The sequence below is a fragment of the Nelumbo lutea genome, chromosome 3 (genome assembly GCF_056320005.1).
Source record: "Nelumbo lutea isolate HS-2025 chromosome 3, American lotus-T2T, whole genome shotgun sequence".
NCBI classification, from domain to species: Eukaryota; Viridiplantae; Streptophyta; class Magnoliopsida; order Proteales; family Nelumbonaceae; genus Nelumbo; species Nelumbo lutea.
Window position 1 is genome coordinate 116,846,135 of NC_142686.1, and position 72,089 is coordinate 116,918,223.

The 72,089-nt window shown below is 39.1% G+C and overlaps 4 protein-coding genes across 5 annotated transcripts in view; 1 reads left to right on the top strand and 3 right to left on the bottom strand.

The window, feature by feature from the left end:
• Positions 1-8,738: 8,738 nt before the first annotated feature.
• LOC148867930 (uncharacterized) lies at positions 8,739-27,884 on the top strand (the record flags this gene model as incomplete). Its single annotated transcript, XM_088976520.1, has 5 exons — positions 8,739-9,406; positions 10,818-10,844; positions 11,326-11,337; positions 26,528-26,646; positions 27,526-27,884. Coding segments are annotated over 5 exons (942 nt in total), but the record flags the coding sequence as incomplete, so codon positions are not given.
• Positions 27,885-37,722: 9,838 nt separating this feature from the next.
• Positions 37,723-38,778, bottom strand: LOC148867931 (agamous-like MADS-box protein AGL80). The gene is made up of 2 exons (XM_088979398.1): positions 38,293-38,778; positions 37,723-38,166 (listed from the first exon to the last, which is right to left on the bottom strand). Exons 1-2 carry the CDS (start codon positions 38,657-38,659, stop codon positions 37,937-37,939), a joined length of 597 nt encoding a protein of 198 aa, XP_088835524.1. The 5' UTR covers positions 38,660-38,778; the 3' UTR covers positions 37,723-37,936.
• Positions 38,779-58,097: 19,319 nt separating this feature from the next.
• LOC148867932 (hydrophobic protein RCI2B) lies at positions 58,098-59,073 on the bottom strand. The gene is made up of 3 exons (XM_088979448.1): positions 58,717-59,073; positions 58,503-58,619; positions 58,098-58,411 (listed from the first exon to the last, which is right to left on the bottom strand). Exons 1-2 carry the CDS (start codon positions 58,804-58,806, stop codon positions 58,536-58,538), a joined length of 174 nt encoding a protein of 57 aa, XP_088835574.1. The 5' UTR covers positions 58,807-59,073; the 3' UTR covers positions 58,098-58,411; positions 58,503-58,535.
• Positions 59,074-71,077: 12,004 nt separating this feature from the next.
• Positions 71,078-72,089, bottom strand: part of LOC148867933 (auxin-responsive protein IAA4-like) — a 1,739-nt gene continuing 727 nt past the window's right edge. Inside the window, exons 2-4 of one of the 2 annotated variants that reach the window (XM_088979646.1) lie at positions 71,947-72,089; positions 71,583-71,679; positions 71,078-71,468 (exon numbers count right to left, since the gene is read on the bottom strand). The exon at positions 71,947-72,089 is cut by the window's right edge and continues 63 nt beyond it. In XM_088979646.1, coding sequence (XP_088835772.1) covers positions 71,414-71,468; positions 71,583-71,679; positions 71,947-72,089 — 295 coding nt within the window. In that variant the 3' untranslated portion in view covers positions 71,078-71,413. The remainder of the gene's footprint in view (positions 71,469-71,582; positions 71,680-71,946) is intronic. The other variant, XM_088979647.1, reaches the window with a different exon arrangement.

Sequence of the window (72,089 nt, forward strand, 5' to 3'; positions counted from 1 at the left end):
TTCTTTTCTTAATTTTGCTCTTGCAAATCTTTTACTTTGATGGGTTTGACCTGTTTGGTTTTATTTCTCTACCAATTTATATATGTTCATCATTCTTTCGTTCTTGCGTGATTTGGGTCTTCATTTCAAGTTCCAAGCATATGGGATCTCTTTATCTTCAGTGGTTGCATTGCAAGTCTGACTTTGCTGATTAATGGGATTTTTCTGATATAATAACATTCATTTGGTTGGGAGAAAGATCCTGATGCCTGGTTCTCCTAAAACGTCATTAAGTGACGATCTGAACGCATTGTGTCTAAAAAGGGACCTGGATATGGGAAGAAAAATGCATGTTGCAAATATCCATTTGATTGGGTATCATGTTCTGCAGTGTTATTCATTCTCTCTCTCTCTCTCTCTCTCTCTCTCTCTCTCTCTCTCTCTCTCTCCCTCCCAGGTAGTTCAATGATTCAAAGAACTGGTTTTGAGATTTTTTTTTCGTTTTTCTTGCTAGGCTCTTGTCTGTCAGACAAGTACTCTGGGAGGATACAGGAGAAATACATTTGTATTATTTGCAAGAGCATGATCATTACTAGATTCTAATGTAGGTCTAAATTCTTGTATTTTAGATCTAAATGTCGTTGGGAAGGAGATAACAGAAGATGGGAACTAATAATGGGTCCTTCAAGGATTTAAGGCTTCGCATCACCTTAATAGTTGCCTCAACTATGCTAGTTTTGTCATGAAATAGAACAGGAGAATGTTCTCTCGTGTTTGGAAGTCTATAACAAATTGTTTACTGTGTCCTGAATCTGATTCCCACGATCTATATCTTGAATTACTGGAAGAAGATACGAATGTAACAAAGTATTCGGTTAACGGATAAGTTAAAGACTCTTTTAAATTTTAATTAACATATAAAAAAACAATTACCGGTTACTTAAACAAACCCGGTAACTGCTGTATACATGGCAGCAGTACAGGTTTTAGATATGATATGGTTTTCCATATCATAGTCGGACCCATGAAACCGGCTTTTTAAGCCATTTTTTATATATCTCCACTTTGTGTCTCTCATCGTATTAGAGCGTTGAACCGGCCAGCATCTTTATTTCACTGATCCTGAACTTTGTTCTCTCCTTATCATATCCACTATCTTGAACAACGAGAACTCCAATGGAGTGTAGTCTCTTCGTCATCACTCGGTGCCTTGCTTTCTGGAACTGATTTTGGTTAAAGTAGTAGATGGCACCAATCATATGGCATTTTTAGGTTGAAAACGCTCTAGTCGATCGGCCATGTTGAACCTTTTGGACATGTAGATGGATCAACTCCTTGTCCATTCACCTCAACTAGTTAGACTCCTTTTGCACAAGATGTTGTAGCTACCGCCTCATGGAAGAAGCAAGATTGCTTTCTATTCAGTTGGATGTTGGCCTCGTTATCAGAAATCTCTCTCTCTCGCTCTCTCATGTTGTTGGTTGCAAAACCAGCAAGGAAGACTAAGACACTCTAGAACACTTCTATGCTCTTCGTGGAGTACTACTAGCGCTGTTCATCTGCAAAATGAGCTTGGAAACCTTAGAAAGAACAATATGTCAAATTCTTGATTATTTGTAGAAGATAAAACACTATGCTGATACAGCTTGCAGCCATTGGTGAACTCTCACCAATTTCCCAACTCATTAACCATGCAATCCATGGCCTTAGTGCTGAATATGATGCCTTGATTACGGTTGTTAGCACACGAATGATGATGATCTTTCTTATGCTACCTTACAAGGTATGTTGCTTATTTTTGAAAATTATTAGTTTATCTCAATCTCACCATTAATTCTATTCTCATAGACTGACCCCTTGCAAAGATGGCATCCAAAAATCATGACAAAAAGCTTTCAACTCGTGATATTGGCTCCACCAGCCCTTTCAAGTACAGTAAAAATCCTTGCCAAATTTGTGGAGGGAAGAAACATTTTGCTAAGTATTACCATAAGCTCCTGACATTACTCGACTCTGAAATCTTGCTAATCATCTTCACAACCTTCAGCTTATGTTGCTTCAAGTGCCACTTCTATTGATGCATTGTTTTTAGATTCTGGCACTACACGTCATTTGACATCTGTGTTAAACAAGATTCAACTTCGAAATTCCTATGATGGTACGAACAGAGTGACTATTGGCAATGGTTCAAGTTTGTCGATTATGCATTCTAGCTTTTCTATTATTCCTGGTTCTTCTAGGCCATTATATCTAAATGGTTTTCAATTAAATCTTCTCTTTGTTGCTGAATTCTCTTTTGATAACAACTGTTATATTAAGTTTCACCCATCTAAGTTCCTTGTGAAGGATCTGAGCACTAAAAAGACCCTACTACAGGGTCTGAATAAAAATGGGATGTATGAACTTCGATTTCCTTTTATCGAAGATAAAGATAGCTCTCCTATTGCTTGTGTTGGTGAGAGAGTTAGCATGGATCTCTAGCATCATCTATCGGGTCACCTGTCTCCTAAACTTACTTCTAAGGTTGCTCATGATGCTAATCTGCCTACTACAGGATGCTCGAGAAATAGTGGCAGTTTAGGAAGGGGCTAAAAGCCGAATGCCGCTAATTTTAGAAGGGTTAAAAGCCGGCAATCTAGAAAGGGGTTCTATTGCCTCCTCCTTTTTCCTTTTTCCATTATTTTACTGCCCTCTCTCTCTCTCTCTCTCTCTCTCTTAGAGCCGACCTCTGACCACCGGACGACATCCAACTACACCTGCGTCAATAGGTAATCTTGCTCTCCCTATTTTCCCTTTCTTTCTCTCTCCCTCTCTCACTTTTCTACTGTCAATGACCGGTGGAGTTTGTCTCAGCGTTCCACCGAATAGCACCAACCAGCATCAATAGGGGTTCTATTGCCTTTGACACTGTTACGAAAGCCCAATGACAATTAGGTTTCTTATTCTTCTTCGATATACACCACTTAAGGTCATTTCTAATCCATCCTTTTAATTTGTTTGGTTGATATGGACCTGCTTGCGAATGCTGGACTTACTTGCGAATGCAAAGGGTTGACTAAGTTAGAGAAACCGCAGTTCGTGGGTCTAAGGGTGTCAATGGACCGGTTTTGGATTGGGCCCTGTCCGGTCCAAAATTAATTTGGATGGATTGGACGGACCAACAGGATATATTGGATTGGACCAATCCAGTATAAAATATTTATTAGATTGGATTGGACCTGGTCCATCTGTAATAAATTTATATTGGAATGGGTTGGATTAAGCCAATATCTGATCCATTGATATAAGATAAGAATATATGTGTGAATTAACCGGGTTTGGGTTAAAACCAATCTAAATCAAAATGAATTTGAACAGATTGGACGGTCCAGACATTGAATTGGACCTCTCCAAATTAATCTAAAACATTCATTGGATTGAATTGGACCTCGTCCACATTGGACTGGATCGGATAGGACCAAATCCCGTCCAATTGACACCCGTACGTGGGTCCTCCTAAATCCCAAATTAGGAACTACACGTCTCTTTCTCTCTAGATTGTAGATATACTCCATTTAATTTTACTTTTTTGTATGATTAGATTTCCTAATATGTTCTTGTATTTTGTTTATTACATATTCTTACAGTAAAACATGTTTATTATTTTTTCCTAAATTTTTTATTCTCTTTTATGATTAAGTAGACGGTATATAGAAGAGAAAATAAAGAATATGTCTTCATTTATGCCGGAACTGGTTAATGTTCTAAGCTTATCATTCTATAATTTACTAATGAAACCTTGAAAATTCATGTCAACAAATAATCTATTATTGGATTTTCAGAAGTTTGCAATTTTTTGTGCACAATTTTTAGATTTTGTCAGTTTAGTTTGAAAAGGAACATGCTTAATTTATAAAGGCTTTTGGATATCCTAAAATGGAGATTTTCACGATCTGTTTGGGTTGATCTAACTTGATCTGCATTAGTATCAAATTGTGCTCATAGATGTTGATCTGAGAATGAATGAAGAAGCTTAACTCTTTCAACTTTTTGGGTGAAAATGGGTTAACATGTATATTGAAAGCTTCATTGTTGAAGGCATAAATCATTTTAAGTTAATGGATGCCATGCTATATGAAGCTACCCATAGTCAAACCAAATTCTCTTATGAAAAGGGAAAGGTTTTCTAATTCTGATAAAGCAGATATTTTGACTAAATAGATGTTTTTGATTTACTACAGTGGATTCCAAAATGAGAATGGTTGTTCATGGCAGCTTTCTCTTTAATGGAAGGCATTGAAACATAAACAACCTTCTTATATATTTTGATATGGTTTAAACCTTGTACTGTTCTGGAAAAAAAATGTTTTCAGAGAATGACAGTTGAAAGTAGCTTGAGAAGGTCAGTTTAGTGTATTTGAGAGAACTTATATTGTAACCGAATTGGGACTTCCATGGCATTTTCTTAATAATCTCATAAGCTTCCTCAACCCTCCCAGCCCATCCAAACAAATCCACCATACACCCATAGTTATTCACTATTGGGCTGATATTATATATTTTCAATCAATTTTTTATTAAGTCAGAAGAACATTGTTCAGGAAATGATCCTAGTCTGTAATCATGTGATATTTCATTCTGTTCTAATAAAAAATGAATATCTAGAACAATGAAGAGATGCTTTAGAATCTGGAGTTATTTTTTAAAACAGCCTCTAAAATGTTTAAATGAACTCAATTTCTTGACCACCCAATTTGTTAGGTCTTGTGCAACGCATATCAAGAGTTCCAAGTAAAGCTGAGTCAGATCCTGATCCCTATCAGTGAAGAGATGCAAAATTCTGCTGCATAATTACATTTCTTGGGCATCTTTTCCATCAGAACTGATTATTGTGGGCACTTGTAATTCATCAAAATCACTCGGTTTGTCTATGAGAAGTCTTGATAGACTTTTGCAGAATTGGTAATCATGTTCAAGTTAATAACTAAGTATACAGGTTCACAAAGTGTCAGCTTGAGCAATTCGTTTTTACCTCTTTATACATCCTTGGATATTTCTACCATAGAATAAATGGGAGTTACTTGAATGACATGATTTTCCACGACTTACACTATATTCTGGGCACCTTGATTGGTTTTATTGAATTTACTATTTCTGAAGTGAGTTTGACTTCTTAGTAGGCCATATGGTATTGACTTGGAAGAATAATCAAACTTTATCAGGTCTGGGCAGTTTCTAAGGAACTTAGGTATTTCTTATGTGGGTCTAAGAAATAATTAGTCTCCATTCTATTGTCAACAATCCAATCAGATTACTTTTCTACAACTTCTGCAAATTCTCCCTGAAAATGAAATTGCAAAAAAGTAAACCAATTGATTTCACTATAAATTTGGCCACATAGCAGATCATGTTCTAAAAGTTTCCAGTGTAGAAACTGAGAGAGAAGGGTCACCCAAAACCAGACAGTAGCTGGAAAACATTGCATTGGAGATTGTATTTTCCCTTTTTTAGAAAAAACTTTTTTAAATTCCAACATTGCATTAGAGATTCCATAGTAGCTGGAAAACAACCACCAACCCCAAAGAAACCTGTGAACGCCCTCCAAATTGTATTGGCCCACTTTGCAATGGACTAACAAGTGAATGGCAGAATCCACTGCTATCCCACACATCACACATTGGTCATTGTCAATCAAGATTTACCTTCTTGAAATGGGCACTTGGCATGCATTCCTGTGCTATCAAACAACATTCTTGTATTGTTATGAAATAGCAGAGCCTATGCATGCAACTGTGTTTGAAAGATGTTAATGTTATTGGAGGACTTTGGAAATATATTTTGAAATAGCAGAGCCCGTGCATGCTTGAAGTCAAACTGTAGGTTATGAAATAGCAGTCTCTCACTCTTCATGTAGGTTAATAAACATACCATTTTTACTATTGATAAATAAATAAATGATGAAGACAGCATAAAGATAATAAGTGTATATGAAGAACATGAAAATTTATTTTGATAGTTGAAAGGCAGAAATGATAGGGGTTGCACACAATAAATCCTAATTTCTTATGGTGATGAAAATTTCTTGGGCATTTTGACAATTTCTACCAAGTTGTAAGTGGGCCCAACATAGTAGATTGATTTGTCTATTTATAACACAGTTATGTACTAGTGCTTATAATTTCAGTCATTAATTCGTAAGTAGATTAGGAGTTATTATACTTACTTTAAATTAGGTTATCTGAACAATAAATCTGAAATTTTCTGCTGTTTTAGTTTTAGTACAAATGGCCAATCCCTACAATCTATAAACATGTCCGTAAGATAAAGAGATCAATCATTATGTTTTGAGTTAATTTTGAGGATTTCCATCAAAACGTACAGTAATATTTGGTGCCCAGATTCAGGATCTTTTCTCTTCTTTCTTTATCTCTTGCCATTTAAGCTAACTCCAACATTGATTACTAAACAATGACCAGACAAAATACCACCATTCAACATGATTAGAGCACAGATAGCTAATCCATGTATTTTCTTACATCCATTTCCAAAAACTTACCCAACATTCCCCCCCCCCCCCCCCTTATATTTAACCTCCTAACCATCCTTTGACAGGTTTGCAAAACTCCACCTAGAATTTCCTAGGTTTCTACACATAAACATCTATAGGAAATTTTAGCTTTGCTGTAGGGTTTGAGACTCATGTATACTCTATTTACAAAGATCAGAAGTTGAAGATTCAAAGATTGTTACTAACTAGATGACTGGTAAGGAGGATAATGCATGGTAGATTTGACACACCTTGTGTGATCATCCCACTAAATTAGATCAAGAGATATGGTTAATAAATTAGCAAGTGTTTGGGACACTTGTGAATAGCTATTCTAGTCTTTGTGCAACAGTAAAGATGGTTCAAGGTGATATATTTAATGGTGCTTGATTCCCTTTTGTGTATATATTTTTCATAGATGGTGCATTTGAAAGCTAATGTTTGAAATGATTAATTGATCATTCAAGCTGGTAATGGTATTTATAATGGAATATTTTTCTTTTACGGTAAATGTGCCCTTATTCCGAAGGTTTTTGATACTTAAGAGGGGCCACTTTGCGAAGAATAAAATGGTCTATACATGATGAAACAATGTTGCACAGAAGCTTTTCTTCTTCGTCTTAATCCTCCTTCCTCGTCTAGCCCCTCCTCCAAGCTTACCCTTTGCAAAACTCTATGTGCTTCTTTTTAGTTTTTGTTGTTTCGTAGTTTCCTACCTTACAACAAAGGGCGTAGTTGTTAATACCCGATTTTTGCTTGGTCTGCCACTTGAACCCATAATTTACACTGAACGCTCGATTAGACCATTCCGATCACTCCAAAAATGCCAGAAAACCCAAAGAACCCAAATTTCAACCTATGAGCCCTCAAATCCATCGTTAAATCTACTCAACACTAATCCAATGGCCCCGATCAACCCCCGTCTACACTTTGACCCTCAGACCAAACATCACCATTAGACTCAAGACATCCTAAAATACCTTACCATTAAATTTCGGTTGAAAATTCCTTCATTTAGCCTCTCATAAAAAAGATTCCATTTTGACCCCTTTTCGTTAGCCTAAAACACCTAGAACCCATATCCCATTTGATCTAACACATTTGTGCCAATCAAACCATACGATTGAGCCTTAGACAGAACAAAGTACATGTCCATAAATTTTTGACCAAAAAATCCCCTATTTACCCCTCCATTGAGTCAAGATTCCGTTATAAACCCTCTTATGAACCCAAATTCCCTCAATCTGGACACCCTCTCCAAATGCCTACCCTATCCATCGAATTTCAACCAAAATTACCTTTGTCTGCCCTTCCATCTAAAAAGATTCTATTTTACGACTCTAAATTGATTGAGTCACAAATTTATATGATCCAGGTCCAGTTAGACCAATCTGACCCCACCAATTAATCCAAAATGCATATAAACTTCACCTTGAAAAATTACAACCAAAACCACCCTCATTTACCCTTACATCTATAAAGATTCCATTTTTAAGGCTCTAGATTGACTGAATCCCAAATTTGTTTGATCTGGGTCCAATTTGGTCAATCTGACCCCATTGCTCAACCTAGAGTGCTCAAAACCCTATCCTATAAAATTTCAACTAAAAATATCTTTGTTTGCCCCTTCATCGCACCTAGAATCCATTTCAAAGGCCCAAATTGTTTAAATTGGTACCCTTCTAGATCTGCCCGATTTGGGCCTAGTTATGCCAATCTAACCTATCAATCAACCGAGAGTCCTCAAAAACCCTATCTTGTGAAATTTCAACCAAAAATACCCCTGTTTACTCATCCATATGGAAAAGTTCCGTTTTGGCCAATCTCTTTGCCCCCCACACACAAAACCCTCTTTCCGGTCAGAACCCTTTGACCCAAAAATCCCTACCATTAAACCAGAATCCCGATTTGACCCCAAAAATCTCCACTATTAAACCAAAATCCCGATTTGACCCCGTAAACCCGGTTTCACCCAAATATCTCAAAATTACCGAAATGCCAACTTCAATAAATTTACGAAAATACCCTTAATTCCCCGTATAAATTTACCTTTATCTATTGCCCTGGTTCTATTCATTGGCTTCTCCCATCGAACCCGAAAGGCCGAACGGCGAGGAGCTCTGGACACAGCGCTGGTAATCCCCGTCCACCTCCGGCCCCTCATTTTTCACTCTCTTCTTCTCTTTTCTCTCCCTTCTCTCTCTTCTTCCTCTCTCCAGTTCTCCCCTGATTTTTTTTTGTTTCTTCTCTGCCATCGCCGCTGCAACTCTTGTTAGCGGCGGTTCGGCTTTTCTCTCATTTCACACTCTCCCTCACTGATTTCTCTGTCCTCACCGCATCGCTCTCTCTTCTCTCCCCATTGAACGGAACTCGGCTTTTTGTACTGTTCATCGTCTTCTATCCGGCGAACAGAAGCTGCGTTGCCCCTTCATCTCCGGCTCCTCTCCCCTTCGTTCCTCTCTCTCTACTCCGTTTTTCTTTATTTTTTTTTTATTTTCTCCCCAATCTCTCTTTCCTCTCAATCTCACCCACCCTATTCGAGTGCTACGAGATTACCGTTACCGCTGTAACTTCCGGCGGCGGTGAACTTCTTCCTATCTCTTCTCTATCTCACATTCTCTCTCTCTCTTTTTTTTCTTTCTCTCTCCCTCTTTACCCGTTCTCCTCTCTCCCTCTCTCCATTACCCCATCCATATTGCCCAGCCGACCACCGCTTCCCTTCCCTCTCTCCATTGTTCTTCGTCGGTTGAACATTTCCAACGTCGTTCGAAGTCTGCAACTAAGCATCGTCCATTTCGTTGAGTTCCAACCGCAAGCACCAGTCGTTGTAGCAGATCGAAGGCAAGAAGCTAGACCGGAACCGTCCGAATCTACCCTGTTCATCAATCGTTCTCAGGTCTGGTAAGTTCTGTTTTCATCTCCTCTACATTTCGCTTTTTTATTTGTTTCCATTTCCTTTTATTTCTCTGTTTTGGCTCTTCTCGGGTTGGAGCTGGTAATGAGATTCCTCAGAATCATCTCCTGTGAACTCTAGACGCCAATCCGATCCCTATCGTTTATCTTGCCGCTGTGATTCACACATAGATCTCTTATTTTTAGTTTTTCCCTGTGAATGCTTTTTCTTATGCATATAACTGAGGGGCATGGTCATCGGTTAATTGGTTAATTTGATCTTTTTTTTTTTTTGTATTCTGTTTTTGGTAATTAAGCTTCTGGCGGGGATGAAAGATGGATGAAATTAGGATCAATTTCTAGTGTTTCTGCGTCTTGATTTATTGATCTGTAAATTGCCCTGCACTTTGTGAGACTGAATTGGTTTCACTGGTTTCTTCTAATCGGTTAGGTTTTTCTTTTCTTTTTTTTTCCTATGCCAAGGGTTGTCGCTTGACATTAGAATCGGATAGCTTAGCTGATTCAAGTTTTTGTAAAAAAAAAGTGTGAAGACTGCAGCTGCAGCTGAAGATAAGATTTAAATCAAAAAGAAAATGTAAGGAGGAAAAGAGGAGTTGGTGATTAGGGGAATACAGTAGGCCAGGGGATATTCGGTTTTGTTGCAAATTAGAGTGAGAAGGAATGTCTGACAAAACAATTCAAAAATAAATGAATGATTTTAATAAACAATAATTGATTCAGGCTACCTAAAGTCTAGGCTCGAGCCTAATAATATTTAAAAAATCCGAACTTTGGACCGAAAATTTAAGCCCAGTGCATATAAAATAGCGGATTGGATCGGTTCGGGATCGGGTTGGATCCGCCAAAGTTGCACCTGAACGCAGCTGAACTGTGTAGTTCGGTTGTTTCCTTCTATTCAGCCTCTCTCTCTCTCGCCACTCAATTACTTTTATTTAAAGTTTCAACTTCAAGCAAATTTACTAAGCTCTCCGCCCAAGACCAGTCTCAAATCCTAATACATAAAAAAAAGACCGTTGGATTGGATAAGCTTCAGGCTTCCCTCTCTCTCTCTTGCCACTCGATTACTTTTATTTAAAGTTTCAACTTCAAGCAAATTTACTAGGCTCTCCGCCCAAGACCAGTCTCAAACCCTAATACGTAAAAAAAAGACCGTTGGATTGGATAAGCTTCAGGCTTCCCCATCGTTGGCATCCAGATCAGAGGTACTATTTGGATAATTTTAAAGATTTTCTTCTCGATAAAAGATCATGATGGGACTTGTATCTCTGTTTTCATCTTCTTTTCTCTTTTCTTTTCCTTTTTGTTGAAAGAGTTTCCTTCTCCGTTTTATATGTGATGTATGTATTTGGTGGATAGATGGATTGTAAATGTTCTAAGACACTTATTTCTGTTTTTACAGGGGGAAGAATGAAAGTGAAGATACTCCGTATCCTTTCCAAAAATTTCTATAGTTTTCCAAAAATTGCTCAAGATGCGTTTGAAAATTCGGAATTATTTGATTTACTTAATTTGTTAACATTGGGAATTATAAATTCGTCCTTCCAACTGGATGTGTACATAGAAGTAGAAACATTTTATTTCAATATTTTGAGAAATGAAGACATTGCTGAGAAATTAACATTCATATGAATCAGCCTTATATGATGAATTTATTTTTCCGAACGCCAAGGAAATTTAAATCGAGAAGATTTCGTTCTGCACGGTTTATAAATGCCCAGTTAATGTTTTGATTAAAGCTTTGTTGCTTCAGTTTATTTAATTATTATGTTATTTCTCTTAAAAATCGAGATAATGCGATTAAATAGGAGGGATGTTGCTAAGATTGTTGGAATTCTTGTTCACTGTTTAGATGTTTTCATATGTACAACACTTAATCCTTAACCTATTCTTCTATGACATCTTGGTGGACTTTTATCAGAGTATGTATTCTCTATCTCTTAATTAACTTGCATAATACATACACACAGATTCCTCAGAATAAAGTCCAAGCTGTAATCACATCTTTCGTAGGATATAATAGGGGATGTAAACCTATCAGATTCAAATATGATATACTTGGATCCAAGTTTGATTTGTTAATGGTTAGATTTGAATAAATTCTTATCCATTTTATTCGGAGCTGACTTAGATCTGATTCGGATGTTGTTTATTGTTGATAAATTGATCTAAATATAATCAAAATATGAACAAAGGCCATTACGCAATGTTGGTTCCAGTGGTTTGGGTTATTGGGAAGGGGTAGACTGGATATAATCAAAATGAACTAGAAATGAGTTTGAGATTGTATATCATGATTCATGAGTAAAATGACTTAGAAAATTTAACTTCTGAGTCTTGAACCTATCACTCTTTAGTAAGCATGCAATGTCCAAACTTACCTTTAGATACATATTAGCTTATTTTTTTAATTGGATCAAATTGGGGTGGTCCATATTTGGTCCAATTATAGTAGATTAAATTTGGATCTCTTTAGCCCTATAGATTTAAGTTTGAATTTGGACCCGAAGAGATTATTTGCAGTCCTAGGATACACAAATTTCTTTTAGGCAAATGCTAGTATATGGAAATCACATGCTATGGGAATGAATTGTGACCATGCAACCCCCTTGTATTGGTATGCATGTTGCATGCCACCTTATGACCCTGGATCCTACTTTATGAAGTATGACCTCAGATCATAGGCTAGTATTGATGGTGCGCAATCCGGCCGGTCCTAGCTGTCAACGATTTTGCCTCTGACTGGAGCAACGAGGAGCCTGAAACTGATAAGATGAGGAAACTTCGGGGGGAACTTGGTGAGAAAACTCCGAAGCTCAAGTTAGTATTCTCTCAAAGGCAAGATAAAGACCAGATGGCGTAAAGTTCACATACCTTATTGTTGGGGGTAGGGGTCCTTTTATAACCACTTCGCGCACTCACTCCGAGGCCTTTGTCAGGTTGCTAGCTGTCAACGATTTTGCCTCTGATTGGAGCAACGGGGAGCCTGAAACTCATAAGATGAGGGAACTTCGGGGGGAACCCGGTGAGAAAACTCCGAAGCTCAAGTTAGTATTCTCTCAAAGGCAAGATAAAGACCAGATGGCGCAAAGTTCACATACCTTGTTGGGGGTAGGGGTCCTTTTATAACCACTTCGCGCACTCACTCCGAGGCCTCAGTCAGGTTGGTTTTTGATGAAGGAAGATTTGGCCCGACCTCATAGTTACACAACACGTGGCAAAGGCAACAGCTCAGCACAACAGCACGCCTAAGGCACGAGCACCAAAGGGAGGAACCAGCGGTCCGAGCTCACTACCAGCAGTCCGAACTCCCTACTAGGAGCCCAAACTCTCAACTAGGAGCCCGAACTCTCCCTTAGGCCCCAAGCCACTCAAAGGACAGTAACCCGAACTGGCCTGCCCTATGGCAGTTTGGGACACTCCAAACTGGCCTGCCTTGCGGCAGTTTGGGACACACTCTCCGAACTGACCTGCCTTTCGACAGTTTGGGACACACCTCCGAACTGGCCTGCCTTATGGCAGTTCAGGACACACCTTCGAACTCAAGACTTCACCTCGCTCACCACTCCAGCACTTCGCCTCCAGGACGCCAAAATGAACAAATCGTACCATGCCTGACACCGAGAAAGTTCGTACCACGCTTGACACCGGGTTCCCCCGGAGTTCCCTCATCTTCTCCGTTTTAGGCTCCCCGTTGCTCCCGTCAGAGGCAAGATCGTTGACAGCTAGGACCGGCCGAATTGCGCACCATCAATTGGCGCCATCTGTGGGAACGCTTCTAAAAGCCTCCCTCTAAATCTCTCTTACCTCTCTTATCTACTCTTCTTCCAAAAACTCCAATACCCATGGCTTCTTCCAACAATGCCGGACGTGGCACAGAAACGACCACCACCGGGGAGCAACTCCAAGTTCCCGTGGTGTGCATCGGGCAGTTCACCATCCAGGCGTTCAAATGGCACATGGTGGCTAGCTAGCTAGCGATTGTGGCCGATTTCCTCAAGCTCGCGGACAAATTCATGAGGACAGAGGAAGATATCAACTAAAGAACCGAAGGCGGGGTCGAGAAAAGAAAAAGGGAAGGTGAGCCCTCCAATCCAGGCGATAGAAGAAGCTAGGCCCGAGAGGCGAAGCCAAGCCAACCGTCCTGAGCTCCCTTAGCAGTTCGGACGGATTACACGCCGTTGAACACAAGGCGGACCGAGATCTTGATGACGATCAAGGACGCCCCCTACATAAAGTGGCCACCTCGCCTAAAGAGTAATCCAAACGAGAGAAATAAAAACCTATACTGTAGTTTTCATAGAGATCACGGTCATAGTACCGAACAATGTAATAATCTCCGGGACGAGATAGAGGGACTCATTCGTCGCGGATACTTAAGAAATTTTGTACAACATAATGACAATAATAATAAAGTAGGTCGGCAAGGGGAGCACGGAAAGGATGCCCCTGAGTCCAGCAACAGACCGACCGAAGTCTTGCAGCGACCTCCAGAAGAGAGGCCAGTTCGGGGAACCATCCATGTGATAGTGGGTGATTCGGTGGTAGCAGGTTGCACTTCGGCATCATCACGGATGTCAGTTCGTGAGGCAGCCCGAGAAGAGCAAAACCCTCCAAAGAGGCCGAAGACGGAAGAACCGATCTTTTTCACGGAAGACGACACACGAGGTGTCCACTATCCCCACGATGACGCGCTCGTCATAAAACTAAGGATCAACGACTTCGAAGTCCGGCGCGTACTTGTGGACTCAGGTAGTTCGGCGGATATCCTCTTCAAATCGGCGTTTGACCAGTTACAGTTGCAGAGAAGCGAGTTGAAGCCCGCAAACACTCCTCTGGTGGGGTTCAGTGGAGAGGAAGTCAGGCCCCTCGGGAAGATAACAGTACCTGTGGAAGTCGTTACATGGCCTTGCACGGTCAGACTCAACCACGATTTCCTGGTGGTTGCGACCCCCTCCCCATACAATGCCATAATAGGGCGGCCGATCACGCATATTCTACGGGCAGTGGTCTCCACCTACTATCTGGCAATGAAGTTCCCCACGGACTTCGGTGTGGGGGTAGCGTGGGGCGACTAGCTTGAGTCCCGCAAGTGTTATGTTGCCGCCCTGAAGGAAAAAACCAAGGTAGCCGACGACCTCGAACTAGAGCGGCCTACGGAGCAGGGTGAGGAATGAGCTTCGCACACAGAGGAAACGGTCGCGATCCCGACCTCGACTACAGATCCGGCTCGAACGATACAGATTGGTGCTTCTGTCAAAGAGCCTCTACGAACTGAACTGGTGAGTTTCCTACTTCAAAATTTAGATATTTTTGCATGGTCCGCGGCGGATATGCTCGGTATTGACCCTGGCCTTATAACTCACAAACTTAACACCGACTTTGTAGTCAGACCCATTAGACAGAAGAAACGCGACTTAGCCCCGGAGAGCTGGAGGGCGGTCGACGAGGAGGTCGAAAAGCTCCTCGCAGCGGACTTCATAAGGGAAGTTCATTACCCGAGCTGGGTAGCCAACCCAGTGCTGGTGAAAAAAGCAAACGGCAGGTGGCGCATGTGCGTCGACTACACCGACCTGAACCGAGCTTGCCCAAAAGACCACTTCCCTCTGCCACGAATTGACCGCCTAGTGGACGTGACCTCGGGACATGAGCTGCTAAGCTTCTTGGATGCCTACTCAGGCTACAACCAAATCAAGATGGACCAGTCCGATGAGGAAAAAACCAGCTTCATAACTGAGTTCGGCCTGTACTGTTACAAGGTCATGCCCTTCGGACTAAAGAATGCTGGGGCGACCTTCCAAAGACTTGTAAATAAGCTTTTTTGGCCCTTAATTGGCACGAAAATATAATGTTATGTAGACGACATGGTCGTCAAGACGCAGTTCTTGCAGGATTTTCTAAAAGACTTGGATTCTGTCTTCCAAATTCTGCATCAATATAGCATGAAATTGAACCCAAACAAGTGTGTCTTCGGTGTCACATCGGGTAAGTTCCTAGGGTGAATTGTCAACCGACGCGGTATTGAGGCCAACCCGGACAAGATAAAGGCCATCCTAAATATGAGACCGCCCCGAAAAGTAAAACAGGTCCAGAGGTTGAACGGCCGCATAGCCGCTCTGAGCCGCTTCATGTCCAAATCGGTAGACCGTTGTTTGCCTTTCTTTAAAGCGATCAAAGGCAAAGGGTTCGAATGGACCCGAGACTGCCAGCTCGCGTTCGACGAGCTAAAAAGCTACCTCGCCACTGTGCCAACCTTAGCCAGGCCCGAGGAGGGCGAGGTCTTAGAACTGTACCTCTCGGCGAGCGACGAGGTGGTCAATTCGGTACTAATAAAGGAAGTAGATCGGGTCCAACGGCCCGTGTATTATGTTAGTAAAATTCTACAGGGAGCAGAGACGAGATACCCGCAGATAGAAAAACTAGCGTACGCACTGGTGATTGCAGCTCGGAAACTCTGCCCATATTCCCAGGCTGACACCGTCGTCGTCTTGACTGACAAACCTCTGAGACAGGTCTTACTCAAGCCCGAGGTATCCGGTCGGCTGACGAAGTGGGCCATCGAGCTCAGCGAGTACGACCTCCAGTATAAGCCATGGACTGCCATTAAGGCCCAAGCCTTAGTAGATTTTATCGTCGAGTGCACATTTAGCCTCAAAGCCCCTGGGCCGGTTGAGCCTGAGATCCCCAGTTCGGGTGAACCCGGAGCTCCCAAGCCAATAGAGTCTGAACCCTGTGAAGTGGCAGCCAGTGTGGCATCTCTCCTGATTAGGCCGAGTGCGAACTTGGATGAGGAGCCCTGGATCCTTCACGTAGATGGCTCCTCGAACCAACAGGGTAGCGGGGCTGGAATAGTCTTATGCGGCCCGGGTGGCACAAAATTGGAATACGCACTACGCTTTGAGTTCGCAACATTCAACAACGAGACAGAGTACGAGGCACTGATAGCCGGGCTGAACCTAGCACAAAAAGTAAGAGCAAAGCACATAGTCATCTGTAGTGATTCCCAGCTCGTGGTCAACCAGGTTACGGGCGAGTACGAAGCATGCGAGCTCTCCATGATCGCATACTTGGCGAAAGTAACAGAGGCTCTGCTCAACTTCTAGTCACACTTCATCAGACAAATCCTGTGGTCAGAGAACACTGAGGCTGACGCCCTGTCCCGATTAGCCAACACGAGTCACAACACCATGAGAACCGTGTACATAGAGGACTTACCTCGGCCTAGCTTTCTCGGTGGGGCAGAGGAGGTCGCTCCCGTCCTTGAAGCAGAGCCGAGCTGGATTCACCCACTCGCGAGCTTCTTGCTAGATGGAACTCTCCCTGCGGACTGCAATGCAGCCAAGAGGGTGCAGCGCCAGGCAGCCAAATACGTCATGATAGACGAACGGTTGTACCGATGGTCCTACACGCTCCCCTACTTGCGTTGCTTGCGACCTGCTGAAGTCGAGCTAGTACTCCGCGACACTCATGAAGGTCTGTGCGGCGGACACCTGGGGGGCAGAGCTCTCGCCCAAAAGGCACTTCGACAAGGATACTACTGGCCAACGATGAAAGCAGAAGCATGCTCGTCAGAAAATGCGACAAGTGTCAGAAGCACACCAATATCCACCATCAGCCTGCTTTCGACCTCAAATACCTCACCAGCCCATGGCCCTTTGCGCAATGGGCATCGACCTCCTGGGGCCATTCCCGCCAACAACAGGTGGGAGAAAGTTCTTAGTGGTGGCAGTAGATTACTTCACAAAATGGATAGAAGCTGAACCTCTGGCAACAGTTATAGCCCGGAACATACAAAACTTCATTTGGAAGAATATAGTATGTCGCTTCGGGCTACCTCGGGTACTGATCTCCGACAACGGCAAATAGTTCGAGGATATCAAGTTCCAAGAATGGTGCCAAAATATGGGAATATTGTCAGAACTTCACATCGGTCGCACACCCGCAGGCAAACGGCCAGACATAAGTAATGAACAGGGCCATCCTCCGCGGACTGAAAGAACGACTAGACCGAGCTAAAGGTTTGTGGGCGGACGAGCTACCAAGTGTTTTATGGGCTCACCGAACTACAGAAAAAACCGCCACGGGAGAGACTCCCTTTAACCTCACCTACGGCAGTGAAGCGGTACTACCTATAGACCGCCAAGCGAAGGGGTATACGAGCTTGAAACCTTAGAAGGCAAACAAGTACCCCGAGCGTGGAACATTGTTAACTTAAGGCGATACTACCTATAGACCGCCAAGCGAAGTGGACGAAATCGCTACAAGAGCCTAAGGGCCAGGATGCCGAGCTAACGAAGGAACCTCGTCATAGGTAAGCATAGAAAAGTCAGCCAAAAGAATAAGGCAAAGCGGAGACTAAGTATTAGGCACCGAAACAGGTCGCGCGAATGCAATAACCCGGGCAAGAAACAGATTGGGCATATTATCAGTTCGGCAAAAATATCAGTTCGGGAGAGAACAACACGACCAAAAGAAAAATCCATTCCATTGCAAGATAAGGAAGAGTACATTTGAAAAAAAAAATCACAGGTTCGGAATCCGGCTCGCCATCAGCAGCATTGGCCATTTCCTGAGTTATACGCGAAGTGGATATGGCACTAATATCGAGCTCGGGGTACGTGTTCCAGATCATCCACCAGCTCAATTTGAATCCCCTTTTGTAAGAATCCACCATCAGGTCGTCAAAGCGCGGCGAGGCGATGTAGTCATCAACGACCTTCTTCTTGGCATCTTCGGTGCCTTGGCAAATGATCTGCATTTTTTCCCTTATGTTCTCCTGAAGGTATTCAACCTGATGCTGCAGGTCCAGCCTCAGGTCCGCCATATGCTTTCCAACCACCCCCATGGCCTCGGCATCCCTCTGAGACCTCGCCTGCTTGGCCATAGCAGCACGAGCAGCCTCATCAGCAGCATGAGCAGCCGCCTCAGCAGCTCGAGTAGTCGCCTCGGCAGCACGAAGGGCCTTTTCGGCAGCTCGTGCCTGCCTCGAGCTCCTCTCCACCTGGGCCGCTAAGGCGTGTATAGAAGAGTTCACCTACCAAAAGGAACAAGTGATTAAGAGCGACAACAAGAAGGATAAAAACAAAGAGGACCGACAAGAAATTTGACTCACCACCATAGCATGAGTTGCGGCACGACAGGCAATCTGGTTCAGGGGAAGATCGGTCCACGCCGCGATCTCCTCGGGGAAAGTGGCCTCCCTACTCTTTTGAAGAGCGTAGTTCGGTGACAGCACGCTTCTGAACTCCCCTTGAGCTTCCGAGCCCGAGGGCCCAGCTCTAGTATGAGCGGACCCAGAGTAAACGGGAGCACTAGAGTAGGCGGGAGCACCCGTGTGAGTTGTCTCGGCATAAGGGGCCTCTGCCGCTTCCCGCATTGAAGGAGCCACCTCGGGCTCCCTGGGCGGATCCTCTGACGTGTAGTCTGGAGCATGAGGCTCCGCATCCTAGGGTAGCTCGGCACGAGTTCGCTTGGCGACCCGCTTCCTCTTCATGCCTTGGAACAGGTGCCCACCGCGAGTCCTCTCTGAGTCCATCACACCTGCAAAAAGAGTTAGACATCAGAAAAAATGAAAGAACAAAGCGAAACAAGAAAAACCTCTTACCAAGGAACTTACCCGAACTCAGGCTGACCGCAATGAGCTTGGCCTCCGTCAGGTACCGATTGCATTTTAGCCCTAGTCGTGCCCATTGCCGGAGGCCCTTCACCGTCTCCTTATCAAGAGTGACACTAGAGTTAGGAGCGGCCATCCCCCACCCGGTCTGAAAAGGCCACCCTAGTACACTTCGCACCCCAAAGTAGTCTCGCTTCCACGCCGAGACCTTGTTGGGAAGTTCGTGCAAGAGCTTAAAACCTGGGCGAGGAGACAGGTAATACGCCCGCCTACCCCCGGGAAGAGAACTCGCTTGTTTCCTAAGCATTAAGATAGAGGAGAATACCTCCAAGTCTAAAGGAAAGCCTTGTTCGCAAAAAAGGGAGATTGTCCCCACCAAGTTACGAATTGAGTTCGAGTGAAGCTGGGCGACGGTAACGCTGAAGTGGTTTATGACCTCGACAAGAAGAGGGTGGAAAGGCAGTCGCAGCCCTGCAGCGAGCTGCTCCCGGAAAATCATGAACTCTTCAGGTCCGTGTTCCCAAGGAAAGCTACCCGAAGGAATGAAATTCACGATCTCTTATTATCTCTTTGACCATGATACCCGAAGGAATGAAATTCCCTTGAACCAGATCGCCTGTCATGCCGCAATTCATGCTATGGTGGTGAGTCAAATTTCTTGTCGGTCCTCTTTGTTTTTATCCTTCTTGCTGTCGTTCTCTTAATCACTTGTTCCTTTTGGTAGGTGAACTCTTCTATACACGCCTTAGCGGCCCAGGTGGAGAGGAGCTCGAGGCAGGCGCGAGCTGCCGAAGAGGCCTTTCGTGCTGCCGAGGCGACTACCCGAGCTGCTGAGGTGGTTGCTCGTGCTGCTGATGAGGCTACTCGTGCTGCTATGGCCAGGCAGGCGAGGTCTCAGAGGGATGCCAAGGCCATGGGGGTGGTTGTGAAGCATATGGCGGACCTGAGGTTGGATCTGCAGCATCAAGTCAAATACCTTCAGGAGGACATAAGGGAGAAAACGCAGATCATTTGCCAAGGCATCGAAGATGCCAAGAAGAAGGCCGTTGATGACTACATCGCCTCGCCGCGCTTTGACGACCGTATGGTGGATTCTTACAGAAGGGGATTCAAACTGAGCCGGTGGATGATCCGGAATACGTACCCCGAGCTCGATATCAGTGCCATATCTACTTCGCGTATAACGCAGGAGATGGCCAGCGCTGCTGATGGCGAGACAGACTCCGAGGGCGAGGTTGGACCTTCGGGTGTCGTTGAAGTGCCTTTGATGAGGAAGTAGCTTCGGGCTTGTGAATTTTTTTTTTCAAATGTACTCTTCCTTATCTTGCAATGGAATGGACTTTTCTTTTGGTTAAGTGTTGGTTGTTCTTTCTCCCGAACTGACATTTTTGCTGAACTAATAATATGCCCAATCTGTTTCTTGCCCGGGTTATTGCAATCGCACGACCTGTTTTGGTGTTTAATACTTAGTCTCCGCTTCGTCTGAGTCTTTTGGCTGACTTTTCTTTGCTTGCCTATGTCGAGGTACCTCCGTTAGCTCGACATCCTGGCCCTTGGGCTCTTGTAACGATTTCGTCCACTTCGCTTGGCGGTCTATAGGTAGTATCGCCTTAAGTTAATGATGTTCCACGCTCGGGGTACTTGTTTGCCTTCTAAGGTTTCAAGCTCGTATACCCCTTCGAGCGCTCTCTTTACTATGTAGGGCCCTTCCCAATTTGGTCTGAGTTTGCCCACACCGGGTTCGGGCACCATAATCTTACGGAGAACTAGGTCGCCGACTCGGAAGCTTCGCTTCTTTACTCTGGCGTTGTAGTATTGAGCTACTTGCTGCTGGTAGGCCGCTGTCCGGATGTGCGCGAGGTCTCTTACCTCGTCCAGTAGGTCGAGGTTGGTACGTAACTTGTCTCCGTTTGTCTGATCGTCATATGCTTGTAGTCGCAGTGTAGGTATTTCGATTTCCACTGGGATTACTGCTTCACTGCCGTAGGTGAGGTTAAAGGGGTCTCTCCCGTGACTCTTGTTGCATTTTCTGACGAGTTCGATGGCTTCTGCCTTCATCGTTGGCCAGTAGTATCCTTGTCGAAGTGCCCTTTGGGCGGGGGGTAGGGTGTCCGCCGCATAGACCTTCATGAGTGTCGTGGAATTCTAGCTCGGCTTCGGCAGGTCGCAAGCAACGCAAGTAGGGGAGTGTGTAGGACCGTCGGTACAACCGTTCGTCTATTATGACGTATTTGGTTCGCAGGGACGGTTCCATCTAGCAAGAAGCTCATGAGTGGGTCGATCCAGCTCGGCTCTGCTTCAAGGACGGGAGCGACCTCTGCCCCACCAAGAATGCTAGGCCGAGGTAAGTCCTCTATGTACACGGTTCTCATGGTGTTGTGACTTGTGCTGGCTAACCGGGACAGGGCGTTGGCCTTAGTGTTCTCTGACCTTGGGATTTTCCTGATGAAGTGTGACTGGAAGTTGAGCAGAGCTTCTTTTACTTTTGCCAAGTATGCGATCATAGAGAGCTCGTGTGCTTCGTACTCGCCTGTAACCTGGTTGACCACGAGCTGGTAATCACTGCAGATGACTATGTGCTTTGCTCTTAACTTTTGTGCAAGGTTCAGCCCGGCTATCAATGCCTCGTACTTTGCCTCGCTGTTGGATGCCGCAAACTCAAAGCGTAGTGCGTATTCCAATTTTGTGCCACCCGGGCCGCATAGGACTATTCTAGCCCCGCTGCCCTGTTGGTTCGAGGAGCCATCTACGTGAAGGATCCAGGGCTCCTTATCCCAGTTTGCGCTTGGCCTAACCAGGAGAGATGCCACACTGGCTGCTACTTCACGGGGTTCAGACTCTATTGGCTCAGGGGCTCCGGGTTCGCCCGAACTGGGATCTCGGGCTCAACCGGCTCAGGGGCTTTGAGGTAGAATGTGCACTCGGCGATAAAATCTGCTAAGGCTTGGTCCTTAATGGCAGTACGTGGCTTGTACTGGAGGTCGTACTCGCTGAGCTCGATGGCCCACTTCGTCAGCCGACCGGAAACTTCGGGCTTGAGTAAGACTTGTCTCAGAGGTTTGTTAGTCAAGACGACGACGGTGTGAGCTTGGAAGTATGGGCGGAGTATCCGAGCTACAATCACAAGTGCGTACGCTAGCTTTTCTATCTGCGGGTATCTTGTCTCTTCTCCCTACAGAATTTATCTAACATAATAGACGGGCCGTTGGACCCGATCTACTTCCTTTATTAGTACCGAACTGATTACCTCGTTTCTCGCCGAGAGGTACAGTTCTAAGACCTCGCCCTCCTCGGGCCTGGCTAAGGTTGGCACGGTGGCGAGGTAGCTCTTTAGCTCGTCGAACGCGTGTTTGCATTCTTGGGTCCATTCGAACCCTTTGCCTTTAATTGCCTTAAAGAAAGGTAGACAACGGTCTGCCGATTTGGACATGAAGCGGCTCAGAGCGACTATGCGGCCGTTTAGCCTTTGAACCTCTTTTACCTTTCGAGGTAGTCTCATATCTAGGATGGCCTTTATTTTGTCCGGGTTGGCCTCAATACCACGCCGGTTGACAATGTACCCTAGGAACTTACCCGAGGTGACACCGAAGACACATTTGTTGGGATTCAGTTTCATGCTAAATTGTCGTAGAATATGGAAGACAAAATCTAAGTTTTTTATTAATTCCTGTGAAAACTGCGTCTTGACGACCACGTCGTCTACATAACATTCTATTTTCATGCCAATTAAGGGCCGAAAAAGCTTATTTACAAGTCTTTGGAAGGTCGCCCTAGCTTTTTTTAGTCCGAAGGGCATGACCTTGTAATAGCACAGGCCGAACTCGGTTATGAAGCTGGTTTTTTCCTCATCGGACTGGTCCATCCTGATTTGGTTGTAGCTTGATTAGGCGTCCAAGAAGCTTAGCAGCTCATGTCTCGAGGTCGCGTCCACTAGGCGGTATATTCGGGGGAGGGGGAAGCTGTCTTTTGGGCAAGCTCGGTTCAGGTCGGTATAGTCGACGCACATGCGCCACTTGCCGTTTGCTTTTTTCACCAGCACTGGTTTGGCTACCCAGCTCGGGTAATGAACTTCTCTTATGAAGTCTGCTGTGAGGAGCTTTTCGACCTCCTTGTCGACTGCCCTCTAGCGCTCCGGGGCTAAGTTGCGTTTTTCTGTCTAATGGGTCTGATTACAAGGTCAGTGTTAAGTTTGTGAGTTATAAGGCCAGGGTCAATACTGGGCATATCGACCGCGGACCATGCAAAAATATCTAAATTTTGAAGTAAGAAACTCACCAGTTCAGTTCGTAGAGGCTCTTTGACGGAAGCACCGATCTGTAGCGTTCGAGCCAGATCTGTAGCCGAGGTCGGAATCGCAACCGTTTCCTCTGTGGGCGAAGCTCGTTCCTCGCTATGCTCCGTAGGTCGCTCCATTCGAGGTCGTCGGCTGCCTTGGTTTTTCCCTTCAGGGCAGCAACATAACACTTGTGGGACTCAAGCTGGTCGCCTCGCGCTACCCCCACACCGAAGCCCGTGGGGAATTTCATTGCTAGATAGTAGGTGGAGACCACTGCCCGTAGAATATGCGTGATTGGCCGCCCTATTATGGCATTGCCAGATAGTAGGTGGAGACCACTTCCACAGGTACTGTTATCTTCCCTAGGGGCTTGACTTCCTTTCTGCTGAAGCCCATTTGAGGAGTGTTTGCGGGCTTCAACTCGCTTCTCTGCAACTGTAGTTGGTCAAACGCCGACTTGAAGAGGATATTCGCCGAACTGCCTGAGTCCACAAGTACGCGCCGGACTTCGAAGTCGTTGATCCTTAGTTTTATGATGAGCGCGTCATCGTGGGGGTAGTGGACACCTCGTGCGTGGTCTTCCGTGAAAAAGATCGGTTCTTCTGACTTCGGCCTCTTTGGAGGGTTCTGTTCTTCTCGGGCTGCCTCGCGAACTGACGTCTGAGCTATTGCCGAAGTGCATCCCGCTACCACCGAACCTCCCACTATCACATGGATGGTTCCCCGAACTGGCCTCTCTTCTAGAGGCGGTCGCTGCAAGGCTTCGACCGGTCTGCTGTTGGATTCGGGGGCATCCTTTCCGTGCTCCCCTTGCCGACCTGCTTTATTATTATTGTCATTATGTTGTACAAAATTTCTCAAGTAACCGTGATGGATGAATCCCTCTATCTCGTCCCGGAGATTATTACATTGTTCGGTACTATGATCGTGATCTCTATGAAAATTACAGTATAGATTTTTATCTCTCGTTTGGATTACTCTTTAGGCGAGGTGGCCACTTTACGTAGGGGCGTCCTTGATCGTCAATACGATCTCGTTCCGCCTTGTGTTCAACGGCGTGTAATCCGTTCGAGCTGCTAAGGGAGCTCGAGACGGCTGGCTTGGCTTCGCTTCTTGGGCCTGGCTTCTTCTGTCGCCTGGGTTGGAGGGCTCACCTTCCCTTATTCTTTTCTCGACCCCGCCTTCGGTTCTTTGGTTGATTTCTTCCTCTGTTCTCATGAACTTGTCCTCGAGCTTGAGGAAATCGGCCACAATCGCTAGCTGGCTAGCCACCATGTGCCATTTGAACTCCTTGTGCGTTACCCCTCTTTTGGCCGCCGCGAGCTGTACCGCGGGGTCTAATTGCGGTATCTGCAAGCATGCTTCATTGAACCGCTTGATGTAGCTCCGGATGGATTCCCCTTCCCTTCGGACTACCCCGAAGATACTTTCCTCGGTTCTGGGGCACCGCTTGCTGGTAACGAAGTGTGCGGTGGAGATCTGCACGAACTGGGCCCAGCTTCTTTTTGACCCGAGGGCTAGGTTCCGGTACTAGATGCAGGCCACCCCCCTGAAGGTGGTGGTGAAGGCCACGCACATGCATGACTTGCTGGCCCTAGCGAGGTGCATTTGTGACTGGAAAGCGTCGATGTGGTCGTTGGGGTCAAAAGACCCATCATACTTGTCCAAAGATGGAAGCTTGAAGTCTCTGGGCATGGGGACTGTCAGGAGTTCTGATGCGAGGGGGGAAGGAACTGAGAGAATTGGGACAGTTTTTACCTCGTCCGAGCTCATCTCTTCCTTGCCTCTGAGCTCGGGTAGGACACAGGTAGCAGTTTGGCGACTTTGTCGGCCCCTTCGTTGAGCGGGCCTGGTGTTGGCGCTGCTGGCCTTCGTGTTGCCGAGCTTGATTGGTTCGGAATGTTGGTCTGCTGCTAGGGCGCTGAACCGGTTCTCTATGAGTGGGAACTCAGGCTTGGAGCGCCTAGGTGTTGACTTTGTGGGTGAGGTTCCCGACCCACTTGCGAGCTGCGAGGCGGGGGTAATTTTTCTTTGCTTTCGTCCTGGGGATGAGGCCTGACTATTAGGGGGGTTCTAGAGTTGGGAAGCTTCTCCTCGGTGAGGGCGTCCATCTTGAGGGGAGGCCTTAACCTGCTTCAGAACAGGGTGCCGAGGGGGGAAGCAGTGATTGGTTTAGGGGTAGCTGAGGGAACTGCTGATGATAATGGTGTTGGGAGAGGTGGTGTAGTACTTGGTGCTGCTGGAGTTGATGCTGTTGGAATTGTTGCATTTGGGCCTGCATTGCTCGCATGCATTGCATTAGGTCGTCCAGTGTGTTCTGGCGGGTCGCCAGTGGGACAACAGTTGGTTCAATGAAGGTTGTTTCAATAGGGAGCTGAAGATGGGTGTTCAAGGCAGGAAGGTTCAGGGGCGCCACTACTTGTGGTGCATTCAAGCTGGGGATCCCATCCACTGAAAGAGGGATGGTGAACTGCTCGATGCACACCACAGGTACCTAGAATTGCTCCTCGGTGGTGGTCGTTTCTGTGCCACGTTCGGCATTGTTGGAGGAAGTCATGGGTGCTGGAGTTTTTTGGAAGAAGAGTAGGTAAGAGAGGTAAGAGAGATTTATAGGGAGGCTTTTAGAAGCGTTCCCACAGACGGCGCCAATTGATGGTGCGCAATCCGGCCGGTCCTAGCTGTCAACGATTTTGCCTCTAACTGGAGTAACGGGGATCCTGAAACGGAGAAGATGAGGGAACTCCGGGGGGAACCCGGTGAGAAAACTCCGAAGCTCAAGTTAGTATTCTCTCAAAGGCAAGATAAAGACCATATGGTGCAAAGTTCACGTACTTTGTTGTTGGGGGTAGGGGGCCTTTTATAACCACTTCGCGCACTCACTTCGAGTAGGGAGTTCGGACTGCTGGTTGGGAGTTCGGACCGCTGGTTCCTCCCTTTGGTGCTCGTGCCTTAGGCGTGCTGTTATGCTGAGCTATTGCCTTTGCCACGTGTTGCGTAACTACGAGGTCGGGCCAAATCTTCCTTCATCAAGTATAATCCTTTCTTTTATTAAAACCTTTAAACTTCAATTGTTGATGAGTTTTCTTTTGTTTTTCTAATTTTTTAACTGATTACTTATTTAACTCCATTATTATGTTACATTCCATTATCATTATTTGCCTTCTTAATATCATAGAATGCTATAGTTATCCTTTCTTTTTTACATTTTCTATTTAAATTGCAGGTGGCATGCCATAGCATCTTGGACATGGGACGCCCAAGATGAAACATGTGGGATCTGTAGGATGGCTTTTGATGGTTGTTGTCCTGATTGTAAACTCCCAGGGGATGATTGCCCTTTAAGTAAGTTCATGTTACTGTTACCCTCACAAACTTCATTGTTTTGCCTTTGTTAGACTATTAAGCTTGAATATAATAATGTCATGCTTAATAATTTCCAATTAACTAGCAAACATTATTTGATGAATAATCTGGGTTGAAGCAATTCCCTTACTGGTGCAAATATCATAATTCCTGCATTCTAACTCCACACACTCAGATGATAGATCAAACCACATTGTGTTGTAAATTTTATACACCATTCCATCTCGTAACTTGCTCAAAATTCTTTGTCATGATATGTTGGATTTTAACATTTTAACTGCATGCGCTCTTTGTACTAGGATTTATGTTGGTTGTAAGATTTCAGGAGATAACCTTTAAGGGATGCATTGGGTTCTCAAGTGCTGTTGTAAAGGAGTTGGTTTTGCAGGTCGAAAATATAATTGATATTTCTTGTAGGTGCTAATTGGATGATTTCAGTTTGTGATGGTTATGCTGTATTTGATTCTGCTAGAGGGTTCTAATTGGTTGATCTCAGTTTATGGTGATTGCGCTATGCTGCTATTGATAAAAACATTTTTTTTACTGAAATGTTTGAGTCAGTTGTTAAAATCTTATGATTTATGATATGATTCACCATTCAATGAATTATTGATTACGATTTCAGTCATAGTTGTTAACTATTGATCCTTTTGCGCAATTTTACTCTTTCTATTTTCTTATTTATAATTTGCATCTCTTTTTTTTTTTTCTTTCTTCTTTCTTTCTCTTTTGTTTTCCTTTCTTTCATCCTTTTTTTGTTTTTTTCTTTTTTTAATGGAGCATTCACTAATTTAGACAAATGTACCATAGTGGGGTATATATAAGCCTAGTATTTGAATTAATCTTGTTCTTTTGCAGTTTGGGGTGCATGCAATCACTCGTTCCATCTCCATTGCATCTTGAAATGGGTGAACTCTCAAACTTCTCAAGCCCATTGCCCCATGTGTCGCCGGGAATGGCAATTTAAAGGATGAAAGAAATTAATTTTTTTGTACTGCACTGCTGCTTGTTTGTGTGATGTGTCAAGCATGAAGGTCTTGTGTGCTATATGGTTGTGAGATATGGATTGTTATTAAACATGTGAGTAACCAGTCACTTAAATATTTCTTGATTTTCTAGATAGTTTTGTAAGTTAATGAAAAACGAGGTTTTTTTAAGGCGTTTATTTATGTACTGTTCTTTTAGTCAATGACATTAGTCAGATCATTCTCCATTTATTTGAAGTGCCATAGTTAAGTGAAAAAGATACAATCATATATGCTACCCAGATACAACAAGGCCACACAGCTGAATATGGTATTGGATATGATGAAATTTGCCCTAAAAATTAAAGTTTTCCACATGGTATGGCACCCTTGTACAGGTATCTATGGATTCGGGTATAAATGTATCATGGACAATTTTGTGTTTTTTCTTTTTAATGAATATAATCCTGTGTATTATTATTCACTACACATTTCAGATCTACAGCGGATGAATAAATAATTATTTATATTGAAAAGGGGAGGGATTGGAGAAGATGTCAGTCATGTCACCCAAAGAATTAGTGGGAGTTAGATAGGTGAAATGGTTGGGTGCATTTGGAGTCTTATGTGATAGGGGAATACCACTTGGGCTAAAATCCAGAAAAGGAATTTGGCATTATTGGTGAATTGGCTCTGGAGATTACATGCAGAGGAAGGAAAGTTATTGGTGTAAGTGGTGGTGAGCATTTTTCGGGCTTGCAGTGAATGGATGGGTTGATGGAACTCAGGCTAGGATTACAAGAGCATCACCTTGGAAAGCCATCCAAGCTTCTGTTCCTTTGTTCTTGCCGTGGATCAGGTATCATTTACATTCTGGCAACCGAATCAAGTTTTGGGACAGACTTAGATTGGGGATTTTCCTTCGAAAGATTAGTTCCCTTATTTGCTTTCTCCAATTATGAGAATGTGCCTATTTGTTTTTTGATACTGTCAAATTCCACTAGTAGGTTTGGTTGGGATTTGGGATTTAGATGGGCTGTTGGGGACCCTGATGGGATTTTCCTGAATCCTACTAAGCCTGATAAAAGGATTTGACCCTCTTTCCCTCTTGTTCATTCTGTTGTGCTTCCTATTTTAAAGCCTTAACCCAGTTGGATGACCTCGGGGTGTTGCCATTTCCCACAGAGGAAATGTGGGGTAGGCCTATTCCACTAAGGGTTAGGAGCTTCTGTTGGGAGGTTTTTCTAAAAAGAATCAGCACATGTGATTTTCTTCAAAGAAAAAGACCTTCAATGGTGTATCCTTTGTAAGGCCAATGGTGAGAATTGCTATCACTTACTAATTACTTGTACTTTTGTGAAAGATATTTGGGAATGGTTTGACTCTTTGTTTGGGTGTAGATGGGTTCTTCCACCAAATGTGCAAAGCTTGTTTTCCAATACCTTTTTCTGCTAGCCTAGGAAGGGCTGTCGTTGTTTGGACAATGTGGGAGGAAAGGAATTCATGGATTTTTCCAGCAAAGGACTGAAGCAAAGAAACTATCTTGGAGGTGATTTTCTCTAGAGTGGTGCATTGCCTGAAAACTTCGGAAACATTTAAGGACTTTTCAATGGTTGATATGCTAAGAAGTTGGACGGCATTGCTTCTTCAGCCCCGATCAAGGAATCCTCAGTCCTATCCTGGTGTCCTTCCCTTAATGGTTTTCTCAAGTTAAACTTCGATGGAAACAGTGCTGGAAATCCAGAACCTTGGGGCGGCATTGGGGGAGTGATAAGGGATGAAAAAGGGAACATAATTGCCTTATTTTCAGCCCTATTGGAGTTGGTGACTCCCTTAGGGTTGAGATACTTGCAGTTTTGGAAGGAGTTAAAACTTCAAAGAGCTAAGGAGCTGAGCATTAATAAACTGATAATAGAAGGGAACTCTAAACTGGTGGTGGGCTGGCTGAACGAGAAGCAGGATGGTCTTTGGGCTTACAACAATGAAAAGAAAAAATTCAAGTGGTTGACTCAGGGCATGGAACTTGAAGTGGCATGGGTTAAAAGATCTGCCAAATTCTTGGGAGTGAGAGAATTTTACCTCTTCTTTGTGTCATCATATTTTCTCTACCATTACAGGTCACACAAATTGGATTTTTGATCCAGAAATTGTGTTTCTTGATTATGTTCTCAGTCACAAAGGGTGTTATGTCTTGACAAGGCTTCTAGCTGTATCTTTGTTTTGATGCATGTAGTGTTCAATGAATCTCATTGTTTTGCCTAGGCTGAATCACCTCGTCATCTACTTGTTCTCTATCTCCAATTGTTGGTCCACCGTCGGTGATCTCTTCCCTATGACAACTACTATTGGCTTGACCCCATTATTGCACATTTGTGCTGACTTTTTCATTGCCCTCTTAGGCATCTGAGCCTTCTCCAGAGCTTGCATAACCCTGTTGGCGTATTGACTACTCGTTTTCAGTATGGGATTGTTAAACTAAATCCAAATATGCACTCCATGTTAGTACACTTCTAGAGATTGAACCTACTTGTTAGAAATAGGTTCAAAAGGAGCCACGTTGGGTTCTTATTATGGCTGATTAATACAAAGTCCTCGTGCACAATAAAAATTGGTCACTTGTTCCTCCACTGGGTGCTTATTATGGCTGATCCACGTTGGGTGCTTATTATGGCTGATTAATACAAAGCCCTCACTTGTTGCAAAGGGTAACTTTGGCTATTTCTTACCCACTATCATTTCATACCCTACTAACTTTGGCTATTTCTTTTGGCTAGCATATACATCAACTTGACGTGAGTAAGCCTTTTTTCATGGGTTTATTGATAAAGATGTTTATATGAAGCAATCAATTGGTTTTATTTATCCTTGTTTTTCCTTAGTATGTTTATAAGGTTCAAGAATCTATATATGGGCTTAAGCAGACATAGAATGGTTCCACTGTCTCCGTGATCATGTCCTTCAGCTTCACTTTGTTGCTTCACATGTTGGCCCGTCCCTCTTCTTCAAGCGGATGTTCATATTACTCGTATATTAGCATGTTGACCCGTCTCTCTTTTCTTCACATGTTGACCCGTCTCTCTTCTCTATATGGGCTTAAGCAGACATGGCATGGTTCACTTTGCATTACGTGACCTTGGACCGGCTCACTATTTTCTTAGGCTTGAACTTCGAAGCGCTACTTCTGGTTCTGGTGTGCAAATCTCCCAAAGTCCCCAACATAAGTATATTCAAGACCTTCATCGTTGCAAGTTACAGGATATCAAACTTGCTCCAACACCCATGTCGGCTTCTACTAGGTTGGGTGCCACCTCTAGTACCTTCTTTTCTGATCCCACTCTTTATCGTAGCACAATAGGTGCACTACAATAAGCTATCTTGACTTGGCCTGAGATTTCATTTGCCATTAACAAGGTCGGTCAATTTATGAAGTCCCCAATTGATGTCCATTGGTCCACCGTTAAACTTGTGTTGCGTTTTCTCAAAGGGACAATTGGTCTGTGTCTATTATTTTCTTGCGACTGTCCTCACACTCTTGAGGCATTTTTGATGCCGATTGGGCAACTTGCCCCGTTGATATAAAATCTCCGAGTGGTTCTTGCATTCATCTTTGGCATAATCTAATTGCCTGGAGTTCGAAGAAATAGTAAATTATTTTCTATTCTAGCAGTGTCCAAGAATATCGGTCTCTTGCTTTTACCACTTCTGATATTATTTAGGTTTCTATGCGTAGAACTGTCAACGGGTCAGGTCTAGGCCAGCATCAGCTAGAATCGGAATCAACTCAAAATGAACCTGGAACCAAACCGATTAATTCTTAGGACAATCGGGTCAGATTTGATGGACTTGATTATAATAAATAAATATGTTTAATATGTATTAAATATTATACATATTATGTATATTATATAAAGCTCGGGTCTGAGTTGATTCAGGATTGGGTGGAATTGATTTTGAACCGAAAATAATCAGGATTTTTGAGTTTGACTAGTTGAGTTGGTAATTTTGGCAAATTTTTAACCCAATCTAGTCATGGTCTAACCGGTCTAATAGGCCAATCGGTAGGGGTGATCATTTCAGCCCGGCGTGTCCCAAAAATTCTGGGCTTGGGCCTAGGTTTTGTATTTAGGCCCGGCCTGGGTTCAGGCCCACATCAGGCCTACAAATTTTAAGGGCGGGTTTGGGCTTAATACTTCAAGCCCGGCTTGGCCCGCATATATTTAAACTTACACATTTTGTGTATAATGTATACATATGTATACAAGTTATCTTACATTATGTTATATATTTTATATATAAATATTATAGCATGACATGTATAATTTATATTATACTAGTAATTAAGTACATGCATTGCACGTAAGAAAAAATTCTTTATATTAATTATTTGAATTTTAGATATATCATGGTTAAGATAGAAATTGAAAATTAACAAAAGTAACAATATGATTAAAGAAAAACTTATGTGCTTGTAGCAAATAACAATTATTATTATTATTATTATTATTATTATATTTTTATTGCATTTTTATTTTTGATGTTCTATGTTTTTTTAAATATTTATTATTCAATTATGACATCATGTGTTTCTTTGAAAAGTTGGATCATTAAGCCATCATCTCGATAAGAAAATAGCTTTGCTTCTGTATTAGTTTTAAATTAGGAAAAATTATAGTCGGAATTGGTTGTACATTTAAAATTAGGATATAAATTGGTCCTTAAACCAACAAAACTTTGACAAACGGCTTTACATTTTAAATTATAAAAACCTCACCATGTCAAACGGCTTTACATTTTAAATTATAAAACCTCACCATGTCATTAGAGGCTTATGTGGTTGTTGCCAACATGGGACTCTTAATCCATGTTGGAAAAAACAAAAAGCTTATCAATTTCTCTCTCTCTTTCTACCTATCGTTCTCCCTCAATCTCTTTCATTCTCATTCTCGGTCGATCTCTCATTCTCCCTTGATTTCTATCGTTCTTCCTCAATTTCTCTCCCGCTCCCTCTTTCATTCTTTTTTTTTTCTTACACTTACATGGTATTAATCAAATTATATAAAAGAACATGAGATCAACTTGGTATGATTAAAAATTCATTACACCAATTTGATAAAAATTTCACAAGAAACTCTCGGCTACAAAATTTACATCAATTGGAGAACGATAAAGATTGGGAGAGAAGGAGAATGAGGGAGAAGAATGAGAGACATTGAGGGAGAACGATAGAGAGAGAAAGAGAGGGAGAGGTTTTGATTTGGTTATAGACTGAAGATGAGAGAGTGTGAGATCGAGAGATGACTATGAGAGTAAGAGAGAAGGGAGGGAGATTGAGAGAGAGAGGGAGTGGGAGAAAAATTGAAAACCTATTTTCGGTATAGAAATTTTTGTTGTCCAAAATGGACCAAGAGTCCCATGCTTGCAATAGTCACATAACCTTCAATGACATGGCAGAGATTTTTATAATTTGAAATGTAGAGCTGGTTGTTAGAGTTTTGTTGGTTTTTGTACCAACCTGCAACCTAATTTTAAATGTACAACTTTCTTTGGCTATAATTTTTTCCTTTAAATTATATATTTCATTTATATTATATAAAATATTTTTTACTTATCATACTTAGTTTTTGTTTGTCTATGATATCATTTGACTCAAACCACTAATTCACCATCTAATTCACCATCTAGAAAGAAAAAGTTTGATTTTTAAGTTAATATTAAATTTCGTATTACATTTCTATCATTGATAAAATTAATTCTTATGTATAAAACTTATTTTTATTCAATATAATGAATGCATAATATTAGAGATATACCCAATATTTTATTCTTTATAAATATATAACATTAGATATACGCCCAAAATTTTCTCTATCCTTTTTTTTTATTCTTTGTATTTTTTATTATTTAATTATAGCATTATTTAATAATCCATTTGATCCCAAATGGTTGAATTGCTTGCCCACCATTGGGAGGGAGGAAAATGGTTTTGTTTTCAAATTAATTTTCAAACTATTTATTTTTATACTATTAAAATTAATATTGTGGATATAATTATAAGAATTTAATGATGAGAAAAATATATCTTAAATATGAGATTTAATGAGAGAGAATAAGAAAATATTTTTATTTCCAATTGGTTTTAAATTTTACATTCAATTCCATCATTAATAAAAACACTTCTTATTCATCATACTTATTATTGTTTAATATGTATGTTAAAAATGTTCTCAATTTTTTAATTTATGTTTTTTCATTTTATTATTTAATTGTGACAATATAGATTGACCCATTTGACCCAAAATGATTTAATTTCTTACCATCACCTAGATGAAAATACTATTTTTGATACGTAGATTTTAAAAGTATAAGCTTTTATGTTATTGGAATTATTAATTTGTTAAATATGGATTTAATTAATAGACTTAATGATGAGAATAACAAAAGTGACTTAAAACTTATTAAGTATGGATTCAATGAATATGTGTGCAAGTTAATAACTTAAATGTTGGATTTAATGAAAGAGAATTGAATGCATTGAAAATTTTAAAGTTACCTCTTTTCAACTCATTTAATATCAAGAATCGATTACCCTATTTGCCCTCATTTTTTATCAATAAATTTAAATATAGAGGGGTAAATTTTGTCCTTAGAAAATTCCAGAAATATTATTGAGTCCATTCGTGCTTTTGAAAGTAGTATAGATGTAATATTTTGTATTATATAATGTATAAAATAAATTTATATGCATGTTATGTCATTTAATATAAAATATTATAGATATGTATTGTTTTATATATATTGAAAAACATTGGACCAGAATCAGGCCCGACTTGACCCGGGCCCTATAGACCTGGGCTAGGGCTTATGTTTCAGGCCCAAAACCCTGGGCTGGGCTAGGCCTAGGCCTAAGCTATAGCCCTTATCATAAGTGCAAAATCTGGCCCGACCCATGATCACCCCTACCAATCGGTCCTATTTTCTAAAAATGGTAAATATTAATACAAATTATATTGATTCTTTAAATACTATAGTATGTAAACAAACATTTTAATTCTTTCATCATTTTCAACAGCTTCCAATTATGTTTGAATATTTCATACTTTGTATAAATTAATGAAATATAGATTTTTATGTTTAAATAGCTTATTTATAGTGATATAAAACTCATATTTATTGTAATTAGCATAGGTTTTTAGGATTTATATGAGTTTTTTAGTGCATTTATGTGTATCTTATTTTTTCATCTGTATCCATACGTATCTTAAGCGTATCTCAATATGTCTCTTAAAATTGTCTCTCCGATACACATTGCATTTCTGATACTTTAAACTTTGCTTGCATAAAAGGGCTCTACTTGATGATCCTTATCATTAGACCTGTTCATGGGTCGGGTTCGGGTTGGGCTTTGTCTCTACATTAATACAAAATGTTTAGGCCCGAGCCTGAGCCCGGCCCGACCATTGGGCCTAGGTCTTGAGCTCGAGCCTGGCCCAACTATAAAGCCCGAAGCTCGGGCCCGACCCCGAGCCTGACTAAAAATTTAGAAAAAAAAGATTTTTCATTTTTAATTCAATTAAAAGTTGTTTTATTTATACTAAAAAACCACAAAACCTAAAAAAATAATGAAAATTCTCATTATTACTTGAAAAAAGAGAAGAAAATATATTATATATATGTTTTTTTATTATAAAAAATATATTTTTATTAATATAATACATTATCAAGTTGGGCTTGGGCTCAGGCCGGGCTTTTTTGAGAAACCCCAAGCCCAGTCCGAAAAAAAGTCTGGCCTGAGCCTGAGCCCATGGGCCTGGAATCTTATCCAAGCCTGACTTAGATCAGGCCGGGCCCGTCAGGCTACCCAACCCATGAACACGTCTACTTATCATCTACTGTATTTTATCTCTATTTTAAATTATTTCAAATTGTATCTCATCCTTTGTAACCGATCTACAAGTGTATATAAATACAAAGACTCGGCTATCTAAACCATATTAAGGATTTTTTTGGAATTTGGAAGAAAAATCAAGGGCATTTTATTAAATCCCCCAAATATACTCCAAGTGGGAGGGTAGCCACTTTTAAAAATTTTTATTGACAATTGTCAAAATCAAGGTTTTTAAAACTGAGCTGGACAATGAACCGGTCAGGGTTTAATTCCCGGGTTGAGCGGTCCGATTGTTCAAACTGAATGGATGGCCCGTTCTAACAAAAAATAAAAAAAATTTAGAAACAAAAAAAAAAAAACGATCAAACCGTTGGACATTTTGAATGATTCGACTGACTGAATCTGTGATTTACTGACCAAATCAACGGTTTTTGGCAAAATAACAATTCTGAGATAAAATGGAAGTGACCAGTTCCCGATTTGTCTGGTCCGACCATCCGGTCCAGTACGATTTTAAAAACCATGGTCAAAATGAAGGAACAATAATATAGGAGCTGTCTTGCCCCAAAAACCAACAGAAAAGCATACATCCTTTTCCCTCTCAACCCAACCCAACCCAAAACAACAAATAAAAATTAAAGAAAACAATTCATTACAATACGAAAGACTAAACTAATTGATTCTCAGCTTTACAATTCTTATATAGTTTTCTCTCAACAAAATTAAGAATTTTCTTTGGAGCCTCATGGCTAGAACTAAAAAAAATGTAATCTTTCTTTTATAAATGTCATTGTTAGCCAAGAAATCAAAGCATTGATTCCCTACCAAAAAAAGGTGTGAGTAAATCAAGAAGGTAATGATTCTTATTCATGAATATGTCGGTGAATATGAGGGAATTACCAAGGGAAATGATTCTTATTCATGAAAATGCCAACTAAATAATTTTTATCGCTCTCCACCTTAATTTCTAAAATATTTTGAACGAAACATAAATTAAGGCCATTAAAAGGAGCAAGGAACTCAGCTCTGGTTGAAGTTCCACGTCTGTAAAAATTTTGGAAGCCGAAGCAAAGCGAATCCTAATTATTTCTCGAAACACCCCTACGACCACAGGCACCAGGATTATTACGTGAAACTCCAATCTCCATCTATATTGAGTCTGTAAGGGAGAGGACTTGGCATCTTCCAAATCACCAGGATTAAAAACATGAGTGTTGTGGGAGATAGAGGCAGGGTCACTTTGACTTTTGCTTAATTTCCTCAATCATCTATTGGTTTTAGAAATGAGAAAAGAAGTAGGAGAACAACTAATTAAGTATTTGAGGAGCTACAATGTGTATTTAAGTAGTTCAGTGAAACCAGGGGTTATGTAAGCTATTAACCCTAAGGCTATGTTTGGTTTGAAGGAAAAGGTAAGGAAAAGAAGGAAAAGACAGGGAAATTAAAATAAGGTTTGTAAAAGTTTCCCTATCTTTTTCTTCCTTGCCCTACATTTTCCTTCAAACCAAACATAGCCTAAAAGGAATTAGCAGTGTAATATTTGTTTGTGAACAACTTCTCAAGCTGCAACTAAATTTATTAGGTATAACGTCTCATTCATCTAAATGATGCAATTAAGTTACAATTGATGTTGGAGAGGGTAGCTAGGTAAGTTATTTTCTCTCCAGTCACACTTTTAATCTTGTGTGCTAAATCATACGTCTCGAGTCTGTAACAGAGCAGCCCATAGGTTTGCTCAATTTTGTATTAGACATGATTGCTCTATAACTTGGTCTACCGTTCCTAGTTTCCTTACAAGTTAGAACAATAGTCACAGTCGAAATGTAATTCTGTTTCTTCTTGAATGAAATTGCTGTTGGACTCAAAAAAAAATACGGGGTTTTCAAATTTTCTTCTAGAAATTGTATAGATTGTCCGCTGTGCTAAACATAAACCATTTATGAGTAACTTGATTTTCTTAAAGGCTGTTTGCATGGTTATGCAGGAAAGAAGTAAAATTTTCTAAAATGGTTATGTGGGATACACACAACTTGATTATCTTTTCTTTTTTTTTTTTTTTTTGAATGGTAATGATTTTTCTTTGCAAGACTATCTAAAAATGCAAGACAACGAGAGTTGGATTAAAAGTGTAAAATGGGTGGGAATGAAGCCCATGAATCATCACAAAATGCGTGGTTTCCAGAAACCAAGGTCACAAATTAACAATGGTAAAAACAGAACATATGTATTATCCCAAACATTCTCAGAGTCTAGAGATAAAGCAGACTAAATAGATCGACATTAAAACAAAGCAATAAGGAAATAACCTACTTAGGATGAGTTATTTATCTGCATGAAACATAAGTGATGAAACCCAATTTAACAGGCTGAACTTGGTAATTAAAAGATTTTAAACCAAGAAAAACTCCTTGGAATTAAATTAAGGAAAGAAAGCATTTGACCAGTAAGTGGCATCACTGTCATAAGGCACGATTCCTATCGCATCCCCGCCGGAACCCGAACCCATAATATGTTCATGTGGGTTCATAACTTCCATGAACCAGCAGCTGGGTAATGTTTGTGCTTGTAGTGCGTCCATGGCCATGAACTCTAAGGCTGTTTTATTATTTTCTTGTACATCAGTGTCGTCGCCACACCTAATCTCTTCAACTGCAATAAAACGGGGTGGTGTTCTCCTAAGCTGTTCGATACTCTCTTGGATTTCTTTCAATTTCAAGTCCACTAACCATGCTAAATCGTTCAAATCCCCGATGAGCACATCGTTCAAGCTCTTACCTGCTAAGGTCTGGTACATAAGTATAGTCATCTCATGTTCTCGATTCTCTTTCTCTTGCCGCTTCAGCTGCTCCTTCAATTTGGATATCCTTTGCCTGAGGAAGGCCTCCTGGTTCATCATCTTCTTGTTTTGTTCCATCTCAGGCAAGTTCTTAAACCTTGCAAGCACGCGCTGGGCATCGGATGCAGAGGGCCAAACATCTGGCTGTTTATCATAGGGACTGTAAATGATGGCACAAGCACTGACGCCACATAGAGTGCTAAGTTCACTCACTTTCTTCATCAAACCGTTCTTCCTTTTCTTGAAAGTGGTTCTCCTAGCCGATTCGTTAGCAATCAGTGCAAGCTTAACCTTCTTTCTCGCCATGGTTAATGGTTTGGGGCCTTAGAGAGAAGAAAACAAAATTGGATAAATAGGAATTTGAGGCCGGGGTGGGAGTTGGATTCTGCAGGGTCTCTGTCTCTTGTCTCTGTTTCTCTCTTTATATGGGAGTGCAAAAGTAAAAAATGCGAATTCTCGTTTATTTTCGTTTTAGATTTTATTTTATTCTGCTTCATGTCTTAATTTACATAATTTTTATTGCAATCAAACAAAATAAGTTAAATTTTAAAATAAAAACATGTTAAAATTTACATTTAAATCATTTGCACTGTCATAATTTTGTATCAGTGCAAATTTATTTGCATTGCAACTAAATACAGCCTATGGCATATGATATGTATGATGCAATGGAGATGAGAGGTTGCTGGCGCTTTAGCTTTAGATTTTAATAGCGATTTATTTAGGTTAAGAAATCTCGGAAATCTCGGGTAGATTGGAGATATTGAGATATGGTGCTGGTGTGGTATTATTGGAAGCTAGCTAGGTTTTGTTTTATATGGGACAACCAATTATTCATTAATGGGCATTAATGGTTTTCTATTTTTCTTGTTCAAAAAGGTGGTATGGTTGCCTTGATAACTTCTGTCTTGTTCCATAAATCTGTGATATATGTTGAAGTGAAGTGGAGGATGGAGGCACCAAACATTTTTAACAGGACCGAAGAAAAGTAGCTTAGAAACATTATCAATTTCCAATGAGTTCCAGTTTCTAATCCCTTGAAAGCTTTCTGGAGGCTCTGTTTGGTTTTTAAGGAAAAGGCAGCAAAAAACAAAAAACTGATGATCGTAGACCTAGTGGGTAACGGCCTAGAAATTGAATGTATTATTTAAGTGATGATCTTAACAAATTGATCAAAGTATCACTGTTTTCAAAACCGGATCGGATCGGATGATCGGATTGGAAAAACCGGGAATTGGTCACTTGACCGGTTCTGTTTTCCTCCAAAACTGTTTTTTCTCCCAAAACCGTTGATTTTGGTCAGTAAACCGCTAAACCGGCAGATTAACCGTTCAAACCGCTTTGACCATTTTTCAATTTTTAATTTTTTTTTTATTTTTTTGTCAGAACGGGCCAGCCATTTGGGTCAAATGGTTGGACTGTTTGAACCGGTAACCGGACCCTTGACCAGTTTGGTCACCAGTTCGTTTTTAAAAACCAGGCAAAGTATTATTTGAGACCAACCAAAAGAAAACAAATTTAATTAAGGAATCATAAAGCTTATTTTGTTACATTTATTTAAAGAGAAGGAAAAAGACTAACCTTGAGGCTGTGTTTGGTTTTAAAAGAAAAGCTAGGGAAGAAAAGATGTAATTTGAAAGTGAGAGGCTGCTTTAGTATGTATTATTTAGTGAAAATATCAGGAAAAGTTTATATTTTTTAATGGTTGTAGTGCAATTTTATTTGCACTGGTAAAAATGTATGGGAATACAAATGAAAAGAATGTAAATTCTGGTGTTACTTTGTTTTAGGTGTACTTTTTATTTTGTTCTGCTTCAGGTATTATTTTACTTCATTTTTATTGTAATAAAACAAAATAAGATAAAATTTTAAATAAAAATAAATTAGAATTTGCACCAAAATCTTTTTTATTACCAAAATTTTGCATTATTAACAATAAATTTGCATTACAACCAAATACAGCCTTGGCTCATCAATATTGCAATCCGAATTCGATTCCTATCCCAAAATAAACGAATGAAGTTTGGATCTATCTATTTCGGGTTCAATCTGATCCGTTTGCTGCTCTACAGAATACACATGCACCGGGCTTGATGCATCCGTATGCCTGGCATTCTTATTTCTTTTCTTCAGTCTCAGACTCCTGAAACTAACTAACGATTCTAATCTAGCAGTTTTAACAGGAGATCCAAATTACTTTCCGTAGACCTCAGGAGCGGAGCTAGGATTTTTTATTGAGGGGGCCAAAGTGTAATAAGAATGGATAGGGAGGGCCAAAAGATAAGAAACATGGATAAGAGGGACAAAATATATTTGGGATTTAAACAATTATTATGAGGATTTTCAAGGCATAGACGGGGCCATGGCTCCCCTCTGCCACCCCCTGGCTCCGCCCTTGGCCAGCGGCAGAGCTAGGAAACTTTCATGAGGGGGCCAAAACCTAAGATGAATTGGGGGTGGGAGGGGGGATAAATATGGATGGTCATAGGGGGGCCAACCCATTGGGGTGGGGAGTGGGGGAGGGGGAATAAGGTAGTGTTTGAAAATACTTAAAAGAAGTACTTCTTTTAAGACATGGGACCACACATTAAGTGGTTTTTAATTACTTATGGGTGTTTGGTAAAAAAGTGGGGAAAAAGTACTTTGAAAAAATGACTTCAACTTGACTTTTTTTAAGTACTTCTCAAAAAAAAAAGGACGAACTAGTCCTTGATAAATTTTTATAATGCCTAAAATATCCCCACGAGGGTTATACCTCCAGCCTCCTCCTTCTCCATTCATTCGAACCTCACACCTTAGCAGTGGCAACAACCTCCCCCCTTTGATCTATTCTTCCTTTTTTTTTATCCCTTTTATCATTTTTTCTCTCTCCTTTCGTTTATCAGCTCCCCCTCTATCAATTGCAGCAGCCTGTTCGAATAGTGGCAACGTCTGTGCCATTAAAAAATGAGAATCTAATGTTGTCGGCATACCAGTTGTCGTTCTCTCTCCCTCCCTAATGAAAATTTGTTAGGGGGTTTTAATGGCAGAAATGTAGTGGTGAAATTAGAGTGGACTCAGTTTCAGAAACTAGGGTTTGTGATACTTGGACGAAATGCCTATTACAAGGTACCAGATAAGAAATGAGTACAACGTCGCCGATCTGGAGCTACCGATAAAGATGATCCCGTAGCGCTACTTGAAGGCGTCGCCATGGCCGGGCTCGTCGGCATCTTGCGTCAACTTGGAGACCTATTCTCTGTCGTCTTCCCCTATTGATGATTAGTTATTATTATTATTATTATTATTGTTATTATTATTATTATTATTATTATTATTATTATTATTATTATTATTATTATTATTAATTGGATCCACATGATAGCCCACGTAGGGGTCCACGTGGGCTGTCAATTGAAATGTATAGTATAATATGTGAAAACCATTGTATATATGTATGAGTGAAGTGAGGGCTAAAATTGTCATTTGTGTCAACATAGGCACTTATGGGGAAAGTAGCTTACCAAACATTCCCACCCAATAAGTGCTTAAAAATATAATAAGTGATTTGAAAAGTGGGTTACCAAAGTTCTTAAAAAACAACCTTAATGGTTGTTAAAATAAGTACTTCTTTTAACAAGTACTTAATCATCAAACATGGCCTAAATATGGATGGTTATAAGGGGGGCCAACCCATTGGGATTGGGAGTGGAGGGGGAAATGTACATGAAACAGTATATCCCAAGTTGGGATTTTTGGGACCATAGGGAGGGGGGGGGCATGGCTCCCCTGGGTTCCCTTGGCTTCGCCCCTGAGAGTCCCCACCATCTCACCTTGTGCTGAATAGACTCAAAAACAAGAAGGAAAATGTTAACATGGCAGTCACTAGTGACTTACTTGGACCCTGTACTACAACTACTTTGGAGTCTATTGCAGCTGTTGCAGTGAGGGCCGAACTTGAGAGATATGGGTAGTTACTAAATCAGCGAGATACAGTCAGCCCTAATCCGGTAATAGGTGGACAGCTAGGTACAGGTGGTTTTGGTGATGGACATTCTACTTCCTTTTCTCATACAGGTAGTTTACACGCCACTACAAATTATGTTTCTACTACAGGTAAGGAGGGACCTCATTGAATTATAGATTCTGGAGCCTCAGAGCACATGACCCATAGTTCCACTATTTTTTCTTCTTACAAATTCTGTTTTGGTAGAGACAAAGTTTCCACAGCCAATGGATATCATGTTCCCATTGCTGGGAAAGGGGTCTGTCAAGATTACTGATTCCATTTCCCTACCCTTTGTCCTTCATGTACTTAGATTAAGTATTAACTTATTATCTGTTAGTAGTCTAACTAAGAACTTGAATTGCTTAGTGATTTTTTCTCTTGGCCATTGTGTTTTGCAGGATCTGGTTTCAAAGAGGATGATTAGGAGTGGTCGTGAGGTGAATGAAAACTACCTTTTGGATGTGTTTCCTCATCATCAGAGTCATCATGTTAGCAGGGATTTTGAGTCAGAGTCTGTGGGTTAGATTATGCTTTGGCATAATCGTTTGAGACATTTGTCTTTTCCTTCTTTGCATTTCTTATTTTCGAAGTTATTTGAATTTCTTAATTTGTCTAGCTTAGAATGTGAAAATCGTCAGCTTGGAAAACATTGTAGACATTCGTTTAAAGATAGTAATAAAAGGTGTTCATTTGGTTTTGATGTTATTCATATTGATGTATGGGGACCATGTCGTGTTCCTTCTATGGGTGACTACCGATATTTTCTTTTATTTGTGGGTGATTTTTCTCAGTATTCTTGGATTTAATTAATGAGATACCGTGATGAGGTATCATCCTTGGTTTGATAGTTTCATCAGATGGTGCTAATACAGTTTGGGGTACGAGTGAAGGTGTTCAAATCAGATAATGCCAAGGAATATTTTGAGAAGAACCACACTCCGTATTTGTTAAAGTATAGAGTAATCAATCAGAGCAATTGTTCTTACAGTTCACAACAGAATGGTGTAGTAGAGAGGAAGAACAGACACATTATTGAGATTGCAAGAAGCATGATGATCACATCTACTGTTCCAATTCAGTTTTGGGGTGATGCAGTTCTCATAGTAGTCTTTTTGATTAATAGGGTGCCCTCTCATGCACTTGATTTCAGTAACCCATTCAGCCTCCTTTTTCCCGAGGGGGAGATGTTCCACATCCCTCTCAGGGTTTTTGATTGTGTTTGCTTTGCACATGTTCTTGGTTCTCACTGCTCGACTCTTGATTCAAAGACAAAGAAGTGTGTTTTTCTTGGGTATGTAGAAAATTAGAAAGAGTACAGTTGCTATTACCCATTCTCTGGGAGTCAGTATGTTACTATGGATGCCACATTTTTTGTGTCTACATCATTTTTTCCCGAAGGGTTCTTCTCAGGGGGAGTGTTTTGGAGAAGTAAGTGAGCACTCAATTCCTCTTCCGATTCCAGTCCCTGCATCCGCTCATGTGTCTGATCCTCCTATGTCACCTATCTTACCACCTCCTTTGCGTCTTGCTTCTCAGTATTACTCACGACAACGCCTACGACTTCACAGGAAGGTTGATTCCACTGTAGAAGAACCCATATCATTTCTTATCGATTCCTTGGAGACTCCAGATTTGATTGACATGGACTCAGGTATTCCTCTTGATCCCTTAAATGTTTTAGTTCCGATTGATTCTACTAATCCCATTACAGATGACCTAGATCTTCCTATTGCACTCAGAAAAGGGAAGAGAAAGTGTACTGCTCATTGTATCTCACAGTATCTATCCTACAGTGGACTTTCTCCTTCTTATCGAACTTTCCTTTCTTACCTTGACCCTGTGTCTATACCCAAGGGTGTTAGTGAGGCTCTCTCCCAACCTAAGTGGAAGACAATATGCAGGAAGAAATGGAAGCCTTAATTAAGAATCAAACATGAGAGATTGTAGATCTACTAGAGGGCAAGGAGATTGTTGGATGTAGATGGATTTATACAGTTAAATACAAGACAAATGGAAGTATAAAAATGTATAAGGCCAGACTTGTTGCAAAAGGGTACACACGGACCTATGGCATTGATTACTTAGAGACTTTTGCACCAGTTGCAAAGATGGCTTCTGTTCAGATTCTTCTCTCTCTTATTGCTACATTCTCTTGGCCCCTTTACCAACTTAATGTAAAAAATGCCTTTCTGAATGGAGATTTGCAAGAAGAAGTGTATATGGATCTTCCTGCTGGTTTCTACAGTGATACTGAAAAGGGGAAGGTATGTAGATTGAAGAAGTCACTTTGTGGTTTAAAATAGTCTCCCAGAGCATGGTTTGACAAGTCTAGGTTGATTGTTTTTGGCTATACTCAGACTCAATCAGACCATACTTTGTTTGTGAAGCGGAGGGGGTCCCTAGTGTCAGTTTTGATTGTTTATGCGAATGACATTGTAGTTACAGGAAATAACCTGAGTGAGATTGACAGTTTGAAGAATCTACATAGAGAATTTGAAGTTAAGGATCTTGGGGAGATAAATTATTTCTTGGGCATTGATGTTGCAAGATCAAAGCATGGAATTTTTATTTCTCAGAGGAAATATGTTCTGAACCTTTTACAAGAAACATGGAAACTTGGAACAAAGGTAGCCTATTCTCCTATTGATTAGAACCAAATAATTAATGCATAAGAAGGTGAGCTGGTAAAGGACATTGGGAGATATCAGAGACTTGTGGGGCAGCTGCTATTTTTATGTTGACAAGACCAGACATCTTCTATGCAGTGAGTGTGGTGATTCAATACATGTATGCCCCATGAGTCCAACAATGGGAGGCTATTGACAGGATTCTTGCTTATCTGAAGGGACACTCAGGCAGTTGAAGGTAGAAGGGACACTCAAGCAGTCAAACATTGGGAGGCTATTTCTGACCAGGGATAGTTGAAGGTAGAAGCTTATATAGATGCTGATTGGGCAGGATGCCTTGATGATAGGAGATCTACATTAGGAGTTTGCACTCTTGTTTGGGGTAATCTAGTCTCATAGAAAAGTAAGAAACAAACAATTATGGCAAGGTCAAGTGCAGAAGCTGAATACAGAGCCATGGCACATGGAGTTTTAGTGCTTCTCTGAATCCGTTCCTTGTTAGGAGAGATTGGGTGACTTCAGGGGAAGTCAAGTAGCAATTGAATCGTACAACCTATGGTGTTGTATTGTGATAATCAGGTAGCATTTAACATTGCCCACAACTCGGTTCAACATGACAGGACAAACCACATTGAAGTGGACAGACATTTCATAAGAGAAAGGGTGACTTCAGGGGAAGTTTGTCTCCCATACATTGCTTCCGATTTGTAGCTTGTTGATATTTTTACAAAAGGTGTTGCAAGGAACAAGTTGGAGCACGATCTACGCAAGTTGGGAATGTGTGACATTTACTTCCAACTTGAGGGGGAGTGTTAAGTTGGGTCGATTTTGAGTTATTGGGCCCATCCTTTTATTTTTTATTTTTAAGTTGTTAAGTTAGGAAGTTATTGGGCCTTAGGCCCATTAGTTTATGTTATTTTAAGTTGTGACTGTTCAACTACTTAAAGTAGCTGCCCTACTAAGGGTATTCTTGTAATCTTCCATTCTTTTATTTTAAGTATATAAATCAAGAGGGGTTGGCGGTTAGATCTATTAAATTTTGGTGACATTCCACTCTCTTTTCTTCTTCTCTCTACTTCTCTACTATTAAAAACTTTCAGCTTCTTCTACTTTTCTTTACAAGGCATTCATTTGAAACTGTTATCAACACTTTCTACTCACAGCTATAGTGATGATGATCCCATTAATGATAACGTAGAGATAAGGGGGTGTAAGCTAGGAGAGCAAAGACCCCCATATCGAAGGAACCTCAATAGCTACAAACTCCATTAGACTGGAATCTATACAAGCCAAATCAGTTGTCAAAGAGAGGGACAATATCTCTTGTTGCGTAATACTTGGCAGTGACCAGTGAGCATTGTCATACAATTCCATGTGTCGGCATTGTTGGGATTGTGTCTTATTTTACAACGTTGGATTAATTTTAATCTAATAGTTGGTGTGGTCCCTCTTTAGGTTAAAGAGGTTTTACATATAAAGCTTTCTTTTGTATGTAAGGTTAAGGCTTTTTGGGAGAAAATGTGTAAGAGAAAAATACAGAGTGCTCTTGGTGTGAGAGTGAGTTTTCTCTCTTGTTTTTGTTCTTCAGGTTGAGAGGAAAGGGAGAATGGGTGTACACGGGTTAAGGGTTGGTTTGGGCTGCAAGCCGCAAGGTACTTGTATTGTTTTCAGTTTTCTTTCATAGTGAATAACAGATTTCGTCTGTCCCGTGGATGTAGGCAGTAAGGCCGAATCACGTAAATCTTTGTGTTCTTTGTAGCGCTTGTTTTATTTGTCTTTACTTGGATTTTATCATTTTTTCTTCTATTAGATTTCTTGTGTTTTCTTTTTCAAATACCTTGTGATTTTATATTGTGGGTGGTTGTTGTGAGACCCCAATAAAGTGGTATTACAGCTCCTAGGTTATTGTTTATAAGGTGTTTGTAAAATTGCTTGAGAGATAATGTTAGCAAAATGTACATGTTCTCAGTTCTAGATTGAGAGGTTTGATGGCAAATGCAGTTTTACATTATGGCAAAGAAGGTTAAAGGACATCCTAGTTCAACAAGGCTTGGCTAGAACGTTGAAGGGAAAGGATAGGAAGCCAGAAGACATGAAGGATGTTAATAAGGACATCGAGTCAAGGTGTGTTAGTATGATTCGATTGCTCCTGGCTGATAATGTTATGTTTAACGTTATGGAGAAAGATTTTGCACCAGAATTGTGGGATAAGATGGAAAACTTTATTTGGGTAAAAGCTTAGCAACAAAGCTAGGGAAAGTTGATGTCAAGGTGTATGGGATGAAGATGGAAGAAGGTGGGAATCTCTTGGAACACTTAAATGTGTTTAACAGTATCTTAGATCAATTAGGGAAAGTTGATGCCAAGGTGGAGGAAGAAGACAATGCATTTTTACTTCTTACCTCACTTCTTGATTCGTATGAAAATTTGGTAACAACATTGTTGTACGAGAAAGATACAGTGAAGCTGGAAGAAGTTACTGCATCTTTTCTATCCAATGAGATTAGGAGAAAGCCCAAGTATGAGAATGGGCAAGACTTTCCGTTGGTCACAATAGGAACGGATTGGAAAGGAATGTCATCTAATAGGGGATCTGAGAGCAGTAGGTCTAGATCCAAGGCCAGGGAAAAAGGCAAAGTACAGTGTTATAGATGCAAGAAATTTGGTCACATGAAGAGAGATTGTCTTATATGAAAAAGGAGTAGGGATGAATTCGGAAGCATGACAATTGCATCTGATGATGATGGAGACGTTTTCATAGTCTTAAAAGGTATGCGCAATTTTTCCCCAAATGAGTGGGTTTTAGATTTTGGATGTTCTATGCATATTTGCTCCAACAATTAATATTTTGACACATTCCAAGAGAGGAAGACAGGTGTTGTCTCCTTAGGTGATGGATCTACGTGTAACATCATGGGTGTTGGGACAATAAAAATCAAAATATTTGCTCGAGTGGTTCACACTTTGGGTGGTGTAGCGTATGTTCCAAAAATGTGTAGGAATCTAATATCACTTAGCCGGTTAGACTCCAAGGGATGCAAATTTTTTGCTGTAGGTGGAGCCATGAAAATCACACGTGGCAATATGGTTCTGATGAAGGGAGAAAAATGCAAGGATTGTATCATCTGGTTGGGAGTACAGTGGTTCCCAAAACCTCGATAGGGTGTTGGAAATGGAATGCGCAAGGTAGTGTGGCCACACGGAGGGTCTCTTTTACGGATAGAGTGGAGCCAAGTGCTGCAAGTTTCCAAGTTATAGATGATGGTGAGAGGAAGATTTCTGTTAGAAGAGAGGAAGGATCGAGCTTCCTTTCTGAAGTTAACTATGATTGTTAGCTTAGGTACAATTACACAGGTACATTGGCTGTCTTGTTTGAATCACGTGGAGTCAGGACCGAATGGTTCAAGTTATGTGTAGCTGGTGATGTTTTACAAGGCCAATGGAGGTTTGTGGTATTTGCAAATTGGTGGAGGTACAAATAGTATATCTCTAGGGTGGTTAAAAAATAATCCAAGGTGGAGATTCTTGGGATTGTGTCTTATTTTACAACCATTGGATTAATTTTAATCTAACGGTTGGTGTGGTCCTTCTTTAGGTTAAAGAGGTTTTACATATAAAATCTTTCTTTTGTATGTAGGGTTAAGGCTTTTGGGGAGAAAATGTGTGAGAGAGAAATACAGAGTGCTCTTGGTGTGAGAGTGAATTTTTTCTTTTATTTTTGTTCTTTGGGTTGAGAGGAAAGGGAGAACGGGTGTACAAGGGTTAAGGGTTGGTTTGGTCTACAAGTCGCAAGGTACTTGTATTGTTCTCAGTTTTCTTTCATAGTGAAGAATAGATTTTGTCTTTCCCGTGGGTGTAGGTGGTAAGGCCGAACCATGTAAATCTTTGTATTCTTTGTGGAGTTTGTTTTATTTGTTTTCGCTTGGATTTTATGGCCTCAATTCATCTCCTGTGTAATTTCACTCTTTTTCTTTGAGTCGTAATTAAAAATATAGCCCCCAATGTTTTCTCCAAAATGGCTTGTCCAAGCCTGTCATTTTAATAAGTTTAGCAAAGCAAAAATAACACGTCATATGGAGAGATCCTCCCTCCCACTCAAAGCCTTTTCCAAAATATTACTCTCTATGTCATTGGCTTGCTTCAGTTTTGTTTATAGCTCTTGCTTGTATCGTTTAAAATATATATAAAAATGATGTGTTGTTGTCTTTGCTTCAACCTTTCTGCTTGCAAGGGTGGTGTGACGACTGGGTAGTGCAGCTAGGCTTTAGAAGAGAAGTGTGCAATAATTTGAAAGAAGTTTAAATGGCAACAGGACCCGTTTGGGTGCTTTCTCTATCCAATTTGAGAGATGGGTTGTTCTAAATTCTAGATTTGATTGTAAATCATGGAATATATCTTTGGAAGATGCAGCGAAGGGCAACCGACTACTAGTGCCGAGTCTGAAGGAGGTTTTCTTATTGGATATAGGGGCTTTCTTGGTTTGTTCTTAGGCCCCATTCGCTTTTCGATAAGTTATTTACCCGGGTAAATGCAGTTACTTGGTAAGTTTTTCCTAGGAAACACTTATCTGGGTAAGTGCATTTACCCATGTTCTTTTATTTCTCATGTAAATAAGGCAATAACCATTTTAGTCATAAAAATCTATTATTAAAAAATGCATTTTTGTCCTATTCAAGTTTTGGCAACTTTCCCCCTACGTGGGAAAATTATTTACCCACCTAGGAGATGGGGTAAGTGATACCCAGGAAAATAAACTTTACCTGGTCCCCACATAAATCTGAAAAAAGAACATGGGATTCTTGGTCATTGGGAACCAAAATCCCATTGGCCAATCTTCCCCCCTCTCAAAATCCTAAAAAAGAACACCCCCATAGTTGTAGCTTTGGTGTTGTTTGTCGTTCATCATCACCATGACTACTTGGTTGAAGCTTACTCACTGGGGTTGGATCTTTCTTACCTTTCCATTTGGTTCCCTGTTGCGAAGCTTACAAAAATGAGAGAAACAAACGAAAGGAGAGATGGAGAGTATCCTCTCACCGTCATGTCTCTCTATAGCAGTCACTCTCCCAAATCTGATTTGGGTCGCGGAACGCAACTGTACACTATCCACTGTGTTTGGTCTCAAGGTAGAAGGTGATGAACAATGTATTTTTGGAGGATAGTTTGAAATTTTAAAAGTTTTAAATCGCACATGTTATTGCGTGATACAAATAACTAATGGATTATTAACGACAAGTAAAATGTTAACACGTTTTGGAAGTTTAGGTAATAGATTGACACATTTTAATGTTTGGGAACCAAAGTGACACTAGCTCAAAATATAGGATACTAATTCGGAATTTTCCCTTAAAAAATTATATATATATATAATCGGGCATGTTTCGGATTAGTACAAGGACGAGTTAGATTTAGGCTACCTAAAGTCTAAGCTTCTTTTACCAAAAAAAAAGTCTAGGCTTGAGCTTAATAAAAATTTTAAAAATCCGAACTTTGGACCAAGGCCTTGTTCACTTTTTTGTAAGCTATTTACATAGGTAAATGCACTTACTCGGGTGTAAGTGCATTTACCAATGTTCTTTTATTTTCCATGTAAATAAGTTAATGAGCAATTTAGTCATAAAAATCCATTATTAAAAGGGGCATTTTTGTATTCAAGTATTGGCAACTTTTTTCCCCAAGTGAGAAGTTATTTATCCAATTAGGAGATGGATAAATGATACCTAGGAAAATAAACTTTCCCTAATCCTCACATAAATCTAAAAAAAGAACATGTGTTTCTTAGTCAATGGGAATCAAAATCCCATTGACGAACTTTCCCCTTCTCGAAATCCAAAAAAAAACACCTCCAAGATGCATCCCATATACCAAAATTTAAGCCTAATACATATAAAATTGCGGACTGGATTGGTTCAGGATCGGGTTGGATCCGCCCAAATTGCACCCGGACGCAGCTGAACTGTGTAGTTTGGTTGTCTCCCTTTCTCCAGCCTCTTTCTTGCCAGTTGCCACTGATCAATTAGTTTTATTCAAAGTTTCAATTTCAATCAAATTTGCTCGTCTCTCGTCTCTCCGCCCAAGAGTAATCCGAAACCCTAATACATAAAGAAAAAGACCGTTGCATTGGATAAGCTTCAAACTTCCCCATCGTTGGCGTCCATACCAGAGGTACTATTTGGAGAATTTTAAAGATTTTCTTCTCGATAAAAGATCATGATGCGACTTGAACATTTGTTTTCATCTTCTTTTCTCTTGTCTTTTCCTTTTTATTGAAAGAGTTTCCCTCTTCTCCATTTTATATATGATGTATGTATTGGTGGATAAATTGACTGTAAATGTTCCAAGGCATTTATTCTGAAGGCATTATTTCTGTTTTTACAGGGAGAAGAATGAAAGTGAAGATACTCTGTATCCTTTTCAGAAATTTCTGTAGCTTTCGAAAGAATTGCTCAAGATGCGTTTGAAAATTATGCTGATTAAAATTTTGAAATTATTTGATTTTTGTTAACATTGGGAATTATAAATTCATCGTTCCAATTAGATGCATACATAGAAGTAGAAACATATTTATTTCAATATTTTGAGAAATGATTACATTGCTGAGAAATTAACATTCGCATGAATCCACCTTATATGATGAATTTAATTTATTTCTCTGAACGCTAAGTAAATTTAAATTGAAAATATTTCATTCTGCGTGGTTTCCAAATGCCCAGTTAATGTTTTGATTATAGCTTTGTTGGTATTATGTTATTTCTCTTAAAATTTGAGATAATGTGATTAAATAGGAGGGATGCTGCTAACATTGTTGAAATTCTCATTCACTGTGTAGATATTTTCATATGTACAGAACTTTATCCTTAACCTAGTCTTCTATGACTTTTTCTGGAGTTTTATAGAGTATGTATTCTCTCTCATAATTAACTTGCATAAATAGATACACACAAATTCCTCAAAATAAAGTCTAAGTTATAATCACACAAATTGATGCATAAATCATCAATTATCCTTTATTTAAAATATTATTAAATTCAACATTTAGTGCATAAAGTTTATATGCATTCCAACAATATACATGTTGAGGGGGTTGTGTTTAGTCTAATACCATACCCTACTTGTAACATACGGATTGTAGAATCCCAAAACCCATCATTCAAACAAAAATACCACCCCATTGATGTGGCTAGGGGTGGATACTCCCACCAGGTAGGGTAGAAATTGCCATCCCTAAGCCCGAGATGCTCAGTTAGGGTTGAGTTGGGCTTCGGTTGGTAAACTCAGGCTTAACCTTGAATTAGTCCAAGCTTGAGCTTGAGGTTTGAAACTTGGGATTGGATTGACCCTCAACCCGACCCAACCCACTCAAATTGCACCTAGCAGGAATCCATGTGATGAACAAGCTTTGTTAAGCGAAAGCTAAACAATAAAAGAATATAAGAGTAAACAATTATTTTATATTTAAACTTTCAAATAATTAATAATTAGTTATATTTTATATACTACTTTTAATATTTTTTTTACAATACAAAAATAACAATAATTAATTTCAGCTAGGTTGTTCATTAAATCAGTGAAACTGACCAACACGACCCAACTCGACTTGAGTTGGTCGGTTTTCTAGTATTTCTGGTGGGTTTCGGTTCAACAATATCCCAACCTAACTAGGTCAAGTCAATTTTGATTGGCCATTTGTAAATTGACAAAACCGAACCTGGCCTGATCATTAATATATATATATATATATATAATTTTTAATATGGAAAAGTGGGAAAATTCCCATATTCATTAGTCTAAAATATTTCATATTATAAATTTAAATTTTTAATAATACCACACTAATTTTTAAATTTATTTTTTTAAGTTTAAATATTTTGAACCAACTAACCGAACCAAAAATTGACCCCCATCAATAACCCAAGTTGGCTAATTTTCACTAATGGTTGGTTGATTTCGAGTGACCAACTCCCTAACTTGACCAAGTCAATTTGGTTTGCCAAACAACCTACCACTGAATCAAACCAACCCATGAACACTCCTAGTTTTAGTTAAACTAATAGTTTAATCTTTAATAAATAACAATAGTTTAATCACCAATAATTATTGAAAATTTTCTATTAAATAACAAAACAAAAATATATTAATACATAATTATTGAAAATATATTTGTCACTACCAAGGATGGGCCGAGGGAAACAAGGTATTTTCACTTCCTTAGTCGAGGGCTGATGAAGCCAAGGGCCCATAAGTCCGACCTGTGAAAAAGGAAGCACATCAAAGGCCCCAGGTGTTATCCCAAGGGCGGAGTCTTTGACAATCAAGTAAGTAAGTGCATAACAAAGGGGTTGCACGAGGCCCGATGAGAACTCAAATGAGGTCACCTAGGAGCTAGGGAGCTAGAGAGTAGTAGAAGCCAAGATAGGTTACCTAGGGAGTGATGCCACTTATTTATCATTGAGCTTGCCTAGGATGAGTTGGAGTTTGTTAGCAGTAGACGGCTAGGATTGCTTACTGGCCCTATCACATGGCGTAATTTGGACCCTACCACATGCACCTATATCAATATTTATCACAAAAATACAATAAATAATTAGTAAAAATACATAAATATAGTTTTTTTAGCATATATAAATATAGCTTAAGATTTTAAAATCATTATTAATAAATATCAATTTTTTGAAAGTTATTTTCTAGAATTATTTTTATATTTTTTAATATCTATTAAATAATTTTTTGAAAGTTATTACCTATTTTTGTTATTTTAAAACTTCAATACCTAAAAATTATTTAATCTATTTTTCATTATTTCAGTGATATTTAAAAAATTAAATTATTTAAATTTTATATTATTATGATCAAATATTATTAAATCTATTATTTTATTCATTCAATCTATTTTATTTGTTTTTAAATAATATTTAATATACGATTTAGTTATTAATTTTTTAATATTTAAAATATTTAATATTAGTTATTTACAATATTATTTATCTATTTAAATAAAATCATTATTTAGTTATTTCAATATTACTTATTTATTGAATTTAATAATTCGTAAAATTATAAGTTATACTATTATTACATAATTTCGTTATTAATTTTGTAAAATATAAAATTATTATTAATTCAAATATTATGAAATATATTATAATGATTTTCTACTTTTAATAAAATTTTTAAGTTTATTGCATAATTTCGTTATTTTAAGTATTTAAAATTTAGTTATGTTAAATATTTCATTATTTAAAATTTTTAGTTACTTAAATATTTAAAAAAATATAAAATATTTAAAATTTTCAATATTTTAATGTTATCTACATTAAAGTTATTTCATAATATTAAATATTTTATTATATAATATTTAACTATTTTTAATATTTTGTTATTTATAATATTGGAGTTTAAATAATATTGCTTAATTTTATATTTTTATTATTTGAATAATATTTAAATTGAATAATTCGTAAAATTATAATTTATATTGTTAGTACATAATTTCGTTATGAATTTTATAAAAGTATAAAATTATTAATAAAAATGAATATTATTATATCTTTGATAATTTTTTTTGTGTTTTTAATAAATTTTTTAAAGTTATTACATAATTTCATTATAATATTTAAATATTTACATAATTTCATTATATATATATATATATATATATATATGAAAAGTGGGGTAGGATAAATAGGAATTAGAGATAATTTAGGAGAGAAACTTTCTTTTAAATTAGAGATAATTTAGGAGATAATTTTGAATTATATATAATTTAGAAGATAAATTGGAATTATTGATAATTTAGGAGAAAGCGGGGGACAGTGGTGCCACTTGGCTAGATTAGATTAGATTTTGATAGAGAGATTTTGGGAATAGGTTTAGGAAGGGATATCTAAAGGGAAAAACTTTAGCTGTTGGGGCCAACAACCTATGTTGTTGAGAGAATTTCTTGAAATGCCATGTTACCAAGAGAACTGGTAAATTATTAATTACATTTTAATTTATTTTGACTAAAAACCAAAGCATGGGCGTGAATAGGTGAACTTCCCAGAATGTGCCCAGCCCAGAAACTGTCTCAACAGCTTATGCTGTTGGGCCCCAACAACCAAAGTTACCCCTAAACATAGAAGAAAGAGGGATGGGCCAGACATGTTGAGATGTCAAAATGAGAGAGGGAGAAGGGAGTGATGAGGTGGCTTCGTGATGGAGTAAGGAAGGCTAAAATGAAGAAGGGCTGAGAGTTGTCGGTTGGGATAAGGGAGAAAGCTCAAGCCATGACGTGGCGTGTTTCTACTTTAGTATATGTATAAAAATTAAACGATTTTCTGAAAGATGTGACGTCTAAAAATTATGCACAGTTTACAAATGGTTTGGTTGGAGGTGTATTTTTTCTGTGCCAAGAAAAAACGGAAAAAATGTGAAGCTTGATTTTTTGCTTCCCGAAATAGACTCCAATAGAGTTTCTCATGTTTTATTTTGGAATTCACTATTTTTGCAGCTAGAACTTCATCCAACCAAACTAGAAATTATGAAACATAGGCTGTTGACCGTGCAAAAAACAGGCCAAACAAGGCCTTAGGCTGTATTTTGTTCCGTGGGTGTTTATTGAAAAAACTCTACTACATCAGTACTAAATAGATATTGGTATTTATTGCATACTAAGCAAAATGAAACAATTGTTTGGTTTCACCATTTATAAAATAAATAGTAAAAAAATGAAACACTTTGATTTTTGTGCATATGAAAAAATATAAATAAACATTTTAAATGAAAGAATATAAATAAATAATCTATCGATAATCGCCCAAGAGCAATTTTTTGGTATTGAGTTTCGGAATGCGTGTAAAAAATGAATACCGAAACGCGTACCGCGTTGATACCAATTAAAAAAAGCCACGTGCTGATGCTTACCGTCATTAATTAGTTATTTGGTTGTAACAGAAGGTATGGGAGCAGGGGAGGTTTTTCGTGCAGTCTGTGCAACACGGCACCAGAAAATGATAATGAATCACAAGTATTTAATATTTAGATATTAATGTGGTTTAGGTTCAGTTTGAAAAGAGTATAAATACATATAAAATATAAAATTTTGCATATTATATATTTACATTTATACTCCTTGCTTTGTATTTTGAAAGGATGGCGCACTCATTACTTAATACTCAATGAATTGGTTGGCCTTAATTTTCTTTTCACGCCAATCCATGAGACCATGAATTGGAGAAGGTGACACCGACCCCACTGACCCACCCCTCTCCCTCTCTAATCTTTTGCATGGCTCGTGACACGTATCTTCCCTCGCCTCTGTGTCTCTGTCATCCTTTCTCTTTACATGTTTCACGAAGTCCTGGGGTATTTACTTCATTATTTTTCAAATAAGAGCCAAACCTCCTAAACCCTACTTTATATAAACAAACGTTGATATTTGGATCTATTTTTATGAATTATACAAAATTAAAAATAAGAATTAGTTTTGTTTATTATATAATATAAATAGATGTTGAATTAGCTGAGTTAGATTAGATAGCTCTAAATCAATTAATGCCTCGATTTTCTTTTTCAAAATAAAAGGACATGCTTTGTACGTGCTCTTAATTATGTTCTCCTTAAATTGCTTGCCACTAGCATATACCGTATCAAGTTACCAGATTAATTGCATATTTACATGTGCGGTTTTGGTAGAAAAATAACGCCTGGATGTTTTCTGGGTTCACTATAGTGGTTTTGTTTTCAATGACTTTCAGGAATCGGCTATTGGTATTGAAGAAACCGTTTTTATTTTCATTTTCAAGCAGGTCCCATAAATCATATCACTTAAAGTAAGTGATGGTAGGGTCCCATTGATTGAAATCAATTGGCCAAATCGTAAAATAAAAAAAAAAAGAAAAAGGTTAATATAATTGGGCGAGTATTGTATTCCACTTTGACAATACAATAAGGTTCATTTCAAATTCATTCTAGAGAATCGGCTATTGGTATTGAAGAACAGGTTTTGAGTGGTTCTGAACACTTAAATGAGGTTGATGTTGGTTAAGACTAAGGTTTGAAATTTTGATATACATTTGATCGTACAAATCAATACATATTGTATAAGTAGCCTTTTGATATGCCCCTATAAGGGTGCTTTGGATCAAACAATGGTTTAGGGGATAGATCAGCCTTAGACCAATCTCTCTAAATTAAATTCAAAAAGAGAATAAAGCACTGATTAACGTATCAGTCTCCCTTATCAATATTTTGAACCTTCATTCAAACTTATTTTAAATGCAGAAATTCATAATAAGGGCAACACTGATCAGAAAACAATATTTTCGTCTGTTCACTGGCATCTATTGGGTGCTCAAAAGGAAAGTGTTCACAAAATTGTAACGATGCGAGTGAAAGATAAATAACAATGAAAAATATTTTATTTATGTATTGGGTCCATTTGCAGTCTCTCTTGAACATTAAACGCGTCCCAGTGGAGAATACATGTATTAATTCATTCTTTATATTTCTCTTGAATTGTACCAACAAAAGATTCTCTTGAAATTCCTAACCCAAAGAAACCCCTCTACTTAAACGATGTGGTTTGGTGCGCTGTTCAATCCAAAAAGGAAACTGTATCAGATTCCCAGATTTAGGCGACAGGAGGGAATACGAATTTTCTTACAAAAAAAAAAAAGGTGAAAAAGCTGGATTCTTGGATAAAGCTATATGTTTTATTCCACCAACCATTCTATAATTAATTGGAGACACAACTCACAACTCACTACTCACTACTCACAAGTCACAACCACATGTTCTGATATTCACATTCCATTCCCTTGGGAAAATCAAGATCTCTATTCATTCCTATTCCTATGCCAAGATTCACCACCGAAAATCCAATACTCTGTTTGTTAGAGCGGATGGCGGGCGGAGGTAATGAATTATTTATTTATTTATTTATTATAGAATCTACCTATTCAAAGAATACAAACCAATTTCCTCTTCTAATTTGGTTCTGATATACCACCCACTAGTTACTGCTTCCTACTTCCTAATTATATATGATAATTTCATTTTTTTTTTCAAATTTCATAGTTAATGTTCTGATTTCGATTTATTGATTGATAATTTATGTCTAAATTGCAAATAAAAAAAAGAATCTGAAGCATGTTAAACAATCTAAAATTCCATCAAATAAAATATTCTGACATAAATACAAGGAGACAAAATGCCCACCTAAAAATTACAGAGAAAACGAAAACACGCGCGTACACAATAGAGACGACACAGAAACGACAGACCAGAAGGGAAACTTTCTAGAGTCTAGACACCGACACAATCCTGATTCCTGACCCTGCGGCAGCAAATATCTCAATTCTCAGGTCGACAATCCCAAGAATCCAGTTCATCCAACCACCAATCCATGAGGAACTCTAACGGCCGCCGCTGTTAATGAGGAACTAAATAAAATCTTCTGCACACCTGTATAAGATCTTGTGTCAATTTTATTGCATAGTTACAGAGAAATATATAAATACAACAAGTTGGAGAAAGAGAGACAGAGAGGGCTTACAGGAATTTTATTCATTATTGATTATAAGCTTGTTCACTTGGTGATGGCGTAGATAGCATAGATGATCCCAGGGATATACCCAAAAAGTGTTAGCAGCAAACAGATCCAGAACTCTACCTACACAACAACAGTGATCGATCATTATTAGTAAAGATCAATCATACCCCAAAAACTTAAAGAAGAAGAAGAAGTAAGAGAAAAGATGGATATATACCTTGCATCCGAACTTGAGAAAGACTCCAAGAGGAGGAAGAATGATAGCCAAGAGGATGTCTATGCAGGTTGCAGTACCTTCACTCGCCATCTTCAAGCCTTCACAAATTAAAGCTAGCTGCTTCCTTTAGAGGGAGAGAGACAGTCAGATATATGGAAAGAATTATAGATGAGAGGACTGATCAGGAGACAAAAGAGGAAGCAGAGGTGGTTTAATGGTTTTGTGGTTCAACAATCAACACTTAGGAGTATAACAGGTGGAAATTAAAGAAACAGGGGAAGGCTATGGTACTGGATCGATGTATTCCACTGTCTTGTGTTTTTGATAACTGATAAGAATGGCAACGCCATGGTGGTTGCCCTCCCCTTTTTATAGAAATACATTACCCACGTGGCCAGGTAACATTGGCTGACCGTTGACCCCACCATCCTCGCTGGTTTCGCTGTAAATTAATTCCCTATAATAATTCTCTCCATCCCCCCCGGGGCTTTTCTGGAAATATCTTTTCCCTTATAATTTACAGCTAATAAAGGCTTTTTTTTTTTTAATTCAATCCAAAACCAAAAAGTTATTGAAGGAGAGGATTAGAGTGCATGTGCATGTGATGTAACACCCACTCCAACCTAATAGTCCAGGCTGCAGACTGCAGAAGGTGGAGGTGCGTTGCTCTTTAGATTTTAAACAAACTTAAAAAGCTTAATTCCCGTGTTTAGTCCGTGTATATGAACTAGGGCAATAAGAGAGAGAAAGAGAGATGAAACGGAGGTGCCGACCACAGGAGGAGGTACAAAACCCAAACCCAAAGACATGATGGTGGAGTGGAGACGAGATGATGTACATGTGAAGAGGAAAGTAATTATCATTTAATTAATTAATAAATGTATATATTTAATCAGCTCATCCCATGTTTTCTTGTTTGATGATCAAGTTTGAATTCTGAAACCCAATAGAGTACGTAAAGGCAACCGTGACCGACGCTGAATTGGCATATGTGTGGGGTTAACGCTGGGGCTACTTCTTTCCTTCCATGTCTTACTGTTTAATAGATCGGTGCATGTGGAATGTGGACGATGTATCCACCTCAACCGTACGTCTAATTAATGTCCATGCAAGATGGTGATTGCCATGACAATGATAATCCAAAACTGCGCAACCAAGCCTCAGTACTCGAGAGTTGAGATTAGTAGGTGGGCCGGTGGCCCACCACCAGTACTGGTATTTTAATTTCGTATTTATAAGTATAATCAGTTTGATCAGTTTGGGAATATTTGGGAGTCCCGGCGCTGCAGCCCCGAGTTTCACTGGTCTGAGTTGAGCCTGATTGAGCAAGCTCCGTCCCTCCGTTCAGGCCAGACGCTAAGGGGCAGGAAAGTCTCGGGTTTGCGGGTCCGGGGCTGCAGTCCTAATACCAATTTGTAGTATATAGATATGCATTGGCCCCATAACTAAGTACATTGAATGGGACTCATCACTCATATATATAACCCATATTGGTCATGCACAAAACTCAGACAATCAAACCCAATGTTACATTGACCATCTGATGAATTGAATTGACCATTATTAGTGCAAGTAACAAGTGTTTCGAAGAAAAATTACTTTTGAGTGAGTGAAGCATCTTTTCAACTTTTCTTTGACGTCCAAAGGAAATGATGGTGTCTTTCGTTCGTGGATGCTACCTTTGGGCCAGGTTATATATCAAGAAAGACCCATCGGATAGTGGGCCCTTCCTTATATGGCGGTAGAGGGCTAAGTAATGGGGTGTTGTGTCCCACTCCCACACGGCACACCCAGACCCTAAATTCAATTTTAAGCCCTTCAAAGGTTCAGCTGGTTGTTGTAGCAGTTGCTAATGTCACGTGGCGGGCCAGCCCTACCATACCTTAAGTGGAATTATTAGATTTTTTTTTAATGGATGGAAAAGTATAGTGGTGGGAACATTGCGATATCAAGTGGGTGATGGAGCTGATATAATAGCTGGAATTACAATTAATGGCTTCCTTATTAAAAGAAAATTAATTAGGAAGAGTAAACTGTCAATGCCACCTTTCAAACGAATCTCTCTTACTCAAAATGCTTTGGGGCTAAGAAATTAAAAGATATAGATATCGGATATCAAACAAATATTAGCTTCAAGAAATTATCAAATATAAATAAATAAATACATTAGCCCTCCCAAATGGGCTGTTAGAGCTATTTTATATGGAAAGCTATTTGTTTCGTGAAAGAGAGAGGAATTATGTGGAAAATAATTTGATCGAATTTTCTCTTATCTGTCTTGATTAACTTTAAATGGTTCTAATTCGGTTCTCCCATGGGATTTATAAGATTTATATTTTGGACATTGTTCAGTTTAGTCATGCTAAGTTCAAAATTAAATTAGGGCTTAAGATGGGATAGCTCATCATCAGGCTGTTAAAAGGCTGTTTCTCCCAATCTGTATGCACTTGGGGATCAGCTTTGCTTGTTGGATAGTGGTTTGAGTACTTTGCATTCTTTTTTGTATTTACTCGTAAAAAACTGGACTTAGTAAGAGGCAGGTGGTCAAAAATTATATTATATTAGAAAATTAATAAATCACACAAATTAGGAGGTCAAATAACTGATTAATTGTTTAATAACATGATAATCTTTTATTAAATTATAATAACATACTACCTAATAAGCACTAGATTTAGATATATTCTAATCGGAAAGGCATCACTACCAACTGCTAACTGCCAATCCTTTCTAAGTCAATATATCATATGAATAGACACTCCAAGTCCATCTAATCCATCTGATGACTAGAAACATCTGCGATGTTGCATATCCGATTAAAACATGTGTCCGCATATTCCCACTCCCAAGTCCAAGTAAAAAGAAAAATAAAAAACTTTGAATATCAAAATTTGATCTATTTATAATTGGATCAAATATGGATTCATCCCTAGCTAATCAGGTATAATTGATTTTATTTAATTTAAATCTATATGTTCATATATTCTTAAAATTAATATTGTATTTATTAATAAAGTTGATTTGAATATTATGTTTTTACTAAATTTTAATTAGTTGAAGTTTTGAATAAGTAATTTTTGATTAATTTATTTAAAAAGTATACTATCAAAATCATTTTTAATTTATTTTATAATACTAATATTTTTTTAAAACCCCAAACTTTATTTTAGGTGGAGGGGTGGCCACCTTAAAATTTAATTGAGATCAACACAAAAATACGACTAATACAGGGGAGGACATAGCCCTCCTTGCTCACACCTGAAAATTGAAGGGATGAGAGATCCATCGTATGGATGCTCAAATCTTGCGGAATAAGGTGGGCGAATTTCAAAAAAATTTCTATCCCTTCAACTGGGAATCGCATTCCCTATTTAGAAAATCATATTTTCGAGGATCAATCTTGAACCATAAACTGAATCAGATCTAAACAAAAGCAGTAGGAGAGGATTATACTTGATACGGAGAAATAATATCTCTCAACGAAGGTGTTCACGCCCAAGGAATGATCCAAAGACTACTCCCACTGAAGATGGCGCAGTATAGGGAGGAGCAGAATCAACAGTGTTCTTCTCCAAGAACCTAGTCCTTCGCAAAAAATAGCACGATGGCACGTGAACACAGTTTCCTATTAGTCCCTTCACAAGGAATTGATATCAAGATCGAATCTTGATTTCTCCCATTAAAAAGGAGGTCGAATTGGTAGGTGAGGCAGCGACAGGAAGGAGGCGGCAAGAGAGAATTTTCGTAGGTATGTTGAATTCTCTCTTCTGTGATTTCAACTCTAAAGAGGATGTGAATATGTGTCTTCTAAAGGCTGCCGCCCCCTCCTTTTGTAACCTTAAAGGATCAGCTCCTAATCCCATTAGGAGTTGTTGATCCAAATCATATTTAGATCGGACATCCCTTTAGGTGATAAGAATAAACCCTTATCTTATCTGCAGGTTAGATTAGTCTTCTCCTAATCTCATTAGGAGGTTTCTAGATCTAAATCACATTCAGATATGGACTCTCTAAGTGAATAAGGTTAAGACCCTATCCTATCTGCTAATCCATCCTAGAATTCGCCCCATATTTAACTACTTAAATTATTCCAGTTCGAAATGGGCTTTAGGCCCATTAAGGTTATGTGCTCACTTAGCCTTCCTAACTGTTGCCCAGTTGGGTTTCCTTGTATGGTATGGGACCCAAGCATTGATCTACACATTAGCCACATGGGTTTGGCCCAGCCTTTGTTACAAGGCCTGGCCGAATACACTGTTATGGACAATGCACCCCCTGAAACCCATCATATGGGCTCTATGGGCCCAACACTTACTCTAAGTGGTCCCTGGGCCAAGCCACCTTGTAACACCTAGGGATTGTGGGCAGATGCAAGATTAGCCCATCAGGCATTACCCTCTATGGTCTTACACTCAACCTCTCAGCCCATAATGATCAAACACTGCCTGACAAGAGAGGATCTCTCCCTCTGCTGCAAGGAACAGTGTTGCACTCTTTGCTTATATGGATCACGGGATTTAAAACCTTTTGCAAACATTTTGGAAATCGTAATATATATACTTTTATATCTCATATAAAATATATTTTGCAAAACAAATCTCAACGATTGAAATTGGCTGCCGGCAGTCTTGGTTTCCATTAATGAGAGTGCACCCCCAATCATTACCTTTGTCCGACAAAGGGGTTGATCCTGTCACTATGATCACCCACTCAGATGAATTCTCAGACTGCCCCAACATACCCAGGTTTTGACCCCCACTAAGGATCTCATTGATTGGTACATCAAAGACAGCCTAATCCGATAGGTAGTGTAGTATCATAATCGAGTCTAGGGGTGAGGTGTAATTTTCCAGTTTTGCCCATTAATCTCCAAGGTCTAGGGCAATATTGAAAATTTGGTCTGGTTCAAAGATTCAATTAATCCTACACTGCATGTGCCTAGGGTCTCATCCTAGTGGCTGAGACAGGCCACCCCAACCGACTTGGTGGCACATCAGTGTCAGCCTTATCAAGATAGGTCTCCCCAGACCAACCCATTGGCTGTGAACATTCTAAACTAAAACGAGTTTCATTATGTGCCCAGTTTAAGGGTATTACACAGAAACATACCAAAGGAACAAGAATCAAATATGCACTTTATTCATTTACAATAAACTCATAATATACATCATTCTGATTGAAGCAAAGGGCATACAAAAACTGTCTAACAAAAATTGCATAATTCTCATTGATACTTTCAATCTCGCCCCAAAAAAGAAAAGAAAACCAATACAATGTTAGACAATGTATGCCCTTATTTCCAATTAGCTTGATGTACATTATGACATTTATTGTAAATGAATAAAATATATATTTGATTTATATTATATTGGTGTGCTTTTGTGTAATACCCTTAAACTGGACATTTATGAGACGTGTGTTAGTTTAGAATCTTCACAGTCGTTAGATAGATTTAGGGAGATTTATCCTGCCAAGTTTGACATTGATGTGCCACCAAGTGGGTTGGGGTGGCTTGTCTCAACTACTAGGGTGAGACCTGAGGCACATGCAGTGTGGGGTTTCTTGAAACCCTAAACCAGACCAAATTCCAGCATTGCCCTAGACCTTGGAGATAGATGGGCAAAACTAGAATGTTACACCTAACCCCTAGACTTGATTATGGTATTGCACTAGGTGTTGGATTGGGTTGTCTTTGATATGCCAATTAGAGAGATCCTTAGAGGGGGTCAAAACTTGGGTATATTGGGGCAGTTCGAGAATTCACCTGAGTGGGTGATCATAGTGACAAAATTAGCCCCTTTGTCGGACAAAGTGAATGATCGGGGAATGCACTCTCTCTAATGAAAACCTAAATTTCTAGAAATTGATTTTAAATTGTTGGTATTTGTTTTTACAATATATATATATATATATATATATATATATATATATATATATATATATATATATATATTATGATTTTATAAAATGTTTACAAAAATGTTTTAATTCCGGGATTAATGTTAATAGAGAGTGTAACACTGTACCTTGCAACCGAGGGAAATGTCATCTCTTGCCGAACAGTGTTTGATCATTAAGGGTTGAGAGGTTTAGTGCAAGACTATTTAGGGATAATAAACATAATGGGCTAATTTCACATAAGTCCATAGTCCTTAAGCCTTGATAAGGTGATTAGACCTAGGGACCATTTTGTATAAATGTTGGGTTTGTTAAGAACCCATATTGATGAACTCAAGGGTTCACTGTCTTTAGTAGTGAATTCGGCCAGACTTTGTAACAGAGGCAATGCTGAACCCATATGGCTTTTGTGGAGATCAATGCTAGGATCCTATGCCATTCAAAGAGAACCAAACTAGCCAACATTTAAAGGGAAAGTGAGCTATGTGACTAAATGGGCCTAAAGTCGATTTCGAACTGGGCTTAAGTTATTTAATTAAATGGGCAAATTCTAGTTTATAATCTGATTAGGATTTGCTAAAAGATAAGATAAGTCTTATCCATTTAAGAGTTCAGATACAAATAAAGATTTGGATCAAAGAACTCTTTCCTAATTGGATCAGGAAACTAATCCAAAGAAGGTTATAAATAGGAGGGCGAATTCTTCTTAAAGAAACAATTCTTTCTGCAATCTTTTTCTCCCTTTGCTCTTGCCGCCCTACTCAGTTCAATCTCCACCTCTTGGAGCGATCAAGAACAGTTCTTGATATTGTTTCTTGGTAGAAGAAACAATCTGAAGTCGTGCTTGCATACTCCCTACTCGATTCTTGGTGAAGAATCTGGGTTCTTGGTGAAGAACCCCTTTGTTGATCCTGCCTCAACATAAGCTATGTCATTTTCAGTGGATGCGGGTTTTGGTGACTTCTTTGGGCGTGAACACATACATTGGGAGGAGCTTTTGCATGGATTCTGTATCAAGTATTCCTCTCCCTCTTTTGGTTTCAAATCTGGTCTTGTTTGTTTCAAGAACAAACCTTGAAAATGCAATTTTCTAAATTAGGGAATATGATTCCTGAAAGGAAGAAATAATTTTTTTTGAAATTTCGTCCAACCTCCCTGCAAGGTTCAACCATCCATATGATGGATCTTCCTTCCCTTTATACAACACATTACACAAGTCTAGGCATGTAAACCTAAATAGTCATCCTGAAACAGAGATTTTGTTTGACTTGGCAGCTGGGATAAAACTGTAAAAACTGTATTAGAGAGTAAATCAATACTCCAATTAACTAGAGAGTCTAATGGTCTATATTTTCATCATCAATTTAGTTATTTTATTTATACTAATTAATATCCAATTAAAATCTAAATTTGATCTGTTTTCAGCCCTACTATGAAGACCTGTGGGCCATCCATCTCGATATCCAAACAGATTAATTGGGACTATTTTCACAAACTTGCATCAGCGCCCCACAAGCACGGGAGGGCCATTCATCTCGATATCCAAACAGATTAATTGGGACTATTTTCACAAATGTGCATCAGCACCCTGCAAGTACGGGAGATGTTTCTAATGCACGCTGAGATGTGGCACTGTGAAAAGCCAATCTGAGCTTTGTTCCTAATGCACGCTGAGACGTGCATGTGTGGCGCTGTGGGAAGTGAATCTGAGCTCTGTTTTTACAAGAGTACTTGGGCCATATCAAATAATTCCAAGAACGATAACTTTTTCCTTGTTTTTTCTTGTAGGTAGGAGTACGTACATATGCAGATCCTTAGAGATCGGCTCCAGTCAGTGCAAGACCCGTTTGAACGTTGTTCGAATAACCTTCACAGCCTTGCATTGGGAATATCTTCACACTTCTATGTTTTATTTTATGGAGATATTCCCAATGCAAGGCTAAAGTTGTTGGAACGGACCTTGCACTGAATCCAGTTTCCAACTAAACACAGATGGAGAATCAACGAGCAAGTGCTAGTATCTTATGATCACCGGAGCAAACTTGATCGGTCACTTAACAGTCTCATCAATCAACTTGATGAGGGGTTTGGTGATTTTTCTATTCCTTCGCTCTTGTTCAAGGCTGAACCTCCTCAGGAAAATAAGCTGAAGAGACTGAAGTTGAAAACTCTTTAGTCTCTACTGTCGCTAAATGTTACCTTGGTCAGATCCATGGTTTTTAAAACTGATCCGGTGATCGAATCAGTCAGAGGTCCGGTTGTTCAATTCAAACGGTTGACTCATTTTAATAAAAAAATTGAAAATTGATCAAAACCGTTTGAATGATTCAAATGGTTAATTGGCCGGTTCAACAGTTTATTGACCAAAATCAACGATTTTGAGGGAAAAACGGTTTTGAAGAAAAATAAAACCAATTAAATGACCGGTTCCCAGTTTTTCTGGTCCAACCGTCCGATCCAGTTTGATTTTAAAAACCATGGTCAGACCTATAAGGTTGGACAGATAACCTAACAAATCGAATGCACTTGTGAAGCGTATAACATGGAAAGTGTCTGATAAAATTAAATAATCTTCCAAATCCTTTTTTCATGATTCACCGATTGTAAATTTGTTAGGCATCTAGGCAATCGTGGATTTTCAAAAATAAAATAACAAACAATGTATTTGCATTATTTGTGTGAAAAAAATAATAAAACCATGTTTACTCTTAAGTCTTAACTGGCATGGATATACCACGGCAGATGGGATCTCATGAAAGCAATGCGCATTGCATACTAGGAATATCTTTCAAATTAACGGAAAATATTCCCAATTGTGTTTGAATATTTTGTCCACAGAAATTTTGATTTTTGCTCATATTGCAATTCCAGATCTACTACCACAAAGCCACCCACAACTACAGCCACACATCGTCAACATCTAATTTGTCATTCTTAGGAGATGTTCCGCAGATCCGAGCTCATATACCGTTCTCATATCCTTATATAATGAGTAGCAAAATAAAGTTTATTATCTGAAAGGTTCCCAACTTATCTCTTTAAATTTTGAAGTTCCGTCAATTTTAAATGTTAAAAGATAAATGATTATTAAGAAGAGTTTGACCAAAATAATCTGTTGGGCCTTTTGACAAACTATCATTTCAAAACCATTTTTGGAAATAGCAACAGCCAAAGCAGATCCAATTTATACAGTACTTTTAGGAATGACAATGAGGCAGGTTCAGGGTGGGGCATCCATTTCTTGTTTGGGGTGGAGAATCTCCAAATTTTCTCCATCAATGCACTGGGTTCGACTATGATATGAAAAAGATATGATATCGGAAAAAAAATTGATCAATATATTGGAATCATAAACATGGTAACGAATCCGGTAACATTTATCAAAATTCATGAGTGGGCTTTTATTGGTCAAAACTCTTTCCATATTATATCTTCCCTGTATCATAGATTTTTCTCCACTTAAAAATAACTTAATCTATGGATATTTTACAAATAGAATTATGTGAATTTGGGGATATTTTAAAAATTGAATTATGATAGCTTAAGGATACTTTATAAATGAAATTATGGGCTAAGATTTTAAAAATTTGAGTAAAATTAGAGATTTTTTAAAAATCAATATTAAAATGATTAACCTAGATTCCAATGAATAATCTTTGATATCTGGCCCAATTCATATCTAAGTCTAGGTGGCAAGGCCAGGCATCATCCTTTTAAATGTGGATCATATTTTAACTCTTAGGTGGCCCATCAACGAAGATGCATTAGAACTGGGTAAAGAACCACTTCAAGAGGATGCTGTTTTCCGAGGCATGAATACAGGTATGTTGGATTCACCCATTAGATTATTTGTATTGATTCAGCTGATTTAATATCAATTTGCTTCTGTTAGCAAACACAATTAACACTGCAATCTTAGTGATAAAAACTCAAGAAAACACTATGTTAAGTGGTCAGAAAATAATAACATATAAATATGTGGTTTCTGTATTATATACTTGAACCAATGATAATAATAAAACTTTTAATTGTTTTTTACCTATAAAAATAATAAAATTCATAAAATTGTACTTATTCAATACGAAATATGAAAACAAAAAGTTGACTGAGATGTAGTCATGCACATCGATTATATGGTGTAGGTAGAAGGAATTAATCGAGAGAGGGGAAGACAAAAAATAAATATAATCTAAAGTGGAATCAAATCACATAAATTCTAAAGACTTTAAATTTAATGGAAAACATAGCTTTTGACATTGAACAATCAGGGGTTAGCATTCATGTAGCTAACCCCAAATATTTGGGATTAATGATAGGCTGAATTGAGCTGAGTTAACAGTAAGATGATCATGGACCGGTACGGGCTTAGCATTTGTGATAAGGACTGTAGGCCAGGTGGGCCATCCTGGCCTGGGCTAGGCATGATTCCAGGCCTATGAATTTGATGTATAAAATATTAAATAGTTATATTATATATAATATTTATTATGTGTGTTATATTATAGTATTAAATAATGTGTAAAAAAATAATTTATATATACGAGACAGGTCAGGCCTTAAGATATTGAGCCTTAGGCTTGGTTTGAAAATTTGCAGGCCTGAATCTGGGCTGGGCCTAAATTCAAAACCTAGGCCCTAGCCCAGAAATTCCAGGCGGGTTGAAAATGATCATTCTTAGCTCATAGACATGGAGTAAAAATTTAAGGATAGTTTATGCATTTTTAGTGCTAAAAGTACATATATGAATAAATCTTTAGTAGATTGCTTGAAATATCACATCTGCTTGAGTAAGGGGGGTGTTCGATAATATGGTTGGCTTTATTTTTGAAAACAATACAATTTTAGTGATGTGGTAGTCCTTTTTGTTTTTAAAAGTAAAATCGACCATTTTTGTCAAACACCCCTCTCAACTATACATGAGCTTTTTGCCATTTACTTACGAAAAAAAAAAAAGAGAATAGAGAAGCTTTAAGATCAATATGGAAGACCAAAAGCTTTCAAAAGATAAATATTTTTTGTAGGTATTATTGAGAGGAAAATTCCCTACAAAATATCTTCTATAAAAAGGAGTTGGACGTTGACCCTGCTTGCAAGGTGTGTGGTGAGGAACTAAAAAATAAAGAACATAAATTCATGAGATGCACACTCAACAAATTTGACAATTAATAGGCACATTCAGCAGGAAAGAGATGATGGGTCAATTGTAGACTGTAGACTGGTGGAATATAGCACGGAAACAACAAACTTAGAACCTAATCCAACTAGAATTAAGTGTGGGTTGGGTTGCCCGTACTGTTTGGCATCTTGCTATTGCTCACAAAAATAGTACCACATCAGCTTTATATTTGAAAAAAACGGTGCTCAAAGAAACATGTATTTGTTTGGAATCGTCTTTCATAAAAAACAGTACTCTAAACCATGCCTTAAAAATTAGGAAAGCATTGCTTAGAGTAATATTAAATTTGACGTTTCCCGAAGGTACAATTCATTACTGCTAACAGGGCAGTGATGTGTCACTGATGTCCATTCTGGATTTTTGGTCCATACAAACCTTAGACTTTTGTAAAGCAAGATCATCTGTGGAGGGTTGTTTCAAATTAACCTGTTGTAAGCACGAGAATGGATAAATTCTGAATAAGTTTAGTTCAGTGGTCTTGATGCAGTTACTGACTTACTGTTGTGTGGGAAATATCTAACCTTTTTCAGTTTTTTCTACTGAAGAGACAGTACTGTTCAATTGGATACAGCCCACATTTAATTTAGGGTTTAAATTAGAGGGTTGGATTGAGCCGACTTTAGCCAGCTAGTCCACACGTTTTCGAGATATTTTAATTAAGAATCCACCACAAATTTATAAGAAACATCTTGTTGATTTTCATGCACTCTAGGCTTAGTTTGGGAAAAGAGTAAATGCTAATATGTACTGTGCAAATTTGTATTTGCACTGTACATATTTGTACTTGCACTCTTCCCAAATTGAGTTCTACGTCTTAAGAATGAAGATACTACGTGCATACAAGTACGTATATGAAAAATGGGTAGCAAGTTCTGACCTAACAACCCATTTTACCCATCCACTTGCCCACCCATTTAAGATGTTGCTGGTAGAGTATGGGTCTAAGTCACCCATTGGCCTGGGTGATTCATATACGTGTATGAACACACGCTCATATACCTCGTGGGAGAGTAGGAAGAATGCATACAGAAGAATCTACATATATGACTCATATATAACATGAGATCACATCCGTAAACGTATGATGAGTGTGTGTTCATGCGTGTCTGTGTGTCACACGATTTTGCAACGTGTCTAAAGTTCATCCTCTGATTAGAGACTCGTTCATTAATTAAGAAGGATTAACGCAACACTCGTGTTGCGACACGAGGGGAAGGACCACAACCACATCCACTACTCGACAAGGTAAAAGAGAAATAAAGGAAAAAAAAAAAGGAAACACAAGTATGAAGCTCATACCTACTTTCATGGAAACCTTGAGCATCTTTGCAGCTTTTTCTTTTCTTTTCTTTTCAATCTGTTTCATTTCACTGTGATGAGTCTCTCCGACAAGTTTAAGTATATCAATTGAAATTGAATACCCAAAAGAAGAAAAGAGCAAAGAAGAAAAAACTATATCTCTTTGTACCATTTAGGTGTATGGACCTGTACATTTATAACTTAGCAAATTTAATTCATTTGGGTTTCTATTGGATATATTATATATCGCAATTAACAAAAAAAATATTGTAGAGAGAGAGATAAAAGGAGAAAGTGGGGAGATGTATCAGAATCTGGTAAAAATTAGCATTTATCTGCCCTTGTGATCTTCAGTCTCTTCACAGTTGTCAAGAACATCCTGAGATAAGCAGATATTTTTTCTAATTGATTAATATATATATGCATTTAAATTTTAAAGCAAGGAAATTAAACCAGAAAAATAGAACAAAAGAGAGTGTAAGACGAAGCTTACTCCCATGGAACATCTCCCACCATCATCCAATCCCCTTCCTTATCTTCATACGTCAACACATGATCGTTGTCTGAAAGAACTCCATCTATGTCAGAGCCTATATCAAATTGTTTTCGGAAATTAAAGGTAGGAAAAGAACTCCTCATTAGTCATTAGTTAAAACATAAGGAAGCTAGCAATATTTAATTTTCAGACAAATGGTACATGATCTTCATAGTACGTGCCATCAAACCAATTTTGGCTTAACTAGGTTTAAATTAAAATGCAGACACAAATAAGTTTAATTCTAGTCTATAATTCTGAATGGAATTAATTCAAGTTAGTCATCTCAAATCCTATATCTGTGTCCCTGATCTATACTTACAGAGAATGGTGGTCCGGAACATCTGGCCAAGAGTTCTTACTAAGCCATCATAATCATTGTGAGCAAACAGATCTAGTTTCCTTCCGATTGGAACTCCTTCCATGTAGACTTTCACAAAATAGCTGGTTCGTTGTCGATTACTT

Excerpts from the sequence above, each read along its gene's own strand:
- LOC148867932 (XM_088979448.1), bottom strand. The coding sequence starts at position 58,806 with ATGGCGAGTGAAGGTACTGCAACCTGCATAGACATCCTCTTGGCTATC. Across the intron at positions 58,620-58,716 it reads TTCTCAAGTTCGGATGCAAG|GTAGAGTTCTGGATCTGTTT; the intron begins GTATATATCCAT and ends GTTGTTGTGTAG.
- LOC148867931 (XM_088979398.1), bottom strand. The coding sequence starts at position 38,659 with ATGGCGAGAAAGAAGGTTAAGCTTGCACTGATTGCTAACGAATCGGCT. Across the intron at positions 38,167-38,292 it reads TATGTACCAGACCTTAGCAG|TTGAAGAGATTAGGTGTGGC; the intron begins GTAAGAGCTTGA and ends GTTTTATTGCAG.